Genomic DNA, 72,089 nt, shown 5'->3' on the forward strand with positions numbered 1-72,089 from the left:
TGTAACCATCTTATATATGCATCTATAAATGGTTCACATGATAGGTGAATGGTCCCATATTCACCTTTTATATATTCCAGAATTCGGAGATTTTAGTCCCAACTTTAGCTGGTATAATCAAGTTATTATGAAAACAAGCAACACAAGAGAATTCTTGAAGAATCTTCTAGTTCTTCAGTATATGCTTATCTGAATTCTCAAATAGCTCATTTAAAAATGGCAAATGAAAACTTCAAGTTTATCATGGCATGTGCTATCTCTAAGTAAACTTCTAGTTTACTATGGCATAATCTTTTGCATCAGTAAACTTCTGATTTACTGTGGCTACTTTTATTTTGGTAAATTTTTGATTTACTGTGACTGCTTTTGCATTAGTAAACTTCTGGTATATTGTGATACATGATGTAGTACAAATTTGAAGAATAAGACAGGTATCTTCTCACATACATATTTACCCTATATGATTGTAGAAACATGAAGAATTTCAATCTTTCAATCATTTATAGTCTCAATATGATAGCCATTTGTATTAGTAAACTTCAGGTTTATTACAACATATGTTTTGACCATAATCATATAATATGAATGACATATTTGTATATAAGTTCTTCGAGAGCCTTCCTTTATTATCCACAATCTAATATTTACCAGACACTACTAGTGTCATGTGTCTTCTAGACAACAATTAGCTCTTCAGCAGTTGTTGATACATTTTGTACTATCAAATATTGCTTAGACAATTCTGGTATCATGAGAGAAAATCATAATCAAATGAACAATATAAAACTAATTCTAAATTTATAAATGACGAAAATTAAGAATTTTAATATTTCTACCACTAACTCTGTGACAAATATCTCCTTCAAGGAGAAATATCATTAACATCTGAATATTTTGTATCAATAGGACAACCACATAGTTATTGCATCTTTTAAGGAAAGATACACGAGTTGTTATTTCCTTCGAGGAACTCAATAACTAACCATAATATATTAATGTGGTTGTAGTAGAAAGCATTCTACAAGAATACTTTTGCCTTAGAATGATACTTAATAAAATTATCCAAGATATTTTAAGTACAACAGGTACGTGCGACAATGATCTTTATGCCACAAAAATAATATTTATATCATTTGTTATTCTAGCTCTTCCGGGGGTGAGTTGTGGTATTTCTTCATTCACTACAGGGAATGAAAATGTGCTTCAAAAATAACTTTGAATAGCTAATTATTTTATTTACGCACAGAAAGACACAATTTCATAATATTTTCCTGCTTCGGGAGAAAATTTCAATTGTGTTACTTCTTCAGGAGCAAATTAAAATACGAAAAATTGAGTATATATTCTCTCAATCATATTACCTCTTCTGGAGGTAAATTGTAATAAATTTATATCAAGAGCACATTCATATTTACGACTTTATTAATATTATCACATTTACTTAAGGGAATGGATTAATATTTATCAAAAATTCTCATCCTTCAGGAAATCGAATATAATTATCTGAAAGCGCATTAATCACATCAATTGTGATGCTTCAACCTCTTTTAAAATATTTACTACTTCAGGAGCAAATCGAGGCGTGCATGTAATATAGAGAATATTTCTCTAGCTTATCTTTAATTGTAACCACAGAAAGCCTAAATTATCACTTCTGGTGGTCATAGGCATATACCACTTCTGGTGGTTAACAAAATTTAGTTACAATGAGATATACGAAACATAACCACTTCTAGTGGTTGTATATTTCTTGCAAACTGTGCTGGAGTTTAAGTGGATCTAACAATGTTATCCACTTTGTAATTCTTTATTAAGATAATTAGGATGAAAACAAATACCAAAATAGGTATTATATACATAACATATAACCAAGCAAGCGATGATAATGATATTAAAATATAAGCAAAAGGCTCAAATTAAATTACGTAAATTTGGCCACACCAGATGTAAGTGATATCTATATCACTACTGCCAAGAAGAAAAACTCACCACCTCAAGGGTATAATCTGCCTTATGATGCTCGTTATGAACAAGATCTAACCACGGACATAAGAATGTCGCCTTACATCGGAGACGAACACTGAAATATAAATTAAATTCGAAGTAAGTGCTCAAAATGGCAGAGTCTCGTGCTGATAACGTGTTATAAAATAAAGACTATAAAAGAATTAAACTGAAGACAAGTATAGAGGGAGATTGATATTTTATTCAACTTTCAAAGTTATGTTCATAATGAACTAAAAACTCCTTTATTTATAGAAGAAAGGAAGCAGCTGCGAGGCTTTTCAGGAAGCAGCTACAAGGCTTTTCTTTAGGTGCTTGTAATGTGTTTGCGTGAGATGCTTGCAACCTGCCTGTTTAATAAGAAGATGCTGCAAATCATTTTATTGAGTTGCTTGCAACCTGCCTACATGAGCTTGAGATGCTTGCAACCTGACTGCATGAGCTGCTTGTAGATAAATTTAAACAGAGTACTAAATGAATAATTTTCTTCAGAAAAATTATCTATAGCGGAGTAATAAATGGACATCCACAATATAATTATTTTCTTTTTATCATTTTATTGTAGTTCTAGTAGTAGTACTAGAATGGAAGCAAAAGAGTAAATTCCGAGTTAAAACTCAATAAAATACTAACAATTCGTTTTTCAGTGTTTCACCGTGTTCTTTTTCAGAAAGCAAAATCTTTTCCCCCAATTATTCTGTAGTGTTCCTCTCCGGCGCTCCGCAACAAAGGGTTTCCCCGTTGGAATCAGCCATTGCAAAGACTTAAGATCAAAACCGTGTCTTTCAAACAAGTGATCTTTTTTTGTCGAATAAGCTTCTTGCAGATTTGAAGGTGCGATGCCTTTTCCCCTACAATTTTTTCTATCTTCAAATATTGAAAAGTTAAACAATTGAAAGGAATTTATTAGTTTTATTGAAAAATCTCCAAAACCAGATTTCCTAATACTAATTCAAGAGAAAGTTTATTTTCCCTTTTCTTGTCTAGGTCTAATACTTGCCCCATGAAAATTGAAAATACAGTTGGAGTTTGTTATTTATGATAATTAAGCAAGGAGATAAATCCTTGTATTGTCAGGCAAATGCTGAGTAGTTAAGTTTATGGATTTAGTTTATCCAAGTTAGTGAAAGATCTGGGCTTTGATTCCTGATGCAGGAAGTTGAACTTTAATCATAATGGTGGCTCCATCTTCAGGCTCTACTTCGCTGAAGGACTACCTAAAAAAGTATGAAAGTAACAATGAAGAGGAAAAGAAGAAACAGAAGAAAAAGAAGAAGGTTAAACCTAATGTCAAAGGAGGTGTCGTTGTGGTCGACGAAGATCCTGTTTGGCAAAAGCCTGTAAAAATTGAAGATGAAGAGGATGAGTCAGCTGGTAATGTTACTTCAAAGGTTTGTTTTTTGTTGATGTTCTGCATCCTCGGATGTTGTTGTGTCTGTCGTTTATTAACTGTGTTCTTTTACAGACGAGGAGCTGCCTCAGGTAAATGAAGATATTGAAGTTAAGCGCATGAAAAGATTGGAGCAGCTTAGAGCTAGACGTCCATTTGGTTCCATTTCAGAAGATGGAAGTGGTTGGGTATCTCTATCAAGTACTTCTGATATTATCCCTTCTGATGACCAAATTGCTGATTTGTCCCCGCCGCGGAAAAGACTTGGTCGAAATGATACACCCTCACCAGAACCTCAACTTAAGCAATCAAGTTCTGCAGCTGATTATTTATCACCGCCGCGTAAGCCAAGGGCTCGAAATGATACACCCTCTCCAGAAAGTGGGCGTAAGCGACCAAGAACTCAGGAGGGTGACCTGTCACCACCCCGCAAAGGTGAACCTCTGTTGAAGCCTTCAAGCGCAAGAGACGCTGATATGTCACCACCACGTAAACGGAGGGTTCGAAATGATACATCTGAACTTGAAATGAAGCCTTTGAGCACCAGAGATGCTGATATTTCACCACCGCGTAGACGAAGGGCCCGGAATGATTCACCTGAATCTGATGTGAAGTCTTTCAGCACTAGAAATACTGATATCTCACCCCCAAGGCGACGTAGGACTCGAAATGACACCCCTTCACCAGAAGCTAAAGCCAAGCCTTCTGCTGATTTGGCACCACCAAAACGGAGGCAAAAGTATGGCCAAAGTCCTCCAGATATGTCTGATATTTCTCCTCCTCGGCGAGGTTCCCGTGCATCAGACTCGGATCTTTCTCCCCGAAGGAAGGCACGTCCAGAAACATCTACTATGAAGCAGGAGCTAAAGACCGGTTTGGTTAGTGGCAAAGATATTAAAGAAGAAATTGCTAAGACAAAGAAGGAAGACTGGTTAAGGTAATTCTATTCTACTATTTCATGCAGCCTTATCATCTTTTCATTTTTTGCCTTTCTTCAGGGCAAGTTTGGAAGATTAGAGCAAGTAAAGTAATGTGTGAAGAGAGTGGCATCTTTTGTTTCCCTAGGAGGAAATTTTTTATGCTAAAAGTATCAAAGCTTTCCTGAACATGCACATCACTATCCCGCCTATATTGCTCGGATTTTTCAAAAATGCCGCCAGGTGCGTGTTGGATCCTTTAAAAGTTGTGCATTTTTGGAGGATCTGACACGGGTGCATCAACATTTGGAAGATCCGAGCAACAGAGAATTCCAATAATGCTTGATCCTTACTCTGGCTAATTCTAATTGCTGAATCTAATTTAAATATCTTTGTTATTTTAGGTTTAAAGAGATGGATCCGTTACTTAGTGGCCGAGGGGCTGAACCAGTATATCGGGATAAAATTACAGGTGCGTTAGAGCTAGAGAAATAATTGTTATAGTTATTAAATGTATTCTTTCATTTGGTCTCACTCTGTATCACTGCAGGGGAACGAATGTCAAAGGAAGAGTTCCTGAAGTCCAAGAAGAAGAAGCAAGAGAAGGAGAAGCCAAAGGTACTTTTATCCGACGTGTTTATTTACATGAACAAGTGGTCAACCTTGGAGCTAGTTTTTCCTTCATCACTACTTATCTTCTTGTAGAGCTGCAATATTTCCAGAATTCAGGGCAAATATTTCTTCTGATCTCTGCTTCTTACTCATGCCCATGTTACTGACTACAATCAACTATAAATCTCTTTTAATCCAGATATTTTAGGGATTGCTAGTGTATCAGGAACTTAAAAATTGGAGGTTTTTCACTTGGAGTAGTCAGTATGGGGTATTAATTGTGGTAGTCCTCCATCATATTTGTATATTTTCTCTTGTGGCCTGATTATAGAGTGAATAGAGAGGTCTGCTTCTTTTCTCACACTTTCTAATATTAATCAACTATGCCTAAAAAATTAGTCGAGATCAAATATATGAATCCCCTTTGCTGGTTCAGCTCTATTAAAATCCATTTCATTTTAATGCTAAATTTTGTTACTTTTAAGGCGAAATAGGAATTCTCCGAGACAGATGCTTTTTGAATGTCACACTTATGGCTACATGGACTACAATTCTCTAGCTAGAATAAAAATCATTCCTGACAAACGTCTTATACAAACATGGAGATTCTTGACGAAAAAAATGAACCTAAGTCCATGTGAAATCTGTGCCAACTAGTTGATATAAATCTTATGCTCCTATTATGTTTTATTTGTAATGAAATCTGTGCGTTGGTTTTGAGAGATTTCGTAAGTTTTTTGAGGAAACCCAAGTCCATGTGATATTAGCCTATTAGGTTTTCGTTTCGTATCACCTTAATTAATCTTATCTTGCATCAACATTATTAGTGCATGTTGAAGACATAATTAAACAAATAAAAACATTCCATCTATGACAATTTAAGTTTTTAGATGAGATGATCATCCTATTCAACATGGTATTAGAGTAGGCAGAGGTCTTGAATTCAGGTTTAACAGCCACTTATTTTCAAAAAAACTTTCACATGCTTGCTTGCGCGTTTGAGGGCATGTTGAAACATAATTAAATTAATAGAACTGTCCCCTCTATAACAACCTAAGCTTTTAGATAACATGATCATACTATTCAACAGTGTATATGGAGATCTACTTAGGATAAGGATAACTCATCTTAGGTGGCCTTTGCTTATTTCCCTCTTTTATTTTTCTTTCAAAAAATTTATGTCTGAAGAGAGATCTATTCTTATCTTGTCCAGCCTTGTGTGACTGCACATCTATCGTGCAATTTGTATATCTACTGCCAGTATTCGACTATTCGCTCTTATATAACATTATTGGTCTCACAACCATTCTTTTAAACTTGCCTTGCACTTTTCCTGCTCTATAAGTAGGACCATTCGTACGTTTTGGGACACTTGACTTGCTGAATAGCACTTTATGAATTGATTTCTTTCTATTTTTCTGTATTATTTTCTCCCGTTCTCTCTTCTTTCGCCACTCTTTAGGTGCTACATCACTTAGTTTTTTCATGACCATCAGTCACTGCAGCCCTCCTTTTCCTTTATTCGGGATTACTTAGAACTGGCTATATTTGTGAAGCACAGTTACCTGCTACTTGTTAAGCTTTCGTGAATTTTCTTTTTCAAGTGATTTTTTTTCATCTTTGTATCAGGAAATAAAACTGGAATGGGGGAAGGGATTGGCTCAAAAGCGTGAGTTGGAGGCTAGGCTTCAGGAACTAGAAAGCGAGAAGGAAAAGCCATTTGCACGGAGCAGGTATTATAATTGCTAGATATTCATTGTTGTTGTTTCTTTATGATCCATTAATGTGTCTGAAAGATATGAACTTGAGATGATATATATCTTGCCTTTGCACTTTCTGCAGTAGCAATATAACTATCAACTTATGCTCATGAGTTCTTTAAAGCTTTTGAGGCTTCTTTCTCGGTTTTACCAAACACAAACTGTATAGAGCAAGAAAATCGATTGTTGAACTTGTAATTGTAATTTGAAGATTGGGCATACTACGTGCTTTTAGTAACCTTGCCCGTTGATTATTACGAATTTTGAGGACTTAAATATTTTATTGCTGGCTGAGATGTGTTTACTTGCATGATTTTCATATTTTGTGAGGCTTCTTTAGATAAGTCCTGAGTTCATATAAAGCTAGCTCACCATTAGGAAGCATCTTATTTAAGTTCTATAGGGTTGGCCGAGGCACTAATACATCCTCGATTTGCTCAATCTGCAGCCTTTTGAACACCATAGTTGGTGATATATTCCTGAGAAACCACCTATTATTTAACAGATCTGTCTCCTTTGGTTTTTTTGTGCAAAATACTACGCCTCAATTCCAAAAGTAGTAGGGATTGATTATATGAATTCTTTGTATTTATTCAATTCCTTTTGAGATCATTTCATTTTCTGTACTCAATAATTTCTTTTTTAGACACATTAGGGTTTGCCTAAAATTGTGAATTCACTTATCCTTTCATAGACATACAAATTTTTAACCAAACTGAATGGACTCTTAATAAACACTAGACTTGATGTAAGTGTACCAACAACTAAACCTTTATCCCAGCTAGTTGGTATCCCCCACATGGATATTTTGTCTCTAGTGTTTTGTTCTTTGCTAACGTTGCATGAAATCCAAGAGATTGTAGGTCTATTGAAACTACTTCCTTTCCCGAAGTTTTAGGTTTATCTTGTCTCCTTTAAACACCTGTAATCATCATAGTGTCACGCTATCCGATTGATGCTTTTAGAGGTTTCTTCACTAGACTTAATTATACCATCTCGAGTGACCTCTTGTATTATCTTCCAGTTGTACCATTCACGACTTTATTAAATGGGAGTATTTCAAATAGTTTTTGAGAAATGGTAAGTGTTATTATAAATAAATGAAAGCACCAAGAAGGTGCTGTCAAAAGAATCTACAATCTGCCCAAAAGAAAAGAAAGGAATAGAAAAAAAAATCCCTTATACATTCTTAAAAGGAATCATCAAGATCTGTAACAGCTTCAGCATCACTAACAATGGTCTGTTTGCACCAAAAATAAAACACAAGTAAACAGTCCATTTTGATCTTCTGAATGGAGTTTCCTTTATTTTAAAGCATCTAGCATTTCGCTCCCTCCACACTGTCCACCATATACAAGCCGGGATAATTTGCCACCATTTCTTCTGATTTGTATTCCTTCCTCTAATATTCCAACATTTCAAAAACTGACTTGTCTATTTTATAGTCCATTTCAGCCCCACCATATTCAAAAATAGTTGCCTTAGCTGATCCGTTAAGTGACAGTAAAGATATAAATGATTGATGCTCTCAGGTTTGTCCAGCCATAGCTGTATCATTTTGAGCAAAGTTGAAATTGCCGTCTTAGGAGGTTGTTCTGTGTTAGGCAAGCCTCTCTAGCTACTAACCAAGTGAACTCTGCAACCTTGTACGCTGCATTGCTGTCCACCAGAATTCAACAATAAATACAAGAATTTACAGTAAAATTCGCCTTACTATTGCCTTTACATACAAGTCTATCTTGACTATTGCCAAACATTCAAAAGAGTCCAATACACCCAAATAAGGAAGTCTTCCTATTTCCCGATCATTCAGGTGTCTCCTAAATTGAATCCAACCTTCAAGTTGTTTTGATGGAACCTCAACTCCAATTTACACTCAGAAAGCTAGATGCTTAGTTAGTTTGTTCAGTTGGAACTTTCACTATCCTTTAAACAGTACAACAACATACCCAGTATTATCCCACATCGTGGGGTTTGTGGAGGGTAGTGTGTACGCAGATCTTCCCCTACCTTGTGAAGGTAGAGATGCTGTTTCCAATAGACTCTCGGCTCAGAAAAATATAGGCACCACATTAATCAAAAAGATAGACAATGAGGGACAACACCAAAAAGCCATGTAAAAGTAGCAAAAAAACAACACGATAATAAGATGATCAAAATGAAAGAAAATGACGGGTATTCATAAACCTACTACCAACAGAATGCAAGAGTGCGTACTAATCCTATTGGTATGAACAATGTACCACCTAGCCTACTGCCCTAATCTTCGACCTCCACACCTTCCTATCGACGGTCATGTCCTCGGTCAGCTGAAGCTGCGTCATGTCTTGCTTAATCACCTTTCCCTGCTTCTTCTTCGGCCTACCTCTACCTCTCCGTAGGCCCTCTAATGTCAACCTCTCACACCTCCTCACCGGGGCATCTGTGCTCCTCCTCCTCCTCACATGTCCAAACCACCTAAGCCTCGCTTCCCACATCTTGTCGTCAATGGGGGCCACACCTACCTTGTCGCAAATAACCTCATTCTTGATCCTATCTAACCTGGTGTGCCCGCACATTCATCTTAACATACTCATCTCTGCTACCTTCATATTCTGGATATGTGCAATCTTGACAGGCCAACACTCAGCCCCATATAACATAGTCGGTCTGACCACCACTCTGTAGAACTATCCAGTAAACAATGTTGATAATTTTTTGAATTTTGTTAGCTCCCCGGTTTTAGCATAAATTGTATAGGAGCTAGCATTTACTGTTTGACAGGTTTCTTCTTTTTACCAGCTAGCTCCCTGTCTTGGAGCTAGTCTTTTGTTCTCTCTGTAATTCTGCATCTTCTTGATGCCTTACTAATGCAATTTACTTCATAAAAAAAATAACAAAAAAAAAATTCCAACCTTCAAGTTCTCTGGTGTTGGCCAACTTTTAATCCGGTAGCAGTGAGCCTAAATAGATCTGGCAATAGGTCTTTAGGGGAGAATGATTTATCCAGTTGTCTTCCCAAAAGGCAATCCTTCTTCCATCTCCCTCTTCAAAACCAATGTGGCACATGAATTTCTGCCGAAGAGCTTCTAATGTTTTTTCATAAACCTCACTCCGCGAGAGGAAGTCACTGGTGTTGATGTCCAGCATTCCTGTGAACCAAACTTTTCGCTGATAACCCGCTTCCATAGTGATTGCTCTTGAGCAGCAAATCTCTATAGCCATTTCGTCATTTAACTGCAGTTGTGATGTCTCAAATTTCTAATAACAAGGCCTTCTTCCTTCTCACTTTGTGTTAATATACTTCATTTAACCAAAGGATAAGATCTTATTTCTTTGTTACCCTGCCATAAAAAGTCTCCTCACAGTCAGTATCACTCTTTGATGTTGAAGTTGTTCCAGTGTGGCATCACACATCACAAGCGTGTCATTTGCATACATAAGATGAGAGATTTCCAGTCTGCTGTGTCCACTGTTGTCCATCCTGAAACCCCTAATGCATTCATTCCTGAAACCCCTAATGCATTCATTCTGTTTAGCGATCTTTAACATGTGTGTCTATTGGAAACAACTTCTCTACCCTCCCAGTGTAGGGATAGCGGTAAGGTCTGCGTACACACTACCCTCCCCAGACCCCATGTGGGACGTCACTAGGTCTGTTGTTGTTGTTGATCTTTAACATGTGACTGAAACATTCCATGGCCATGATAAAAAGAAAAGGAGACAGAGGATCACCTTACCTCCCAGTGTAGGGATAGGGGTAAGGTCTGCGTACACACTACCCTCCCCAGACCCCCACTTGTGGGACTTCACTAGGTCTGTCGTTGTTGTTGATCTTTAACATGTGACTGAAACATTCCATGGCCATGATAAAAAGAAAAGCAGACAGAGGATCACCTTGTCTCCACCTCTTTGAGAAGGGAAAATACCTACTGGAGTTCCATTTACCAAGAGAGATTATCTGATAGTGTTGATGCAGTAAAAGAGCCAGCTCCTCCATTTCCTTCTGAACCCCATTTCTTTTAGAACATTGAGGAGAAAATTCCAATTCACATAGTCGTATGCTTTCTCAGTGTCCAATTTGCAAAGAACACCAGGTTTATTTTCCTTCGTTCTTCTGTCTACACTTCTATTAGCAATAATAACTGCATCAATAGTCTGCCTGTTTTTCCAAAAGCCATCCATGGGTTATCTACCAGCTTATGAACCACCAGCTTGAGTCTTTCTGTCAGTACTCTGGCAAGTATCTTGTAACAGCCTCCAATGAGGCTAATAGGGCTGAAATCTCTTAGCTGCACTGCCCCTGGCTTCTTTGGGATTAAAGCAATGTAGGTAGAGTTGAGACTTTTTTCAAATCTCTCCTGTCTGTAAAACAAATTCACAGCATTCACGACATCTTCCTTGGTTATCATCCACATTATTATGACACTCATCTTGTGGATATGTTGGGTTTTAGAGGCCCAAAATTCATTCACAATTAATATTGCTACTCACATACTTTCTTCTTGGTAAGTATCCTCCTGTCACATAACCCGGTAGCACTCTTCCACTTTAGCCATCACTTGATAATTTTGTCTGTTACATCTTTGTCTATCGTGCTATTCTATTGTAAGATTTTAGTCTATTTATTCGAATCATTTGCGTTTTAGGCACTTCAAAATCGTCTAACTTCACCTTAGTTTCATTCTTACTAATGTGGCTAAACTTATATTGAAAATAATTTTCTTACTTATTTTAAACTCTTGCTTTCTAGAGTGTTTCTCCTAGTTCAAGTGGTTGGTTGATAGTCTATTTGTACGTGTTTAATTTTTGCCTCGCAGAGATGATCCAGAACTAGACAGTATGCTGAAGGAAAGAGTTCGATGGGGTGACCCAATGGCACATTTGGTTAAGGTGATTTTTTATTCTGACCACTTTCTTTTTGCAGGCATCTACTCTATCTGTGCTGGGGTGGATGATTGCCAGTTACTGGATTTTGTGTTTTTCATGATGTGAGTGGTTCCCTTTAGCTCCTTCTGTCTCTCTAAATATGGTTACATTCTTGGATGTTGCAGAAAAAGCAATTAGAACCAAATCTGCCGGATTTTGGGGCTAATGACAAAATGAAGGACTCAGGTTTTATAATCCCTCAGGAAATACCTTCTCACAGTTGGATAAAAAGAGGATTGGATGCGGCACCCAATCGTTATGGTATAAGACCAGGGCGACACTGGGATGGGGTTGACCGAAGTACAGGTATAGGATCTCTCTCATTTCTTCTGTAATAAGATGGTCTTCACTGGTCCTTATTAAAGAAGATGGTCTTAACTGTTGTCAGTTCTATTTTATTTTTTGAATTTTTTCACTTGATAGATAAAGAGCTGATTTAAGCTACTTATCTTCTTTCCTCTTTGGCGAATATTGGTGACTTCAATGTTGATTCTCTTCTAACAGGATATGAGAAGCAGTTGTTCAAGAGGACCAATGAGAAACAAGCAACTGAAAGGGAAGCATATCTATGGTCTGTGTCCGACATGTGATTTGTTCCAGTATGTTTATGTACAGACAGACAACATGAGCAGTAGGAATTTCCGACTTCCTTGCTGAGTATTTTGATTCCCACAAATTGCCTCCATGACGAGTTTGTTTCGATTTGCGGAAATTTCTTAGCTTTAACATGGTGCCATCAGTTTTGAATAGTAGGAATCTAGTCGTTGACTAATTTGATCGCATGTTGCAGTAACATTTTGTTTTCCAAACACACGCCATTGAGGAATCTTCCTTCCCATACTGTGGATTCTGAGTTGCATCATTTTCGTTGTCTCAACGATTGTCACGGCTGATGATCATGAAGTAAAAAACGTAAAAGATATGCTTGTAATTTTCTGGATGTTGTATAAGATTGTAATGAAGGCAAAACAAAAGACAATAGAAGGATGTAATGCTGGGTTTGTTGTAGAAGGAATTGGAAAGGAAAATTGTAAGTGTGGAAACTTTTGCAATCTATTTATGAAAATGGAATGAGATCCCCGGTCTCCTATTATCTTTCAAGATACCGTTCTAGTATTATTGATTTATTGATATAAACATTTATTATGAAGAATATTTCGCGAGTTAACGAGATGCAAATCTTTCTGTAGAAGAAAGATTAAAGCCTTCTCGTTTAAGATACAAGGTGTAAACGCCTAAATTGTATGCGTAGCAAAAGTTTAATCATGGAAAACAAAAAATAGTTTTACTTGGCTTGCATTTGGATCAAACAGGATTTTGAGTTGCAGTTCAGGTACAGGATTCAAATTGCAAAGAGAACCCTTCTAAATCATACCAAACAAAACAGGATTAGTTTTTTTCCCATTGGTAGATGCACGCAATTGTTTATTCTGTGTGCAATACTAATAAGTGCATCTCTTAGTACATGCTATTTATTGCTTTTACTTTTGGATTTTTTCCCACACAATCGAAGCAACAATATCGACAGGTACTTGGCAACAGAGAAATGTTGCAAACTATTCAAGGGAATACGGGCAGCAAGACTTTTATTCTTTCTGTTGTGCAAACTAGACCGAGACTATATTACCGCTATTGAGTGTGGTGAAATGAATGAGATCTCTCCACCTTTAACTAGATGTTTGGAGTTCGAGACCTTGTAATGTAGAAACTCCTATTATAAAGAGCACTTTTCCCTTAAATGGATCCTATGTAATGTGAATCTAAGATTAGTTGGGATAATGAGTTTCGGATACCAAATGATTATTATAAAACAAAAAGTAAGCAGAGGCTATAATTGCAAAGCTTTTCAAGAAGAGACATAATATAAAAGTGGACTCAAAATGAGGCTATTTGTGCAATTCAACCAATAGGCAGGCGAAGCTTCTGGTAGCTTTCCGGGAAGAAGGGGTGCTTTTGAGTTTCAGTTGGCGTGAAACAGCTGTAAGAAGCCTATTGGTTATCTATCGTCACTTTTTTTCTTTCTGTTTAAGTAATTTTTTTTTTCTGGACTAATTAAGTTTTCTCCGCACATATAAATACGGATCTCGTAGCGCGCAATTGTTAATTTATTATTGAATTCACAATGTCATCTCCGGCCGAGTAAGTCACACCCCTCTCCCCCCTCTTTCTCTTCTTACGTTTTCCTACATACAAACCGAATTAGTTTTTATTATGTATATTGTGATGCTGAATTACCATTATTTTGTTTATCAAACACTTCAAATTTCAACTGAAGTAAAATTATAGTCCTTGGAAATTGAACACTCTGCTTAAAAGTAGTTAATTGTAGGTGGTATAAAAATTTCTATTAAAAAGTGTAATCCTCACCACAGAGCAGCTTTTGCGATTTGCGAAGGTTTAATCATAATAAGTGCCAAGGTTTAATCATAATCAGTGCGAAGGTTTAATAATAATGAATGACACTTTTTGCGTGAAGAATGTGGTAGCACTATGCTGTAAATAAGGAAAAATTTGTCAATCTTAGCATGCTCTCTATATACATTGTTCTGAAAATATTGCATATTTGCCGTGTTTTTCATAATTTTCGCTCTTCCCAATCTTCGTTTAAGTTTAATTAATCTTCATCCTTGACTTCTTTTCAAGAAATTGGTCTAGTAGAGCTACTGATAGGCTTAAGTATAGTATATATAAAAGGAAGAAATAGTTTGGAATTGATACACTTATATTTGGAAAACACTTGATTGGATCAAAGCACTTATTTGGAAACATTTGATGGCGGAGCCACATAGCTCCAAGGTGTGTCAATTGACATTACTTCGTCAGAAAATTACACTGGTTAGATAGGTAAAAATTATTTTTTATGTATATATACTATGTGTTGAATCCCCTTAACTTCTTCATATATTTACTTCTTTGATACCCCTTAAAAGCCCTTAGCTCAGCTACTGACTGCTGATGCAAACTTTGGAATCATTCTCGGTTCTCATTTTATCTCATTTTGGCCAATTCTATCCTATATCGTGGTCCTTTATTTGATGCTTCTCTTTATACTTTTTTTTCTCTCTGACGTTATGTGTTCTACAACAAGTTATTGTTTTCTCATTCCAGATTTTATAAGTCACTTCCACCTATAAGCAAGGCTTATGGGACTGCTTGTCTCTTGCTTACAACTGCATGTCAATTGGGATTATGCCATCCTGTTCATATAGCACTATTATATGAGCCCCTGATCTCTCATTTTCAGGTAAGCATCCTTCTATCAGTTTAATCTGATTTCATATTACTCTGTAGTTAGCATTTTTCACAACACTAATAAGACCATATAGTGTATCTTACAAACTACTGACATGTCTAGATGTGAAACGTGCTCTCCCACCCGAAAAGCGAAGAAGAAAAACGAAAGAGAAAGAGCAGGGTTTGGGGGGGGGGTGGGGGGTGGGAGGATGCAATCCATCTGCTGTGGTTGGACAATTTTTTTGTTTTACAATAAGACCCAGAGATTATCCCTACCTTTGGTAGCTTATGAGTTTACGCCAATCCCTGGTCAGCTGCAATTTTCCTTCACTTTGGCCTGCGAGAATACCACTGATTAGATGGGCATGGATTTGAACCGTATGTTGATAAAATCAGTACCTTTTACCTAAAGGAGTGTCCTAGTGGTTAATAAAGTGAGATGAAAACCATAGGAGATTTGAGCTCAAATTCCCGCCGACACAAAAAACACTCTAAGCCTTGGTAGGTAGGTTACCCAATGCCTATACTAGTTGGAGATAGCAGGTACTCGGTCGAATGGTGAAGGTGCGTGCTAGTTTCCGTAGACATCCAATAGCTTATGGGAATAATAGGTGTATGTACTATTTGTCCACCCAATAGCTTGAGGGACTGATCAAGAAATACATTCTCCATTATTTCTCTCGCGTATTTCTTCATTTCTCAAGTTCTTTTATGTTATTTTCAAAAAGTTAAGTTATTAACTACTTCTCTGGGTTATGCCTAAGACTATTGAATTTTATGTAATTTCGAATAACCATTACTCTGACATGGCATAACAAAGTAAAGTGAGGGGGATTTTTATTTATTAAAGAGGAAATGAGGCTTGAATTGTTGAGTTGCATGCAGTTGAAAACGACTATTCAATTATGTAATTTCGACTAACCTTTGCTCTGACATGGCACAGCAAAATGTTGCATGCAGTTGAATCTATGCATTGATAACCACTTCTCTTCCCTGTGGCAACCTACTTTATTGAGTAGTTCTGTATCTGCCTTTGTGTCTTCTTTCGTATAAGTTGGATAGATCCAGAACCGTAGGTAGCAGGAGCTTTCATTTCATTTTGAAGCGAGAATACGAAATAGGCTGTGCGTCAAACTGCAATAATTATTTGAAGCTAACGGTGTTAGATATTCATCATTTATCCGTCAAATGAAGAAAAGGATAAAATAGTCTTCTGGAATTCCGAGTATTTCGTCAATGAATTCAAGTTACATCTATAGAAACTATTTGGGGTTAAACTTTTACTTTTCTTTTAATAACAGATGCTGATATAAATTAGTTTCATTGGTTTAACCTATGTTTAGCATTCTGTTTGACCTATGTTTGATGATAATGGAGACAACTGGGAGAAATTATTTTTAAAGACCAAACAAAAAGGGAAAAGGTTGATTTTGCACAATATCAGGAATAACTCAAAATGGTTTTTATGATTACAAACAATGTCTCAGAAAATACCCATTTTTTTGTACTTCATGTTGATCAATGCAGCTATTAAAAGTCTTGAGATATTGCAATGTTATTGTCACTTTAATAGAGGTGACATTGTTTATCATGTCGTATTAGATATGTGTTAATTTGCTCTTAGAGGTACTTCTGAATATTTATTAGATTTTAATTTATCAAAGAAGATTTTATGTATGAGATTGGATGTTGCATTTGTTTCAGGTCTGGCGATTGATTACAAATTTCCTCTTTCTGGGAAACTTTTCTATTAATTTTGGAATTCGCCTCTTAATGATGTAAGTACTTATGAGTAGTATAGTAGTATGCTTCGAAATCTAATATGTTTTCAGTCATTTTCCACAGTAGCTATTAAAAGCATGGTAGGGAGTTCTTGGAGGGAGGGAGCCGAGGGTCTATCGGAAACAACCTCTCTACCCCAGGGTAGGGGTAAGGTCTGCGTACACCTACCCTCCCCAGACCCCACTAGTGGGATTATACTGGGTTGTTGTTGTTGTTGTTGTTGTTGTTGTTGTTAGCTATTAAAAGCATGGAAGTAGCTGTGGTTATTTATTTAATGACTTATTATGACTGTTGCTTCATGATGTTATAGAGCGAGATATGGGGTGCAACTGGAAAATGGACCATTTCAAAGACGTACTGCAGATTTTCTATGGATGATGATATTTGGAGCTTTCACATTATTGGTATGTCCGATGTTGACAATCATTTGAAGATTGAATATCTAGGACTTTAGCTCCTGTAGTATTTGCCTTTAGTTGTCATCCCATACTTCTGTCCTTTGTTCAATTTTCACTGAAGATTTTGTTTGATGTCTTTGATCTGCACCTACACCCAATCTTTCATCTTTAATACATTCTTTTCCCTCTCGTGCTTAGGTCTTATCCGCAATCCCCTTCTTCAGTTCTCCGTTCTTGGGCATATCGCTGGTTTTCATGCTTCTATATGTCTGGAGTAGAGAATTTCCAGATGCCAATATCAACATTTATGGTCTTGTAACCCTGAAGGTATGGTTCTGCATTTTTTAGTTAGGTAGTATTCAAGTCCCGCTTATCAGGTTTTTTTGGGTTCTTATCTTAATTGTCCATTGGTAATTTCCCTATTTCCAACTTTCAGGCATTCTATTTGCCATGGGCCATGCTCTGTTTAGATGTTATTTTTGGTTCATCAATCATGCCAGACCTGCTGGGGATCATTGCTGGACATCTGTATTACTTCTTAACCGTATTGCATCCACTTGCCACTGGGAGGAACTTTTTGAAGACGCCAATGTGGGTGTATCCTTTTGATTGCAGTTGATTCTTTTTATATGATACTGTGCTGCTGCTGTTCTGTTATGCCCCTTACTATTCTATATTTATTTGATTTCTACCAAGAGAATCATAGTAAAGAGAGGGGGAAGAGGGGTGTGTGTGTGTGTGTTGGGGGGGGGGGGGGGAGTGTTTGAAAGAGATGCATGTTCCGTCTCTGCATTTAAGTGCATCTTTCGATGTCTAAATTGTGTTCTTGTCTAAAAGTTTCTTTGACTGCTGATTCATAGACATAAACTTGTAACACGGTGGAGGATAGGTGTACCACCAATTAATCGTGCACAACCTGATAGGAGTTCTGGTGTAGCGTTCAGAGGGAGGTCTTATCGCGTGGGTGGATGAAGATGCTGCTACTAAAAATATTTGCTTTGGTACAAACTAGTAGATTACATGACTGCAGACATGAAGCTGTCTATGATATGCGCAACAGCAGATGAAAGTACAGCTACCTTCACCCAGCCACCCCTGCCAAAAGAAAATGTTTTGATGTAGATTTTCTTCGTCTAGTGCATAGAAGTTCTGCAAATGGATTACTGATAATAGTACAATATGCCAATTTGTTGATAATTAAAGCTGTGTGATTATTCCTTATTTCCAGTGCTACTCATGGGAAATCCAGATTGTTTATGTTGGCTGCCTTACATCTCTTTAAGGGTTAATTTGCATGACCCTGTGGAACATCTATCCCCTCTTCCTAATTGGAAAATGTCACAAACTTCATTAGGGTGAATATCATCTTTTTTTTTTCCAGCATTTCTTGAAATGTACTGACGGGCAATGGTAAGCTATTTGGTAAAACTAATAACCAAGATTTGTGATCACTTTGGTTTCAAACAACATGTTCCTTCTATATAATATGCTGGACTTGTGATCACTTTGGTTTCAAACAACATGCTCCTTCTATATAATATGCTGATATCAATGCTAGCTTAGGCGTTTAATAAGACGCTGTGCAACTTGTTGGAAAGGTCGTCTCCAACTCCAAATAAGGTATGGGCATTTGAGAATTTGGGGAACATACTTCCTAGCAACTGAGTCGATGTCAAAAAACCAAGATGGATAATCAAGTCCTTTCAATGAGATATAGCTTATCACCTCTCATTGAAGAATATGGAAAAAATATTAAATTTTCTTCCAGCAATAGATTTTTTAACTAAATATTGGAGTCTAACAAAAGAATAAAATTTCGAGTTTCTTCCACATATAAACTGAAACGCAATTCTTGAACAACCTTAGGATACAGAAGTTATCTCAATAAGCTAGTAACACTCAATTGGTTTGACAGTAACATCATCAGTAGAAAATACAAGTAGTAGTGGCAAGTTGGTAACCGGTAATGAAACTACACAAACAAACTGCTATATATGCTAAAAAATATAGTAGCACCCTTTTGTTTCTTTTTTTGGTATAATCATCCGATATTCGATGTTCACTTGTTCGATTAATGTGGATTCGTGCCATAGAAAGCTCACTATAGAGGTTTTAGCGTTCCCTACCAAAGAGAACTTCATTCTCAAAGCTCGATCCCAATGAGCTTATTAAGTAGTGAGAATGGGTGGTAGAAAATCAGATTTGGTACCGAGAACTCGAGCCTTGGTGTCAGGGAAGTATTGTGTTCCAGGTAGTTCAGTGACCTCTCCATTTTCAGTGACATCAATAGGATAAGTAAGCAAGTGGCCAGGCAAATCATGAACCAGGCTCTCACTTGAATACAAATCCCAATATTTATCAGCAACTTGGTTCACTTTTCGGATGCATTCGGGGCTCTCTGGATAAAGAAAACTGTTATCTAACATGCCCAAGTGTTCATACCACAATGCCATTCTGAAACCATGAACCTGACCCCTAGCTGGCTCCTTCACTGATAAATGAAATGGTTGGTAAGCTCCCATTGCTATTTCTGAATCTCTTGCTCCATCCATTGACCTTTGGTTTATGTTTGCTGATCCTATGATAATGTATTCATCATCCACTGCAAAAAAAGAACACACAAAAACAAGAATTGAAAACTTAATATATCTCAATGTTTTCTAGCTTCAACTGCAGTATTATCAAAGGCGAAAAACGCAAAAAAGTCCGAAGGTCTTGTTGGGGCTTTAAGCGCAAAGTGCAAAGAACGGCGCAAAGTGCAAAGAATGGCGCAAATGGAGAAAAACTACAAAATATCCAAGACTAATATCTATAAGCATGAACACTAAATATATGGACAAAGAAATTGAAGAAAATTTACAATAAAGTGAAATATCAATTGCTTAGTGTCCCAACTTTCGGATTATTCTCATTAGCAAGGAAAAGTATGCGTTAGAGCCTTGATGACAACACTGAAGCGCCCGCTAAATGAGGCGAAGCGCTCAACATGTTTGAGCCTCGCTTCAGGGCTTAAGGCTTAAGCGCACCTTTGATAACACTGTTCAACTGATTAAAGAATTATACTTACCTATCATCATTTTGGCATGCACGTAAATCATGAAACGCCTGGCTTCTTGAGCTCTACTATAGTCTGAACCAGGTTCTGGTGTCTCAGAAGGCTCATATTCTCCTCCCTTCTTTGTTTCCCTATTGCCAAGGCAAAAGAAACTTAAGTATTCCCTTGGATTTGCCACAATTCCCTTTACTTTTAGAGCTTGAATTATGTCAGTGTACATCATTCGCATAGTCCTCCTCTGCCAATCCAGTATTGCTTGTACAGATCCACTCTCAGGAAGTCCTTCTGGCCACATTGGAAGCACAACATAAACTGTAAACCTTTCCCCTGCTTCGATTTTGCTAACTATCTTCAAAGACAGCTCCTTTGGGATCAAATGTAAAGCATTGATTTCTTCATCCTTGATATCATGAGAGTACCACGAAAAGGAGCTACCTAAGAAGTACTGGTTTTCGATGTAGATGAAATGCTTTGCTCGACGAATAGCATTAATATACGCGTCCTGTATGCTTCGATCAATGATATTGTCCTTGCCACTAATAAGGCCAGACTTGGCTGCCTCCTCAGGAGCATTAGGGAAGCCGAAAGCTGCTCCTCCATCAATTGATCGAAAAACTTGAACATTCCATGTGTCATGATCGTCAGGATACATAACAGGTGAAGGTGGAGTAATAATGTTGTCGATATCCCCTAGCTTTATAAGCAAGTCCTTTCCACCTTGCTTCCTCCACCTCTGTTCAAAATTGTAGAGTACATCCCAAGCAACTGGCCCTTCTAATCGACAATGTATATCGTGCCAAGGCTCTCTTGGTCCCCCTTTTTGTATTGAGGCACCAGTGAAATTTGCTTGGTGAAAATCATCATGGTGTGCAGTGTTCAATGTCCTAAAAAGGGAGTGAAATTGTGTATCATATCTACCATCACAAAGATCAATCCCACCAATATAACTCACAATTCTCCTCTTCTCATTGTCTCCATTAGGCATTTCACTATCCACAATTACAATCTTCTGATGATGAGTAAACATTGTTCCAATCTCTATATTCTGAATAATGCTCCGTCCATCATCAGGATTTCGAGGACACAACACACAATTGACCTCAGTGTCTCGGAAAAAATTAGCAGTTTCTTCGTCATGAGTAGCCATTAGTCCATCTTGTTTCAACACACCAACCGATGTTCTGTCATCCCAAACCAGCATTAGAACTCTCACACCTTCATTAGCTTTTTTCTTAAGCAACTCCCCGAGCATTATGTCTCCACCTGGTTTAGGCCTCCTTGTGTCCCTTACCAAAGTGATCTCAGTATAAACAGACCATCCTGTTATGTAAATCAAATGCCTTGCATTCGTTATGGCATCGAAAATATCTTCCCAACATCGTTGTGGCTCGTAAAATTTCCCACCAGCAAGAGGGATTTTTGGGATGAAGTTATCAGGAACATGAGAATCTTGGTAAAGGGTGACTTTGCATCCTTGTCTTTGACTAAAAAATGTGTAAGGAACACCAGGAAATCTTGTGACTTTTATCCCTCTATTCCAATTATATTCCCTTGTAACATCAAAAAACTGCAACTTCACATGAATTTTAGAGTGTCCATGCACAGGTTTTCGTTCTGTATCGAGGATTTCAAGCCATTTATCGACTTCTTCTCCATCTAGTAGTTCTTGAACTGGCAAGTAAGCTCTACCAATGAGTTCTGCTCCAATTGGATTGTCAACTTTGACAGTGAAAATAACATCTGCAGCCATATGAGCACAGTAAATGTGGAAAGACTCATACCACCGCGGGTTTTTGTGTTCATCTAACAATCTTGTTCTGCCAACTCTGGCTTTTTGAAGATCAATGGTTGCATATAGTCTTGAGGCTGTCTTGTTGAAGCCAATTGCTCCCTCAATGCCATGCACCACCTACAAAAAATAATAGTTATAATATGGAACTGCTAAGAAGTATACACTTTCTTATTATTGTCTCGTAACATGTCAAACTGTATAATTATAATATGGATTACGGAACTGCTAAGAAGTCTACAATTTCTTGTTACTGTCTCGTAACTAGGGGTGTACATGGACCGGATTGGTTTTGGATTTTATCAAAATCAAACCAAACCAATTATATCGGTTTGGATTGGTTCAGTTTTGTCGGATTTTTTGGATTTTTTTATTACGTGAATATTATTTCAATCTTGCACTATTAAAGTTATAGATACTATTTTGAGAAGTGAATATATGTTTACTAAAAAAAAAAGAAATTAACATATGATCTATTAAAGTGATCTCATGGGAGAATCTTTTTAGTAACACATTATAATTTATTTTCTTAGTCGTCTACCAATAATATTTGGTGGATGTACGCTTTCAGGGTTAACCAAATTTAATAATCAAACATAAAAATCAATATGATACCTAAATAATGATATGTTCTATGTAATTTTAAATTATCGAAATACCACTTCAAATTCGAAAAAGATATAAGAAATCTTGACATATGAATATAAAAAAACAAAGAGATGATTGATGCATTTCAATAATACATAGTAAGAAAGTGATACAATCTATTATTTAAAGTAAATAAAAATAAATGCACTTTATAGTTCTATTAAATTATATCCCATGAGAGGATCTCAAATATTTCTAGACATCTTTTAAATAAAATTCTATATAAAAAATTATATATTTATATGTCAGTTTGGTTCGAGTTTTTTAATTGATTTGGTTTGATTTTTCGGTTTGGTGCAGTTTTCCGGTTCAGTTTGTACACCCCTACTCGTAACATGTCAAATTGTATAATTATAATATGGAACTGCTAAGAAGTCTAAAATTTCTTGTTACTGTCGCGTAACATGTCAAACTGTATAATTATAATATGGAACTGCTAAGAAGTATACAATTTCTTGTTATTGTCTCGTAACATGTCCCAACTATAAAATGTTAAAGAAGTGTCAAAAGATATTTATACTTTAATTATTACTGCTGTATATTAAATGCTTAATATAGTTTTAGATTTATAAAAGTTAAGATGGATTTTCTCAAATCTTATGCACGAAAATCTTAAACCTTGTACATAGTACTCCATCCATCAAAACTAGTTTAATTCCCTTTGCTTAGAGAAAGTTAGTTCCACCAATATTAGCAGCTAAATAGAACTCATTTCTTTTTGGTAAATAAAAGATTTTATTATCAAAACTGGACGTATTAAAATAATACTTTCTATAACAAAAATAACAAGGCACTACTATAAAACTGGAACTCATTAATTCCTTTTTCCCTTATAATTCAGATATTGAGAAAAAATAACAAAAGTATTACATACTATAAAACAATATAGTAACGACACCTCGTATGTATCAAGTTGGGTGGAGTCAGTTGTATAATGTAATTTTAGGCTAACCTCGTCCTCTCCTAGTATCATCAATTGTTCTCAAGTAATCTTGTCTTATTTTATCCCTTATATGTGCAACTTGCATCTTCTGTTGAATCATAAGTTTATTGCTATAATAGTTTGCCTTTATACATCTTCTTTGTCTTTAAATCAGAATCAAGGTACTATTTCTCTTGAATAGCTTGGCAAGCAATGCTATTCCAACTGCTCCATGATACTTCCATTTATTAAATTACCCATTAATATTTATGAAAATTTTTATCTATAATAATCTGATAAAAGAACTAATTACATAAATATATTTTGCATTGCAAATGCACACAATTTATTTAAACTCTAAAAAAAGGGGTGGTTGGGAGAAGGGGGCAGAAAGTGATACTAATTGATCAGCGAATATTAGTAAATAATTATTCTCTTGAAATCAAGCTTAAAGTAATTCTAAGCCAAAAATATCTTTGCTTAAGGTGGGAAAAAAGTTGTGGTGGATGTGTTACCACAGCTCATGAGTACATACACTATTTTCTTTTGTGTTCTTTATACTAATTGTCTAGTTTCAACTTATAGACCCACTCTTCAATATTATTTAATCATTCTTTTTAATTAAAATAATTATTTAACTTCACTTAAGTATCACGCTATTGATTAACCTATTTTTAATAACTAATAAGTCACTCAATTTTTGCCGTAAGTATCATCGACAATATTTCTTTTCTTTCTCCTATTGACTTCATGTGATAATTAGACAAAATTGAGCGACGTTTTAGTTATAAAAAATAAGTTAATAAATATTAAGTAACTTTTTGAATAATTTTGTTACAATAAAGTTCATAGTGGAGTAGGAACTTTCTTCAATTTCAACAACCCCACCACACAAAATTTTTGCAATAATTGAATTCACGAGATCCTCAAACTCCCCCATCCCCTTATCCTTGTTCAAGTAACTAACCTATTTGTCGTCTATAACTTAGAAAAAAAAATGGTTCCCTTCATTTTCTTCTAACTACTGTTTCCATTACCCATATCCTGCGTTGGGTCGGAAACAATCCACCACTTTTGATCCAAATTCCTAAATCCTCATTTGTGTACAACTATGAACTAACTTATCGCCTTACAACTAAGAAGAAGTCAGTCCATTATTCATCTGAAACCATATATAGATCTAAGAAAAGCGGAAATGTAGCATTATATTCCTATATTTGTACATGTACTGAACGGATCACAACCAAACAAATGAAGGCAAAAGAATTGTAGTATTGTTCTAATACTATCAATGGCGGAGGCAAAATTACACTGAGTAACTAGATTAAAAAAATGCATATATACTATAGCCTTTAACTTTTTCGTGGGTTTACCTCTTTATATTTTGACCCCTCCACCCCAACTAAAAATTCTGACTCCTATTAAATTGAAGAGTGGAAAGGAAGGATTGTTTTTAACGCACCTTATTGAAAAGTTCTTTGCCAAAATTAGTATGGATTTTATCGACCTCGAATATAGTAGCATGAAGAGTACCATGTAGCAGAATTTGTGCCATCTTCTTTCCCTGAAACAAAGAACATACCGTATTATGAGGTTAGAATAATAAGGTTTATTATTTGTTGCATAAGCAGAAAGATTCATATGAAGAAGAGGATTAGTTACCTGCTTAGCTTTAAACTTGAGCTGATGAATAAGAAAGTCTTTAGATAAGAGTAATAAAGTTCAGAAAATATCAAATAGAAGTCATGTATATATATATATGGAGGAGATGTGAACAGGTATCTTTGAGAATCAAGTAATTAGATGCTATGAGGACCCCCCCCCCCCCTCCCCCCACAACTGCAGGTGTACATTTGATTTACCACATTTAACAAAAATAAGCGAAGCATAAAATTTGGCATAAGATGGAAAAAATTAATCGTTGCATAACTTATAGTGTTTAAGTAACCTTATTAAACTCCGTCCTATTAATTAAAACCTATATATGTTATGCAAATTTAAGTATTATTTTTTGTGATAGAATATAAACTATCGTAATGTTTGGATTCAACTAAAGATAAAAAAAATCCTTTAATTAATTAAACATAAACCATTTAAGAACCATACTTCTAGTATAAACCAAACCACACGTAAGTGATTGAATTAGTTGGAGCCAAGGAAGGTAACATCATCTTTAATAATTATGATGAATTGATTAGGCCCTTATCTTTTTCCTGCCAATGAGAGACCTCCACTTTGTGTTTACGAAAATGAAATCTTTTTAATTATGAGAAACTATGGGGTCTTTGGGCCAGTGATGTTTTTTCAACACGATTACATAATTTCTCTGTGTTGCATTCACTACAAGAAAAATAAATTTGCTTCTGTTTCTCAAAAAATATATATTTTTTTCTTTAAAAACTAAAGGTTTTTTTGGGAACACAACAATTATTTTCAACAGCATTTTTAATTTTTAGAAAAATTTTCGAAATATTTAAAGAATCATTTCCAAAGAACTGCCCACACTCACCTTTTAAGTTTGAATTAATCTTTTCTACTTAATTCTAAATTAGTTTCTTGATCAGCGCACTAATTGAAGATTGTTAGCTTTGGATGCTTATTACACCCGAGAAAATAATCGTCATCCCACGAGGTACACGTGTGCGTTAGAGTTGTTAAAGATACTGTTAAGCCTACAACTCTGACAGGAACAGAATTACTTCCCAATATTTTAATAACCATGTGACTATTTTTATTCTTCATCCCGCTAATAAAGTTCATTAAAGAAAGAAAGCTCTGTAAAAGAAGTTTTACATTTTCCTATCTCGAAAACAGAACATTTGATTAAGCATAAAAAATTTCATCCATCTCATTCTTTTTTGTTTCCCTCAATTTACCATGCTCTTCTTTTCCTTTTACTCCGTTCGTCTCTATTTATTAGTCATGGTTCGAATCACGAAGGTCAAATTTTTTTAACTTTGACTATAAATTAGATATAAAATTTTTATAATAAAAACTACATAAAAAATACTATAAGTCATAATAATTTATATTTTTTTTAAAAAATAAATACTTTCTCTTCTCTTTCGGCGCATGATAGCGTGCTCCTGCTAACGTACGCCGACAAACAATGGGGAGGGATAGGCCGAAGAGAAATACAACTACGATTCAGCTGGTGGATTATACGAGGACTAGCAACAATACCCAAATCATTGAAACGCAGAGTGCTGAGATCGCAGATGCGAAGGAAGCTTCAATGGAACAGTGGCCACCATTATCAGCCACGAAGGAAGGTATGAAAACACCTCCTGCTATGGCTCCTTTACCGATGATTGATAGTGCGAAGATAGCTACTGGTAATCAGTTGAAGGACATTAACCCTAGCTCAAGGAAAACTGACATGCATGTGAGCAAATTCAGTAGTAACTACTGGTAATTTGACGGAAATTGGGACATGGAAGATGCTGATAAAACCAAAGACAAATTGCCAGCTGAGAATACAGAGCAAGACCAAAAGAAGTGGGCAAATTTGTTTGTGGGGAACAGATTGACAGCGAAAGGAATGGATCTAAGTTTCATTGCACCGACTATAAAAAATGGCGAAATAATTGTTGAATTATGCAAGAAAGAAGTGGAAGAGGAGACACAGAAATGGAAGCAAGCCCTGATCCTCTATGTCGTTGGAGGAGCCCCAACCATAGGAGCTATGGAGCGTTTTATTTCTTCAGCATGGAATTTTACGACAAAGCCAAAAGTATATTTCTATTATTTTGTGGTAAGATTTAACTCTATGCGACAGAGATGAAGTTTTGTACTCTGGACCTCATATGCTAAATAATAAGCCGATTATCATGAAAGTATGGTCAACTGACTTTGATTTCAATAAGGAGGTATTGCAGACCATCCCTGTGTGGGTCAAGTTTCCTAACCTACCACTCAATTATTGGGGAGCAAAGTCATTAAGCAGGATAAGCAGTGGACTAGGGATTCCCTTATATGCAGATGTTTGTACCACTTAGTTGGATCGAATTTTCTATGCTAGAGTGCTAATTGAGTTGAATATTACTAAAGAACCTCCCAGAGCCATTAAGGTGACAGATCCGAATGGGAGAGAATTCATGCAAGAGGTATCTTATGACTGGATCCCTGAGTTTTGTCATACTATCTACAAGTTGGACACAGGTGCAACAAAGGAGAGCAGCCAACACCTAAACCTAAGCCTAAGCAACATAAGCAGAAACAAGAATGGCAGCCCAAAGCTAATCTAAATGATAAGATGAAGCAACCACATACAACACCTAACAATAGTATTAAGGTAGCAATATTTGCTGGTGCAAATACAAACAACAACCTTGTTAGCTCACCTACAAGGCTAGCTAGAGGGGAGGAGGAACATACATGGAAAAAAGCTATAGGAAAATAAATAGCTTGGAACAGGGAGAAACCAGAAAATGATGCAGTCAACACGATCAATGGGTTCAACATATTGGAAGAATCTGGATTGTAGCTAACATTCTCTAGGTAAATGGGTGAGGGTACAAGTAGACAGAGTAGTCAAGAAGGAGAGGAAGGATATCCATAATCCCTATTTATTCTTGTATGAAGCTTGTTACATAGAATATTAGGGGATTGAATAAGACCCCTAGACAGAAAGAGGTTAAGAGGTTTATAAGAAGCAACAACATAACTATGATAGCATTATTTGAACAAAAAATAAAGGAGCAGAAGGCTGTGCAAATAATAAAGAAAATCACTACAGGGTGGGATTGTCTGGCCAACTATGAACATAGTAGTAGAGGAAGGATTTGGTTACTATAGGATACTATTGAGATAGAATGCTTGGAATTGGGAAAGTCCTCTCAATTCATTCATGTTGCAGTTCACATCAAAAGTATGAATATGAGATTCACATTTACTGCAGTCTATGGCCTACATACACTGGAAAATAAAAGATGATTATGGGGTGACTTAACTGGTTTGAACAATGTGCAACAGGGCATTGTGGCTAATCATGGGAGACTACAATGCTATCAGATCAATGGAGGATATGCCAATTAGGAACCCTGTGCAAGAGCTGGAGATTAGAGATTTCAATAATTTTATTGATGATACTACTTTGGTAGAAATGATAACTAATGGAAGGTATTTCACCTAGATAAATGGTCACACATATAGCAAGATATATAGAGCTTTGGTGAATGCTGAGTGGATGTTTCAAATGCCATACCTGAAAGTAAGGGTAATGGATCCAGAATGTTCTGATCACTCTCCTCTGAGTATTACATTTGATGATAATTAAGATAAAGTTCCCAAACCATTCAAGTTCCTAAACTATCTAGCAGAATAGATAGACTTTCTATCCATAGTTAGTGGAGCATGGCAAGGGAGTAATGAAGGAAGTTTTATGAAAGATGTGTGGAAGAGACTGAAAAAATAAAACAAGCTATGAAAGATCTTAATAATGCAAAGTACAGTGCAGTAGGAGAAAATATTAATCAATGTAGGAAGAAACTTTGTGAATTACAGAAGCAAATGAGGGAACCTGGACAAGTTGAGGATATGGTTCTAGAAGAAAATGACACAAAGGTACAACTGGAGAAATGGCTTGGGGTGGAAGAAAGTATCATGAAACAAAAGTCTAGAGTACAATGGTTGAAGCTAGGAGATGCTAACATAACTTATTTCTTTGCAAGTACGAAAAACATATACTCTCAGAATAAAATCAAGAGCTTAATAATGAGAAATGGGGAAGTGGTGCAGACAAAACAAGAGATTGAAGAGGAAGTGCTTGGTTTCTATAAGCAGCTATTGGGATCAACAACTGAAAGTTTGCCTGCTATTAATCCAGTAGTTATGAGGGATGGCCCATTGATGAATAGGCAACAACAACTACAGCTGGTGAAAGGAGTTTATAAAGAAGAAATATACCAGGCACTGCTTGGTATCAGTGATAACAAAGCATTTGGTTGTGATGGATTCAATGCACTATTTTTCAAAAAGGCATGGCTTGTGGTTGGGGACAGGATAATAGATACAGTGATGGTATTCTTCTCAAGTGATAACCTATATCAGCCTATCAACTGCACAACTGTTACCCTAGTACCAAAGGTAACTAATCCATCCAGAATCACTGTGTTCAGACCAATATCTTGCTGCACACTCCTATACAAAATCATCTCGAATTTGATAACAAACAGACTGCAGGGCATAATGGATGATCTAGTAGATAGAAACCAATCTGCATTTGTGCCTGGCAGATTGATAAATGACAACATAATATTGAGTCATGAACTTGTTAATGGATATGGTAGAAAAGGCTTATCCCCAAAATGCATGTTGAAAGTAGATATGAAGAAGGCTTACGACTCTATTGAATGAGATTATATGGAACAAGTCCTAAAGAGTCTACAAGTACCAGAAAAATTTGTCTAATGGATTATGAGATGTGTGAGAAGTGTCTCCTATTCCATCATCATCAACGGACAACATTTCACCCCATTTTCTGCTAAAAAGGGACTGAGACAAAGTGATCCTTTGTCTCCTTATCTATTTGTATTGGCCATGAAATACTTAACTAGACTGATGAAGACACTAAAGAGGAATTCAAATTTTAACTATCCCCCTAAGTGTACTAAAATGAATATAGTACAACTTAATTTTGCTGATGATCTTTTGCTATTCTGTAGCGGTGATACTATATATGTGCATCTATTATTAGGGGTGGACATTCGGTACTTCATTTTGGTATTTGAAAGTTTCGGTTCAGTATTTCGATATTCGGTTTATTAATTGTGTATACCAAATACCATACCAAAGTAGTTCGATACAGTTTAGTATTTCTTACTTTAGTTTGGTACAATTTTAGTTTGATACATTAACTGAATAGATGATATATATGCAGTGTACAGTGGACTGGACGTTGGGACATGGTGTGCTAAGCTGGTTGTTGCCTACTAGACAATACTCGTAGATGTTGTGTTTGGTTGAATATTTATGTTTGATATGATATTTGGAAGAAATAGAGTAACAACAAAAGTGCAAAAGCAACATTCCAAGCATCTGCCATCTATGATCTAACAAGCATCAGCAAAAATCAGCCAACTAACGAAATAGAGTAACAACAAAATGAGAAAAAAACTTCATTTTTTTTGGAGGAGTCTAGGATGAAATACAACAGGAAATACTGCAAATACTAGGCTTCTCTAAAGGGACTCTACCAGTGAGATACCTGGGGGTGCCTTTGAGTACTAAAAGACTATCACTGGTGCAATGTCAACCCCTTATTGAGAAAATGCTAAGGAGAATACAATCTTGGACTACTAGATTTCTATCCTATACAGGAAGAATTCAATTTATTAAGAGTGTGTTGTTCTCCATACAAGTGTTTTGGTCTCAGATATTTCTACTGCCTAAGAAACCGATTCAATTAATTGAAAACATGTGTAGAAGGTTCATGTGGACAGGAGGTATGGAGGTTACCAAGAAAGCGCTCCTGGCCTGGGACAGATTGTGTTGGCCAAGAGCAGCAGATGGGTTAAATCTATTAGATATAGGCATATGGAATAGAGCAGCTATCTGCAAGCTGTTATGGAAACTATGCAAGATTAAAGACAAAATGTGGGTTCAATGGGTCCATATATACTATAAGAAGTACAATTCAATGTGGGATGCTGAGCCAAAGCAAGCATCGTGGATGATCCAGAAGATATTAAAAGCAAAGAAATACTTTGAGGAAGCTGGCTACTCAAAAGAAGAGGTATTGAGAATGAAAACATTTCCAATCAAGGCCATAGACTTGAAACTTAGAGGAGAGTTTAGTAAGGTTCCATGGAGAAGGATGATATGCATCAATGCTGGGCTACCTAAGTGGATATTCACTATATTCCTGGCTGCACGTAGAAAACTATTAACAAGAGATAGATTAAGGAGATGAGGCTATTGGAAGATACAACCTGCTCACTATGTAACACAGAGGAAGAAACTATCGATCACCTATTGTCACACCTCCTTTTTCCCGAGGGGATAGGGGATTTTTCCAATTTAAATGACATTATTCGAAATGAGATTATTTATTTAATTTTAAAGTCGCCACTTGGAATAATTTATGGTGTCCCAAGTCAGCGGTTTATTTTAAATCCCAAATCAAGGAAATTGACTCTGTTTAAAGTCTGCGAAACTAGAAGACCGGGTAAGGAATTCTGTTAACTCGGGAGAAGGTATTAGGCAATCCCGATTTTTGTGATTTTAGTACGGTCGCTTTTAATTATACCTGGCTTAATTAAATTATTTTAATTATGTATTTTAGAACCTATGTGCATTTTACCTTTTACTGCTTTTAGATTGCTTGATTATTCATAATTATGGAACTATCTTGAAACGAGTCACGCGTACGTGTACTCGTTTTATTTGGCGTGTCAAGAATCATGTCACGCGTATGTGTACATAATTAATAACACTTTATTAATTATTAAGATTATTTTTGGCCAAAGTCGCGCAAACGCGTACCTTGATTTAATTTTAGAATCATAATTATTTTATGCGAATGTGTACATAATCACGATAGTAGATTAGAAACGCGCCTAAAGCAAACTACGATATTCAAGTTATTTTTTCTATACTAATTTTAGCTAATTGTAAAGGACCAAAGTTATGAAAACTAGAATTAGTTCAATAGTTATCTGTGGCCACCCTTGGTTTTTCATATTTATTTAACTATAACTCACTTAAGTTAATTAAGTAGAAAAATTAAAGTAATACTAGTAATTACATACAGTAAACTAAAGAAACAAATACTTACGAACTATACTAAATCCAATCTTATTACATTGTCAGTTTTTCTTAGCACAAAACAAAATAAAAATAAACCAGTTTAATGACTTTATCTTGTAGCATGTCAGTCCGAATTAACTCGACCCAAGCGTTCATTTGCAAATACACAACTTCAGTGGCCCTAAATGAATATTACAGTAATAATTCTTTGCAAAATCACCTCTCTAAATTACTAAGCTCACTTAAACGAACTACTGGAGACAACACAAATGCTTGCCAAAACAGTTCATAGCTCAAGGCATTAGAATCACATTTTTTCGTTACTACGTGAAGTCATTTTTGTTCCTGTTTTTGCCCAGATTTCACATTGACAGCATGTAAAAATATGTTTAAATCACAATCATTAAATCTCAAGTAACACATCATGTGTTCAACGATGGATGACAGAACTATAAATTGAATTCAACACCAATCCATGTAATAAAACAGATATAACAGGTGAAATCAAAATCACCAAGTTTAATGGCACAATCAGAATCCAAATCAGCGTAAAATTTGAGTATATGGATTGAGAATAAATACCTAGATGTGCGAGAATAGACAGAAGACGCCAAATAAAGGCTTTAATGATGTGAAAACTTTCTGATTTCATTACCAAAATGCTCCAAATGAATTTTGTGTGCAAAACACAACAAGATTTGGATCAAGCTAATGAACCGCGTCGGCGACCTCGAATCCGATCAAACCCAACTAACTTAACCTTGGACAAACATTATGGTATTTCAGTGATTTTGGAGTGAGCTTTATGGATGCTTTGAGCTGCTTTTCGACAGTGTTTCATTGGATTTTTGATGCTGGCTTTGGGACAGACTCAAGGTTGTTTGGTGGCCGTTCGACAACATCGAGTTTTTGACGGTGGTTGCTGGGCAATGGCAGAGGCGGAATAAGGTTGGGCGTCGGCTGGTTAAGAGATTCGGTAGGGTGGAATTAGGCTCGATCGAGAGAGATGAAATGGTGGCTGTTGTCTCTCAGTTGAGAGAAGAGAGACGATGGAGAGTTCTCCATTTTTGGGGAGGTGCCGGCGGTCTTCGGGTGGAGGTGGGTGAGTCTCTCTTGGAGAAGGGGAATTGGATCTTTGGGAAAGGGCGGCTGCTCTTCTTTTTGGGGTTTAGGTCTCTCCCTTTGTGTGTTGTGTGTGTGGAAGATATATAGGTATAGGTATAGGGATTAATTGGTGGCCAAGAAAAAAAGAGTGTGTATGGGCATGTGAGTTTTGAGGGAGAGCATGCGAGTTTGTTATAAAAGATAAGAAAGAATCTTGCCACATGGAAATGACTCATTGGCTCTTGCTTTAATTAATATTTTTTTTCCTTTTAAGAGTGTAAATTAAAAATACTAGCTAAATATTTTAAAATCAAGAACATATTATTTTTTTGTTATTTTTAATTTTCTTAAGTAAAACCTACTAAAAATGAAATAAAGGTTAAAATATGTAGATTAAACTTAAAATTATTTACTTACAAAAAAGTGTTGAATAATCCCAAGTATGTTAAAAAATTAGGTACTCACAACTGCCCCCTCTTTGCTTGAGAACATGAAGAGTTTTCAGGCAAAGACAAAGTGAGTCGTGTGACTAGTTTTTGATGAAATCTTTATTCAAAAGGGAAAATAAGCATAGGAAAGGATGCAACCGAGTCCTGGTTTTGGACAACCTACATATCCCGGGTCATAAGGGAATCAGGTTGCGTGTAGTTCAAGGAGAGTTATGGAATGATGAGTTGAGGAGTCGAGTGAGGTTCCGTCGAGGCTTCGGTCGGTCCTGTTATTACATCAATAATCAAAATCAAAAGAAACTAAACAAGCATATCATCTATGAGTTACAAAATTCCCATCTATAACTCTTCTGAAGCTTGATCTTGGGTCTTGAATGGTTCTTCACGCAGACTTTGATCAGAACCTTGATGCTTGCTAGCTGCAGGTGTTAGTTCATTCTTCTAAAGCTTCTTCTGATCAAAACGGGGAATGCAGTGCTCGTGTCTTCAGCCATGTCTTGAGCATTTCACATTTTCATCTGTTTCTGCCTTTTGGATTCACTTATTTTTTTTCTTTATTCTGGATTGAGACTCCTTCTTTTGATCATCTCGAATCATGTTCCTCGAGGTAAAACCTGCTCAGACACCAAAACAAAACAAACGGCTGAAATTTTCTGCCTAAGTTTTTACTAGGAATACTTCGTGAGTTATTTGTAACAACATTCTAAACTACTTCTTTATTAAAAGAAATAAAAGGTTGGGAGTGGTGTACCCTAAAAGATCAAGATGGTTTTTTTTAGTGGTCTTCCTTTATTTTCAAAAAGATGTCTCAACTAAGGATTGGTGTACCTTATGTTGGAAAAATGTGGCCAGGGAATGATATACCCTATATTGGAAAAGATATCAGGGAATGGTGTACCCTGCATTTAAGATCAAATCAACTAGGGAGTGGATACCCTATGTTGGAAAGGAGACTAGGGAGTGGAGACCCTATGTCTAAAATAAAATCAACTAGGGAGTGGAGACCCTATGTTGGAAAAGAAGACTATGGAGTGGAGACCCTATGTCTAAAATAAAAATCAACTAGGAGTGAAGACCCTATGTTGGAAAAGGAGACAAAGGAGTGGAGACCCTATGTCTAAAATAAAATCAACTAGGGAGTGGAGACTCTATGTTGGAAAACGAGACTAGGGAATTTTGTACCCTATGCTAAAATGAACCAAGAAGGATTTTTTTGTTGAGAAAATCATTCTTTTAAAAAATTGCCCCAATGCTTATTTTCTGAGGGCATGAACAAATGACCTTTTAAAAAAAAAAAGAAAATCCAGACTTCTTCTCCTTTTTTTTTAATAATTATCCTAGGAAAAAATTCATTAGACTAGATTTTTTATCTTAGGAGAAAGATTCATCAAACTAAGACGTCTATCCTAGGAGACAGTTTATCAGACTAGGTTTTCTAATTTATTATCTTAGGAGAAAGATTCATCACACTAAGATTTCTATCCTAGGAGAAAATTCATCATACTAGATTTTCTTATCTTAGGAGAAAGATTCATCAGACTAAGATTTATTTATATTAGGATAAAGATTCAACAGACTAAGATGTTTATCCTAGGAGAAAATTCATCAGACTAGGGCTTCTTATCTTAGGAGAAAGATTCATCAGACTAAGATTTCTATCCTAGGAGAAAGATTCATCAGACTAGGTTTTCTTATCTTAGGAGAAAGATTCATCAGACTAAGACTTTGTATCCTAGGAGAAAATTCATTAGACTAGGTTGTTTTATCTTAGGAGAAAGATTCATCAGACTAGGACGTTTATCCTAGGAGAAAATTCATCAGACTAGGTTTTCTTATCTTAGGAGAAAGATTCATCAGACTAAGATTTCTATCCTAGGAGAAAATTCATCAGACTAGGTTTTCTTATCTTAGGAGAAAGATTCATCAGACTAAGATTTCTATCCTAGGAGAAAATTCATCAAACTAGATTTTCTATCTTAGGAGAAAGATTCATCAGACTAAGACATCTATCCTAGAAGAGAATTCATCAGACTAAGATTTTCTTTGGAAGGAAAAATACATCAGACTAGGATGCATTACCCTATGAGGAAAATGTGAAGAGAAATGACATGATTTTATGCATATTAGAAAGACAAATAAAGGCAAAGATTTGAGAAACTTCCCTTTGTCAGCTCTTCTCTTTTTTTTTTCTTTTTTTTGAACCACTATCCTTGCACTGCTTTGTTCCTGTTTCAAACAAAGAAAATTTTGTCAGTTTTAAAAGTGGTGGTCGGTTTGTGGCCTTGATGTCCTTGGTAGCTTGGCTTTGTGTCCATTCTCTTTTAGAAGGTTGACTGCATTGGTAATTAGCCGGACTGCTGGAAGACACTGATGTTGCTTTCAAGAGACTTTTACTTTATGTATCAATCCTGATTGTTTCGGTCCCAACGCCATTGGTGTTTTCTGGCTCAATCAGCCTTATCCCAACTGGAGATCTTTGCATAGGTGACCTTTTTTGATATCTTGAATGACTTCCTGCTTTTGAGCAATTTGTCTGTCAGAGAGAATCACAAGTTATCTTTCTTGCGCTAAGTAGGCTGACAAGAGTCTTTTGGGGGTAGCCTTTGCATGAATCCTCAAGGCATGTTGACAGTAACAACTGAGTGTGGTGGCAAAATTTACTTTTGTGCAACTGAAAAGCTGGTAGCAGATTTTGAAATCTTTTCTTGCTTGTTTTGACAAGGACTGACTTAGAGTAAAGGACACAATGATGCCAAGAAACAATATTAACAAGAAATGCCCCAGTCGGGAAACAAAGAAGGAAGAGTTTTTTTTTTCTTTTTTTGTGGTAACTAGCCTTAATGATCATGACATACATTTTGGACTTAACGGCCTGTTCTATCAAACTAATCCAATCTTCCCTTTCACCATTCTTATGACCTTGGAAGTCGGGCTTGTTTGTGCCAATTCTTTGCATTAGCTCACAGCTCACCTTCGACTAGTGGTGCCCCAAGAAATTTTCACCAATAAGTCTCTCTCATTTATTTATCTATACTTACTGTCGTCTTACAGTGCCCGTAAGGGTTTTCACTAGTAAGACTCTCTAATTTTCTTTTTTTCTTCTTTTTTTTCTTTTCTTTTCTTGATTCCTTGAGTGAGAACCATAACCATATCTCTCATATGACAACTGTTGCTCATTACGAATTTCCCTTGGCATTCTCAAAATTGATCAGGAGGTCTTATTTGGAAGGCTTTTGGATATGGTTAGAAAGAAAGGACGGCATGAAAATTCAAAAGACTCAATGATGGGGTCATACACTTTACAACTCTTGGAATTGACTCTTTCAAAAATGAAATAAAATCTTAGCCCCAGTTTCATATACTGAGAATTTTTGGATTTATTTTTTATTTTTTCTTTTTCTGAATTCTTATTTGGTTGGCTTGAACCGTGTAAGGCTGCCTATGTATCCTTTTTTAAGGAATCAGGTCGAATGTAGTTCAAATATTTGACCTAACTATTTTCATCTTTCTTTCTTTTTCTTTGTCTCTTTTTTTTCTTCCATTCTTCTTTCTTTTTTTTTCTTCCATTCTTCTTTCTTTTTTTCTTTTTTTCTTCTTTTCTTTTTCAAAACAAGTTGCCCTAACTTCTATTTTCCGGGGGCATAAACCTTTGACTGTTCTTTTCTTCTTCTCTTTTTCTTTTTGAACTTTCTAAGAGTTGCCCAGTTTGTACTCTTGGGGCATGGACTTTTCTCATCATTTTTTTTCATCTTAATTTTTTTAACTTTTAACTGTAAACTTGATTCCAAAAGAGGGTGGTCAAAGAAAATAACACAGGCTCAAAAGGGTAACGAAAGATATAAAGTGTTTGGATAGCAGAAAAAGGGCCTCCCAGCCTCGAGAACGCCAAACATAGTATCCATTCACGATCATAGTATTGATGAATATGTCTGCCTTTTGGTCTTGTCTGGTGCAATTTTTAAAAGTTGGATCATGACGTGTCGTGGTCGAAAAAAAAAATTCCCATCCATTGATGCCAAACTTTCCACCAAACTTCAATTAGTTCTTTCCCAAACTCAATCTTCACAATGATTTGAAAGTAAAGATCATTAACCTCCATGGGTATGACTAATCTAGTTCCACATAAATTTTACTCGAGCTTAATTCCAAAGTGTTTCGATTCTTTATTCATCCTCAAAAAAATGTCTTTTTCTCAGTAATCCAATTCAAGACTAACTCAGTTTTCTAGGATCTGGCCAAAAACTCTGCATGCATGTCATGTCACTAGAATTAGCCGGAAAAGAACTAAGCATAGAATGACACAAAAGGATAAACTGTATTTCATTGAATAACTGATGGAAGGATTTGACGACAAGACAGACAAACTGAAATCTGGGTTACAACCGTGGATAACCCAGATAACAGAAAAGAAGACTCCTCCCTGGCTAAAGAGGAGTGACTTTTCAGGTACCAAGCGACATCTTAGTCACGGACTTACACATAAACATTATTGCGGAATTCAACCATTTTTAATGCTATGGATTCAGTACTCAAATTTTGACTTTTGATCAAACCGCTCCCTATATTGGCTATCGGATTTTAGGACTTACATCATGGGAACTTTCACAGTAACTAATTCGCCAAAGGACTTGGACGAATTCTCATGTCTCCCTATCATCACAGATCATCCAGGCAGAGCATGTTCTGTTGCTCAAAATTGGTAGAAGTCAGCCATCATTTGCCTCGATTTTTATTACCAACTTGTCTACTTGCCTTTTCATGACCTTAGTTGGATCAACAATAGTGGTTCCCTTTCATTCAGTTGAAAAAGTGCTTTTATTTCTCTAGGATCCTGGATTCGCCATTGCAAACCAACAAACCGACCACCTTTAACCAGATTTTTATCTTTTCGCTGCTTATCCTTAATTAAATTGTTGAATATCCTTAGTAATTCCTCAATCTTAAAAGAAGTTTTATATATCCTATATCTTAGTCGACTTGTTTTATTTGGAATTATTTGACTCATGTTAGTTTCTATGTTGTTGAAGTGTATATTGTGGGATCGTTGCTACACATTAGTTTTCCCTTTGTTGAGCTGTTCTCTTTACGCCTAGCATTCTTTACTGTGGTTATTCCTTGTGAATTGGTTCTACCGTTTCTTTGTGAATTAAAGTTCTTGATTTGATTTACTTGTCGTACTTTGTATTATTGTCATTACTGTTGTGGTACTTGTTGTGGTGATGCACGAAGTTTCTGCCATGCGGATGTTATTATTGTGCTGCACGAGGTTTCTGCCGTGCGATTGTTATTATGGGGTTGCACGAGATTTCTGCCGTACTATTGTTACCATTGATATTTGCACATGCGGCGTGATAAGGCGGGATATATATATATATATATATATGGGGGTTGCGCATGTGGCGAGACAAGGTGGGAACATTATTATGCACGTGTGGCGAGACAAGGCGGGCATTTATGTTACTATTGCACGTGTGGCGAGACAAGGTGGGCTGTGTCAGGGATTGATTTGTGATGATTTATGGCCTGGGGGCATTCTTGTTGTTGATATTTGTGTAGTGGTATACGTACCTGTGTGAGCTTTATCTTGTGAAAGCTGTGAGAAAATATTCTACGTGTTGTCCGTTCTTCTTCTTCCTTATGTTTATTTGCTGGTATGGACTATGTTAGGACACTTGCACAAACATACACATAGTTAAGCACTCTTATCGGATAAGAGGTATTCTTGATATTGTTGAACATAGATGCTCACCCTTGTTTACTTGCCTTCTATGTGAGAATGGCTCTATTGGCACGTAAGTCGTTAATGTGGTTATGAGGTGTTATAAGGGCACAGGATGCCAAGTGTTAGGGTTCAGGTATTGAGACCAGTGAGTTGTGAATTGTCCGAGATTTGGTACCTCGTGAAGTTGTTGGCTAAAACCTAATTTAAAAGCGGTTGTAGTTGCTGCGTTATTACTTATCCTTGCTGTATTTGTGATTCCGGATTTAGGTTGGGTTCCATTAATTTTTCTGTGTCATTTTCATGATATTTCGCTGACACTGGTTGTTTCCTTCCTTATTGCCATTACTGTACTGTGAGCCATATTGTATAATCTTTATGTAGACATCATACTTCTGCTGCTCATATACTTGTACCTCTTTAGTTTATTAGACCAGTAAGTGTCTTGACTGTTCCTCGTCACTACCCCACCGAGGTTAGTTTTGATACTTACTGGGCACCGCTGTGGTGTGCTCATGCTACTCTTCCACACATTTTCTTTTGTGCAGATCTAGGTAGTTGTTCGTTAGCTAGTTGTGTGGACTGTTGCTGTGGAGACTCAAGGTAAACCTGCCGCTGCGTTCGCAGGCTTCGGAGTCACCTTCAACTTTTCGTTTTGCACTGTTTATTCTTATTTCTGGACAGTTCTATTTAGAAGTTTTCTAGCAAACACTCTGTAGAGCTTATGACTTGTACTACCAGTTTTGGGAATTGTAAGAGATTCTATTTAAATAATGTTGTTATTTTAATTATTGTTAGGCTTACCTAGTCCCTAAGACTAGGTGCCATCACGATACCCAAACGGAGGGGAAATTGGGTCGTGACAAGTTGTCATCAGATCTCTAGGTTCATAGGTGCTACAAGTCATAAGCGAGTTTAGTAGAGTCTTGTGGATCGGTACAGAGACGTCTGTACTTATCTTCGAGAGGCTACATAACTATTAGGATAATTTCACTTCTTTCATTCCTATCGTGCGAGCTTATTGATCACAGAGTTTGAACTTTTATCATTCTATTCTCTCACAGATGGTGAGGACACGAGCTGCAGTTATCGACGACGCTGCTCCCGGAGCCGGTAGCGCTAGAGGCAGAGGCAGAGGCAGAGGCCAACGAGGAGTAAGTGCCACAACCAGAGCACCTACCTGGGAAGCAGTTGAGGAGCCGCCAGTAGTTCCAGTTGGGGAGCAGGTACCGGAGGCGCATGCTGTTACCCCCGGACTTTAGGAGACCTTAGCACAGTTCCTGAGCATGTTTGGTACATTGGTTTATTCGGGGTTGATTCCGGTTGCACCAGTCATTTCACAGACCGGGGGAGGAGCCCAGACTCCCGCCGCCCATACCCCAGAGCAGTGAGTTCATGTCGGTCAGGTTCCAGGTGTCATGGCGACACAACCTGTGGTCCCAGTTCAGCCCGTGGTCAGGGAATCAATATTTGAGGCAGAGTAGCTTAGACTTGCAAGGTACAAGAAATATGACCCTCCTACATTTAGTGGTTTGGCTTCAGAGAGTGCACAGGGTTTTTTGGAGGAGTGTCACCGCATTCTCCATATATGGGTATTGTTGAGACGAGCGGGGTTGCTTTTACTATATTCCAGCTCAGAGGAGCGGCTTACTAGTGGTGGCGGGCATATGAGTTGGGTAGCCCAGCCGAGTTAGCTTCACTTACATGGGTTCAGTTTTCAGAGATGTTCCTGAGAGAGTTTTTACCTTAGTCCCTTCGAGATGCATGACGCGCGGAGTTTGAGCAGCTGTGCCAAGGCACTATGTCAGTGTTAGAGTATGCCGTGAGATTCAGTGATTTGGCCAGGCATGCACCTACTTTGGTCGCCACAGTTAGAGAGCGTGTCCGTAGATTCAGTGAGGGACTCAAACATGATATTCGGTTCAGAATGGCTCGGGAGTTAGAGTTAGATGTTTTATTTCAGCAGGTGGTAGTTATCGCTCGCCGGGTAGAGGGCATGTGGGACCAGGAGAGAGAAGACAGGCGAGGCCATGAGAGATAGTACATGCTAGATCAAGAGAGAGAGGACAGGGAGGTGAGGAGGCTTTGTAGACCGGAGAGATCTACTGGTCCTTATTTTGGAGGCAGGGTACGACATGGTAGAGGTTTTGTGGGTCAGCCAATTCAGTTTGCACTTCAAGCTTCGCACAGTGTTTCAGGTGCTCATGGGTCTCAGAGTACCCGTACCGCACAGTTCCCACAACCACTTCAGCAGAGAGCTTGCTTCGAGTGTGGAGATACCAGTTACAGGGTGAGAGATTGTCCTAGACTCCGGATAGGTGGGCCACAGCGGAGTATTCAGGCAAGTAGAGGGCACCCAAGAGGGGAAGGCCCGGCCCGTTGATGTGTTTCATATAGTAGGCTTGAGGCCACTGTGCCGGATGATGTCATACATGTATGCTTTTGATTTGTTACAGAGGGGCACCATTCGTATTTTGATTCGGTCCTGCTTATCGGGGCAAGTTCCCCTACTTGTTGTCCCACATATGGGTGAGTTTATGACTTAGTATTATGTTTAGATATTTACCCCGTTAGGAGATTCTATGAGTGATAGTCGTGTCTATCGTTTTTTTTCTGTTCATTATTGAAAGTTACGAGACTATACATGAATTCACGTTGTCCATTATGGTAGGTTTGATGTGATTCCTGAGTAAATTGGTTATAATTGGTGATTTGATACTCTACCGGGGTGATAATTTAGCAAGTGTTAAGATTTTATTGGCAGAATTGAGTTAGTGGAGGATTTCTATTAGTATGATGTGTATTCGACTTGTGATTCAGAGTTGAGGGTGAGACCCTCGCGATTCCATGTGATTTGATATGTTTGAGCCGGGCTGCGTGCCGCAGTGGAAGTTATATCAGGATGAGATTCTTGTGATTTGTTCATATACTTTGATTTTTTCTTTTGAATTGATTCGTAGTATGATACTATTAGAGAGTTGAGCCTGTCGGGCTTGTTTGATATTTCCCTTATGTGTTTCTCTTTACATATTCAGTCATTTTCATTATGTACTTCTCGAGTTTTAGCTTGCGGGGTGTGTGCCCGATGGTGTTAGTTGTGACTTGTTGATTCGGGAGTATAGTTATGAGGTCTTCATGTTTCTTGCATCATTGTCAGCATTTTGGAGGTTTGAAACGGGTTGCTAACGGATATGGGTCTAATTGCCGGTGGTGGTTTTGATTTCGGGCAGCTATTGTAATCAAAAATGTTATTATGGGCCTATATGTGGTGTGTCTTGTTGTGTGGTCATACTTTGTGGGTGTAGGCATGAGTTGTTACCGCTGATTGAGACTGATATTGGTTATGGATTGAGAATCAGGTCTTTTGAATATAAATAGAAGGTGAGAATTTTTGACTCTAAAGCTTATCGGTGTTGGCAGAAAGGATAAATTACAGTTGAGATGGTGTTGTCAGGCTTATGTGGATTGGGGTGAGATGGGGTCACCCACGGGTGTGTGTTGGGTATGTACTTTAAGTGATTTCAAGACTTCGAGGCGATACTTAGCACATTCGAGGACGAACATTTGTTTAAGAGGGGAAGGATGTAACAACTCGGCCGGTCGTTTTGAGAATTTAAGTCTCGTTCAACGGCATAAGGCCCTGAGCAGCTTCATATTATGTGTATTGACTTGCGTGCGTGGTTGAATTCGGTTACCGGATGTTTCGGAGTGATTTGGGACACTTACTCCCTAAAACGGAAGCTTAAGTCTTAGGATTTTGACCGTAGTCGAAACTATGTGAAGACGACTCCAAAATGGAGTTCCGTCGGTTCCATTAGCTCCGTTGTGAGATTTTGGACTTAGGAGCGTGTCCGGACTGTAAATCCGAGGTCTGTAGCTGATTTAGGCTTGAAATGGCGAAAGTCGATTTTTTGGAGATTTTGACTGGAAGTGGACTTTTTGATATCGGGGTCGGAATATGATTTTGAGAGTTGGAACAACTCCATTATGTTATTTGGGACTTGCCTACAAAATTTGACGTCATTCCGGGTTGATTTGATAGGTTTCAGCACAGGTTTTAGAAGTTGAAAGATTTGAAAAATTTATAAGTTCGATTCATGGTGCGATTTGTAGTTTTGATGTCGTTTGATGTGATTTGAGACCTCGAGCGGGTCCGTGTTAGGGTATAGAACTTGTTGGTATGTTTGGACGGGGTGCCGAGGCCCCGGGTGTTTTTTGGACGAGTTGCGGATGATGTCCATGGTTTTGGGGAGGTCTGAGTTCTGGTGTAATCGCACCTGCGGACCTTGGGCACAGGTGCGATGGTCGCAAGTGTGAAGAATGAGGCGCAGGTGCGGGAAGAGCTGGACTTGGCAGGCTCCGCATGTGCGGAGAATTTGTGCGCATCAGCGGACTCGCACGTGCAGAGATGGAAGCGTAGATGCGAGAATTGAGAGTTGGCCTGGGGTCGCAGATGCGAGGAAGTTCCACATTTGCGATGCCCGCATATGCGTAGAAGGCTCGCAGGTGCGGAGACTGTGGGAGTTAGTGACTTCCACAGGTGTGGCTGGTTGGACCGCGGGTGCGAGAAATGGTCGCAGGTGCGAGGATTGCTGGGCAGAAAGGGGTTGGAATCGAGGGTTGTTTCATTTTCACTCCATTTTTGATTTTGAGCTTGGGAGAAGGCGATTCTTTGAGGGATTTTCAGAGGAAGCTTTGGGGTAATGATTCCTTACTCGTTTTTGGTTGTATTCCATTAATCTATATTGTTTTCTCCATTTAGTTTCGGATTTTTGGAGTTGAAATTGGGAAAAATTGGAAGAACTTCTTCAATAAAGATTTCGTGTTTTGAAAGGGGATTTGTGGTCGGATTTGAGTAATTTTTATATGGCTGGACTCATGAGTCAATGAGTGTTCATATTTTGTGATTTGTACCCGATTTCGAGACGTGGGCTCGGGTCGACGTTTTAGGGAAAATTTTGGAATTTTTGTTAAAATATTAATTTCATTAATTAGATGAGTCTATTATCGTTGTATTCATGATATGCAATTGTGGTTGGTTAGATTTGGACCATTTAGAGTCGGATAATTGAGGAAAGGGCATTCTTACGGACTGTTTGAGCTTGGTTCGAGGTAAGTATCTTGCCTAACCTTGTATGGGGGATTTTCCCCTTAGGATTTGAATCTTCTATGTTGACTGTAGTCCATGCATGCGAGGTGACGAGTGTGTGCTCGGACTTATTTGTGAAAAGTTGTCCTGTTAGGATTCTTGGGTCCTTATATTCACTGAGTATGAAGTTGTTTTTGATATGATTAAGTTTCTATTTACTAGTTTCACCTTTACATGCTTTAATTAGAATTAATTGTTTTCAGGATTTACTTTTATTGCCTATTTGACTCTTAATTTGACTTAACTGAAGATTTTACCTCCCCTATTGTCATGCTATCTTTTCATAACTCCTTATCTTTATTTGAAATTATTATTATTATTATCTCTTCTTGTAATTTGTTCAGTCTTAATTGAGGTTATGATTATCTTTCCGCTGCTTATCCTTAATTAAATTGTTGAATATCCTTAGTAATTCCTCAATCTTAAAAGAGGTTTTAGATATCCTATATCTTAGTCGACTTGTTTTATTTGGAATTATTTGACTCATGTTAGTTTCCATGTTGTTGAAGTGTATATTGTGGGATCGTTGCTACACATTAGTTTTCCCTTTGTTGAGCTGTTCTCTTTACGCCTAGCATTCTTTACTGTGGTTATCCCTTGTGAATTGGTTCTACCGTTTCTTTGTGAATTAAAGTTCTTGATTTGATTTACTTGTCGTACTTTGTATTATTGTCATTATTGTTGTGGTACTTGTTGTGGTGATGCACGAAGTTTCTGCCATGCGGATGTTATTATTGTGCTGCACGAGGTTTCTGCCGTGCGATTGTTATTATGGGGTTGCACGAGATTTCTGCCGTACTATTGTTACCATTGATATTTGCACATGCGGCGTGATAAGGCGGGATATATATATATATATATATATGGGGGTTGCATATATATATATATAGCGCATGTGGTGAGACAAGGTGGGAACATTATTATGCACGTGTGGCGAGACAAGGCGGGCATTTATGTTACTATTGCACATGTGGCGAGACAAGGTGGGCTGTGTCAGGGATTGATTTGTGATGATTTATGGCCTGGGGGCATTCTTGTTGTTGATATTTGTGTAGTGGTATACGTACCTGTGTGAGCTTTATCTTGTGAAAGCTGTGAGAAAATATTCTACGTGTTGTCCGTTCTTCTTCTTCCTTATGTTTATTTGCTGGTATGGACTATGTTAGGACACTTGCACAAGCATACACATAGTTAAGTACTCTTATCGGATAAGAGGTGTTCTTGATATTGTTGAACATAGATGCTCACCCTTGTTTACTTGCCTTCTATGTGAGAATGGCTCTATTGGCACGTAAGTCGTTAGTGTGGTTATGAGGTGTTATGAGGGCACAGGATGCCAAGTGTTAGGGTTCAGGTATTGAGACCAGTGAGTTGTGAATTGTCCGAGGTTCGGTACCTTGTGAAGTTGTTGGCTAAAACCTAATTTAAAAGCGGTTGTAGTTGCTGCGTTATTACTTGTCCTTGCTGTATTTGTGATTCCGGATTTAGGTTGGGTTCCATTCATTTTTCTGTGTCATTTTCATGATATTTCTCTGACACTGGTTGTTTCCTTCCTTATTGCCATTACTGTACTGTGAGCCATATTGCATAGTCTTTATGTAGACATCATACTTCTGCTGCTCATATACTTGTACCTGTTTAGTTTATTAGACCAGTGAGTGTCTTGACTGTTCCTCGTCACTACCCCATCGAGGTTAGTCTTGATACTTACTGGGTACTGCTGTGGTGTGCTCATGCTACTCTTCCACACATTTTCTTTTGTGCAGATCCAGGTAGTTGTTCGTTAGCTAGTTGTGTGGACTGTTGCTGTGGAGACTCAAGGTAAACCTGCCGCTGCGTTCGCAGGCTTCGGAGTCACCTTCAACTTTTCGTTTTGCACTGTTTATTCTTATTTCTGGACAGTTCTATTTAGAAGTTTTCTAGCAAACACTCTGTAGAGCTTATGACTTGTACTACCAGTTTTGGGAATTGTAAGAGATTCTATTTAAATAATGTTGTTGTTTTAATTATTGTTAGGCTTACCTAGTCCCTAAGACTAGGTGCCATCACGATACCCAAACGGAGGGGAAATTGGGTCGTGACAAGTTGTCATCAGATCTCTAGGTTCATAGGTGCTACAAGTCATAAGCGAGTTTAGTAGAGTCTTGTGGATCGGTACAGAGACGTCTGTACTTATCTTCGAGAGGCTACATAACTATTAGGATAATTTCACTTCTTTCATTCCTATCGTGCGAGCTTATTGATCACAGAGTTTGAACTTTTATCATTCTATTCTCTCACAGATGGTGAGGACACGAGCTGCAGTTATCGACGACGCTGCTCCCGGAGCCGGTAGCGCTAGAGGCAGAGGCAGAGGCAGAGGCCAACGAGGAGTAAGTGCCACAACCAGAGCACCTACCTGGGAAGCAGTTGAGGAGCCGCCAGTAGTTCCAGTTGGGGAGCAGGTACCGGAGGCGCATGCTGTTACCCCCGGACTTTAGGAGACCTTAGCACAGTTCCTGAGCATGTTTGGTACATTGGTTTATTCGGGGTTGATTCCGGTTGCACCAGTCATTTCACAGACCGGGGGAGGAGCCCAGACTCCCGCCGCCCATGCCCCAGAGCAGTGAGTTCATGTCGGTCAGGTTCCAGGTGTCATGGCGACACAACCTGTGGTCCCAGTTCAGCCCGTGGTCAGGGAATCAATATTTGAGGAAGAGTAGCTTAGACTTGCAAGGTACAAGAAATATGACCCTCCTACATTTAGTGGTTTGGCTTCAGAGAGTGCACAGGGTTTTTTGGAGGAGTGTCACCGCATTCTCCATATATGGGTATTGTTGAGACGAGCGGGGTTGCTTTTACTATATTCCAGCTCAGAGGAGCGGCTTACTAGTGGTGGCGGGCATATGAGTTGGGTAGCCCAGCCGAGTTAGCTTCACTTACATGGGTTCAGTTTTCAGAGATGTTCCTGAGAGAGTTTTTACCTTAGTCCCTTCGAGATGTATGACGCGCGGAGTTTGAGCAGCTGTGCCAAGGCACTATGTCAGTGTTAGAGTATGCCGTGAGATTCAGTGATTTGGCCAGGCATGCACCTGCTTTGGTCGCCACAATTAGAGAGCGTGTCCGTAGATTCAGTGAGGGACTCAAACATGATATTCGGTTCAGAATGGCTCGGGAGTTAGAGTTAGATGTTTTATTTCAGCAGGTGGTAGTTATCGCTCGCCGGGTAGAGGGCATGTGGGACCAGGAGAGAGAAGACAGGCGAGGCCATGAGAGATAGTACATGCTAGATCAAGAGAGAGGGGACAGGGAGGTGAGGAGGCTTTGTAGACCAGAGAGATCTACTGGTCCTTATTTTGGAGGCAGGGTACGACATGGTAGAGGTTTTGTGGGTCAGCCAATTCAGTTTGCACTTCAAGCTTCGCACAGTGTTTCAGGTGCTCATGGGTCTCAGAGTACCCGTACCGCACAGTTCCCACAACCACTTCAGCAGAGAGCTTGCTTCGAGTGTGGAGATACCAGTCACAGGGTGAGAGATTGTCCTAGACTCCGGATAGGTGTGCCACAGCGGAGTATTCAGGCAAGTAGAGGGCACCCAAGAGGGGAAGGCCCGGCCCGTTGATGTGTTTCATATAGTAGGCTTGAGGCCACTGTGCCGGATGATGTCATACATGTATGCTTTTGATTTGTTACAGAGGGGCACCATTCGTATTTTGATTCGGTCCTGCTTATCGGGGCAAGTTCCCCTACTTGTTGTCCCACATATGGGTGAGTTTATGACTTAGTATTATGTTTAGATATTTACCCCGTTAGGAGATTCTATGAGTGATAGTCGTGTCTATCATTTGTTTCTATTCATTATTGAAAGTTACGAGACTATACATGAATTCACGTTGTCCATTATGGTAGGTTTGATGTGATTCCTGAGTAAATTGGTTATAATTGGTGATTTGATACTCTACCGGGGTGATAATTTAGCAAGTGTTAAGATTTTATTGGCAGAATTGAGTTAGTGGAGGATTTCTATTAGTATGATGTGTATTCGACTTGTGATTCAGAGTTGAGGGTGAGACCCTCGCGATTCCATGTGATTTGATATGTTTGAGCCGGGCTGCGTGCCGCAGTGGAAGTTATATCAGGATGAGATTCTTGTGATTTGTTCATATACTTTGATTTTTTCTTTTGAATTGATTCGTAGTATGATACTATTAGAGAGTTGAGCCTGTCGGGCTTGTTTGATATTTCCCTTATGTGTTTCTCTTTACATATTCAGTCATTTTCATTATGTACTTCTCGAGTTTTAGCTTGCGGGGTGTGTGCCCGATGGTGTTAGTTGTGACTTGTTGATTCGGGAGTATAGTTATGAGGTCTTCATGTTTCTTGCATCATTGTCAGCATTTTGGAGGTTTGAAACGGGTTGCTAACGGATATGGGTCTAATTGCCGGTGGTGGTTTTGATTTCGGGCAGCTATTGTAATCAAAAATGTTATTATGGGCCTATATGTGGTGTGTCTTGTTGTGTGGTCATACTTTGTGGGTGTAGGCATGAGTTGTTACCGCTGATTGAGACTGATATTGGTTATGGATTGAGAATCAGGTCTTTTGAATATAAATAGAAGGTGAGAATTTTTGACTCTAAAGCTTATCGCTGTTGGCAGAAAGGATAAATTACAGTTGAGATGGTGTTGTCAGGCTTATGTGGATTGGGGTGAGATGGGGTCACCCACGGGTGTGTGTTGGGTATGTACTTTAAGTGATTTCAAGACTTCGAGGCGATACTTAGCACATTCGAGGACGAACATTTGTTTAAGAGGGGAAGGATGTAACAACTCGGCCGGTCGTTTTGAGAATTTAAGTCTCGTTCAACGGCATAAGGCCCTGAGCAGCTTCATATTATGTGTATTGACTTGCGTGCGTGGTTGAATTCGGTTACCGGATATTTCGGAGTGATTTGGGACACTTACTCCCTAAAACGGAAGCTTAAGTCTTAGGATTTTGACCGTAGTCGAAACTATGTGAAGACGACTCCAAAATGGAGTTCCGTCGGTTCCATTAGCTCCGTTGTGAGATTTTGGACTTAGGAGCGTGTCCGGACTGTAAATCCGAGGTCTGTAGCTGATTTAGGCTTGAAATGGCGAAAGTTGATTTTTTGGAGATTTTGACTGGAAGTGGACTTTTTGATATCGGGGTCGGAATATGATTTTGAGAGTTGAAACAACTCCATTATGTTATTTGGGACTTGCCTACAAAATTTGACGTCATTCCGGGTTGATTTGATAGGTTTCAGCACAGGTTTTAGAAGTTGAAAGATTTGAAAAATTTATAAGTTCGATTCATGGTGCGATTTGTAGTTTTGATGTCGTTTGATGTGATTTGAGACCTCGAGCGGGTCCGTGTTAGGGTATAGAACTCGTTGGTATGTTTGGACGGGGTGCCGAGGCCCCGGGTGTTTTTTGGACGAGTTGCGGATGATGTCCATGGTTTTGGGGAGGTCTGAGTTCTGGTGTAATCGCACCTGCGGACCTTGGGCACAGGTGCGATGGTCGCAGGTGTGAAGAATGAGGCGCAGGTGCGGGAAGAGCTGGACTTGGCAGGCTCCGCATGTGCGGAGAATTTGTGCGCATCAGCGGACTCGCACGTGCAGAGATGGAAGCGTAGATGCGAGAATTGAGAGTTGGCCTGGGGTCGCAGATGCGAGGAAGTTCCACATTTTCGATTCCCGCATATGCGTAGAAGGCTCGCAGGTGCGGAGACTGTGGGAGTTAGTGACTTCCACAGGTGTGGCTGGTTGGACCGCGGGTGCGAGAAATGGTCGCAGGTGCGAGGATTGCTGGGCAGAAAGGGGTTGGAATCGAGGGTTGTTTCATTTTCACTCCATTTTTGATTTTGAGCTTGGGAGAAGGCGATTCTTTGAGGGATTTTCAGAGGAAGCTTTGGGGTAATGATTCCTTACTCGTTTTTGGTTGTATTCCATTAATCTATATTGTTTTCTCCATTTAGTTTCGGATTTTTGGAGTTGAAATTGGGAAAAATTGGAAGAACTTCTTCAATAAAGATTTCGTGTTTTGAAAGGGGATTTGTGGTCGGATTTGAGTAATTTTTATATGGCTGGACTCATGAGTCAATGAGTGTTCATATTTTGTGATTTGTACCCGATTTCGAGACGTGGGCTCGGGTCGACGTTTTAGGGAAAATTTTGGAATTTTTGTTAAAATATTAATTTCATTAATTAGATGAGTCTATTATCGTTGTATTCATGATATGCAATTGTGGTTGGTTAGATTTGGACCATTTAGAGTCGGATAATTGAGGAAAGGGCATTCTTACGGACTGTTTGAGCTTGGTTCGAGGTAAGTATCTTGCCTAACCTTGTGTGGGGGATTTTCCCCTTAGGATTTGAATCTTCTATGTTGACTGTAGTCCATGCATGCGAGGTGACGAGTGTGTGCTCGGACTTATTTGTGAAAAGTTGTCCTGTTAGGATTCTTGGGTCCTTATATTCACTGAGTATGAAGTTGTTTTTGATATGATTAAGTTTCTATTTACTAGTTTCACCTTTACATGCTTTAATTAGAATTAATTATTTTCAGGATTTACTTTTATTGCCTATTTGACTCTTAATTTGACTTAACTGAAGATTTTACCTCCCCTATTGTCATGCTATCTTTTCATAACTCCTTATCTTTATTTGAAATTATTATTATTATTATCTCTTCTTGTAATTTGTTCAGTCTTAATTGAGGTTATGATTATCTTTCCGCTGCTTATCCTTAATTAAATTGTTGAATATCCTTAGTAATTCCTCAATCTTAAAAGAGGTTTTAGATATCCTATATCTTAGTCGACTTGTTTTATTTGGAATTATTTGACTCATGTTAGTTTCCATGTTGTTGAAGTGTATATTGTGGGATCGTTGCTACACATTAGTTTTCCCTTTGTTGAGCTGTTCTCTTTACGCCTAGCATTCTTTACTGTGGTTATTCCTTGTGAATTGGTTCTACCGTTTCTTTGTGAATTAAAGTTCTTGATTTGATTTACTTGTCGTACTTTGTATTATTGTCATTACTGTTGTGGTACTTGTTGTGGTGATGCACGAAGTTTCTGCCATGCGGATGTTATTATTGTGCTGCACGAGGTTTCTGCCGTGCGATTGTTATTATGGGGTTGCACGAGATTTCTGCCGTACTATTGTTACCATTGATATTTGCACATGCGGCGTGATAAGGCGGGATATATATATATATATATATATGGGGGTTGTATATATATATATAGCGCATGTGGTGAGACAAGGTGGGAACATTATTATGCACGTGTGGCGAGACAAGGCGGGCATTTATGTTACTATTGCACATGTGGCGAGACAAGGTGGGCTGTGTCAGGGATTGATTTGTGATGATTTATGGCCTGGGGGCATTCTTGTTGTTGATATTTGTGTAGTGGTATACGTACCTGTGTGAGCTTTATCTTGTGAAAGCTGTGAGAAAATATTCTACGTGTTGTCCGTTCTTCTTCTTCCTTATGTTTATTTGCTGGTATGGACTATGTTAGGACACTTGCACAAGCATACACATAGTTAAGCACTCTTATCGGATAAGAGGTGTTCTTGATATTGTTGAACATAGATGCTCACCCTTGTTTACTTGCCTTCTATGTGAGAATGGCTCTATTGGCACGTAAGTCATTAGTGTGGTTATGAGGTGTTATGAGGGCACAGGATGCCAAGTGTTAGGGTTCAGGTATTGAGACCAGTGAGTTGTGAATTGTCCGAGGTTCGGTACCTTGTGAAGTTGTTGGCTAAAACCTAATTTAAAAGCGGTTGTAGTTGCTGCGTTATTACTTGTCCTTGCTGTATTTGTGATTCCGGATTTAGGTTGGGTTCCATTCATTTTTCTGTGTCATTTTCATGATATTTCTCTGACACTGGTTGTTTCCTTCCTTATTGCCATTACTGTACTGTGAGCCATATTGCATAGTCTTTATGTAGACATCATACTTCTGCTGCTCATATACTTGTACCTGTTTAGTTTATTAGACCAGTGAGTGTCTTGACTGTTCCTCGTCACTACCCCATCGAGGTTAGTCTTGATACTTACTGGGTACTGCTGTGGTGTGCTCATGCTACTCTTCCACACATTTTCTTTTGTGCAGATCCAGGTAGTTGTTCGTTAGCTAGTTGTGTGGACTGTTGCTGTGGAGACTCAAGGTAAACCTGCCGCTGCGTTCGCAGGCTTCGGAGTCACCTTCAACTTTTCGTTTTGCACTGTTTATTCTTATTTCTGGACAGTTCTATTTAGAAGTTTTCTAGCAAACACTCTGTAGAGCTTATGACTTGTACTACCAGTTTTGGGAATTGTAAGAGATTCTATTTAAATAATGTTGTTGTTTTAATTATTGTTAGGCTTACCTAGTCCCTAAGACTAGGTGCCATCACGATACCCAAACGGAGGGGAAATTGGGTCGTGACAAGTTGTCATCAGATCTCTAGGTTCATAGGTGCTACAAGTCATAAGCGAGTTTAGTAGAGTCTTGTGGATCGGTACAGAGACGTCTGTACTTATCTTCGAGAGGCTACATAACTATTAGGATAATTTCACTTCTTTCATTCCTATCGTGCGAGCTTATTGATCACAGAGTTTGAACTTTTATCATTCTATTCTCTCACAGATGGTGAGGACACGAGCTGCAGTTATCGACGACGCTGCTCCCGGAGCCGGTAGCGCTAGAGGCAGAGGCAGAGGCAGAGGCCAACGAGGAGTAAGTGCCACAACCAGAGCACCTACCTGGGAAGCAGTTGAGGAGCCGCCAGTAGTTCCAGTTGGGGAGCAGGTACCGGAGGCGCATGCTGTTACCCCCGGACTTTAGGAGACCTTAGCACAGTTCCTGAGCATGTTTGGTACATTGGTTTATTCGGGGTTGATTCCGGTTGCACCAGTCATTTCACAGACCGGGGGAGGAGCCCAGACTCCCGCCGCCCATGCCCCAGAGCAGTGAGTTCATGTCGGTCAGGTTCCAGGTGTCATGGCGACACAACCTGTGGTCCCAGTTCAGCCCGTGGTCAGGGAATCAATATTTGAGGAAGAGTAGCTTAGACTTGCAAGGTACAAGAAATATGACCCTCCTACATTTAGTGGTTTGGCTTCAGAGAGTGCACAGGGTTTTTTGGAGGAGTGTCACCGCATTCTCCATATATGGGTATTGTTGAGACGAGCGGGGTTGCTTTTACTATATTCCAGCTCAGAGGAGCGGCTTACTAGTGGTGGCGGGCATATGAGTTGGGTAGCCCAGCCGAGTTAGCTTCACTTACATGGGTTCAGTTTTCAGAGATGTTCCTGAGAGAGTTTTTACCTTAGTCCCTTCGAGATGCATGACGCGCGGAGTTTGAGCAGCTGTGCCAAGGCACTATGTCAGTGTTAGAGTATGCCGTGAGATTCAGTGATTTGGCCAGGCATGCACCTGCTTTGGTCGCCACAATTAGAGAGCGTGTCCGTAGATTCAGTGAGGGACTCAAACATGATATTCGGTTCAGAATGGCTCGGGAGTTAGAGTTAGATGTTTTATTTCAGCAGGTGGTAGTTATCGCTCGCCGGGTAGAGGGCATGTGGGACCAGGAGAGAGAAGACAGGCGAGGGACGAGGAACAGTCAAGACACTCACTGGTCTAATAAACTAAACAGGTACAAGTATATGAGCAGCAGAAGTATGATGTCTACATAAAGACTATGCAATATGGCTCACAGTACAGTAATGGCAATAAGGAAGGAAACAACCAGTGTCAGAGAAATATCATGAAAATGACACAGAAAAATGAATGGAACCCAACCTAAATCCGGAATCACAAATACAGCAAGGACAAGTAATAACGCAGCAACTACAACCGCTTTTAAATTAGGTTTTAGCCAACAACTTCACAAGGTACCGAACCTCGGACAATTCACAACTCACTGGTCTCAATACCTGAACCCTAACACTTGGCATCCTGTGCCCTCATAACACCTCATAACCACACTAACGACTTACGTGCCAATAGAGCCATTCTCACATAGAAGGCAAGTAAACAAGGGTGAGCATCTATGTTCAACAATATCAAGAACACCTCTTATCCGATAAGAGTGCTTAACTATGTGTATGCTTGTGCAAGTGTCCTAACATAGTCCATACCAGCAAATAAACATAAGGAAGAAGAAGAACGGACAACACGTAGAATATTTTCTCACAGCTTTTACAAGATAAAGCTCACACAGGTACGTATACCACTACACAAATATCAACAACAAGAATGCCCCCAGGCCATAAATCATCACAAATCAATCCCTGACACAGCCCACCTTGTCTCGCCACATGTGCAATAGTAACATAAATGCCCGCCTTGTCTCGCCACACGTGCATAATAATGTTCCCACCTTGTCTCACCACATGCGCAACCCATATATATATATATATATATATATATATATATATATATATCCCGCCTTATCACGCCGCATGTGCAAATATCAATGGTAACAATAGTACGGCAGAAATCTCGTGCAACCCCATAATAACAATCGCACGGCAGAAACCTCGTGCAGCACAATAATAACATCCGCATGGCAGAAACTTCGTGCATCACCACAACAAGTACCACAACAGTAATGACAATAATACAAAGTACGACAAGTAAATCAAATCAAGAACTTTAATTCACAAAGAAACGGTAGAACCAATTCACAAGGAATAACCACAGTAAAGAATGCTAGGCGTAAAGAGAACAGCTCAACAAAGGGAAAACTAATGTGTGGCAACGATCCCACAATATACACTTCAACAACATGGAAACTAACATGAGTAAAATAATTCCAAATAAAACAAGTCGACTAAGATATAGGATATCTAAAACCTCTTTTAAGATTGAGGAATTACTAAGGATATTCAACAATTTAATTAAGGATAAGCAGCGGAAAGATAATCATAACCTCAATTAAAACTGAACAAATTACAAGAAGAGATAATAATAATAATAATAATTTCAAATAAAGATAAGGAGTTATGAAAAGATAGCATGACAATAGGGGAGGTAAAATCTTCAGTTAAGTCAAATTAAGAGTCAAATAGGCAATAAAAGTAAATCCTGAAAACAATTAATTCTAATTAAAGCATGTAAAGGTGAAACTAGTAAATAGAAACTTAATCATATCAAAAACAACTTCATACTCAGTGAATATAAGGACCCAAGAATCCTAACAGGACAACTTTTCACAAATAAGTCCGAGCACACACTCGTCACCTCGCATGCATGGACTACAGTCAACATAGAAGATTCAAATCCATAATAACATTTTTGATTACAATAGCTGCCCGAAATCAAAACCACCACCGGCAATTAGACCCATATCCGTTAGCAACCCGTTTCAAACCTCCAAAATGCTGACAATGATGCAAGAAACATGAAGACCTCATAACTATACTCCCGAATCAACAAGTCACAACTAACACCATCGGGCACACACCCCGCAAGCTAAAACTTGAGAAGTACATAATGAAAATGACTGAATATGTAAAGAGAAACACATAAGGGAAATATCAAACAAGCCCGACAGGCTCAACTTAATAGTATCATACTACGAATCAATTCAAAAGAAAAAATCAAAGTATATGAACAAATCACAAGAATCTCATCCTGATATAACTTCCACTGCGGCACGCAGCCCGGCTCAAACATATCAAATCACATGGAATCGCGAGGGTCTCACCCTCAACTCTGAATCACAAGTCGAATACACATCATACTAATAGAAATCCTCCACTAACTCAATTCTGCCAATAAAATCTTAACACTTGCTAAATTATCACCCCGGTAGAGTATCAAATCACCAATTATAACCAATTTACTCAGGAATCACATCAAACCTACCATAATGGACAACGTGAATTCATGTATAGTCTCGTAACTTTCAATAATGAATAGAAACAAATGATAGACACGACTATCACTCATAGAATCTCCTAACGGGGTAAATATCTAAACATAATACTAAGTCATAAACTCATCCATATGTGGGACAACAAGTAGGGGAACTTGCCCCGATAAGCAGGACCGAATCAAAATACGAATGGTGCCCCTCTGTAACAAATCAAAAGCATACATGTATGACATCATCCGGCACAGTGGCCTCAAGCCTACTATATGAAACACATCAACGGGCCGGGCCTTCCCCTCTTGGGTGCCCTCTACTTGCCTGAATACTCCGATGTGGCACACCTATCCGGAGTCTAGGACAATCTCTCACCCTGTGACTGGTATCTCCACACTCGAAGCAAGCTCTCTGCTGAAGTGGTTGTGGGAACTGTGCGGTACGGGTACTCTGAGACCCATGAGCACCTGAAACACTGTGCGAAGCTTGAAGTGCAAACTGAATTGGCTGACCCACAAAACCTCTACCATGTCGTACCCTGCCTCCAAAATAAGGACCAGTAGATCTCTCCGGTCTACAAAGCCTCCTCACCTCCCTGTCCTCTCTCTCTTGATCTAACTTACTGGGTACTGCTGTGGTGTGCTCATGCTACTCTTCCACACATTTTCTTTTGTGCAGATCCAGGTAGTTGTTCGTTAGCTAGTTGTGTGGACTGTTGCTGTGGAGACTCAAGGTAAACCTGCCGCTGCGTTCGCAGGCTTCGGAGTCACCTTCAACTTTTCGTTTTGCACTGTTTATTCTTATTTCTGGACAGTTCTATTTAGAAGTTTTCTAGCAAACACTCTGTAGAGCTTATGACTTGTACTACCAGTTTTGGGAATTGTAAGAGATTCTATTTAAATAATGTTGTTGTTTTAATTATTGTTAGGCTTACCTAGTCCCTAAGACTAGGTGCCATCACGATACCCAAACGGAGGGAAAATTGGGTCGTGACAAAAGTTTTTTTAGTTAGAAATGTAGTTTATTTTGTCATAAAACTCCAACTTGAAACTACTCCCCAAATGGAATTGGCAATTTTATTTTATTTTTAATTTCGTTTTTTATTGTAAAATAATTTTGAAACTCCAACTTGAAACTACTCCCTAATTCAAATGAGTATTTGATTTTTTTATTTTTATGTTTTTTATTATAGATAAATATAAGATATCTATATTTATACCATTCAAATAGAATTACCAATTTATTCAAAATTTAAAATTCAAAAGGTTTTTTTAGTTAGAAAGGAAGTTTATTTTGTCTTAAAACTCCAACTTGAAACTAATTCCCAATTTGAATTTGCAATATTTATTTTTTATTTTAAAATAATATTAAAACTCCAACTTTGTTGGAGCTTTGTCCTAAAAATCAACACTTGTCGTCTTATGGTTATACCACTTGGCATCATATAATTATTTACTTCTTATATTTGACATCATATAATTATTTACTTTTTTTTTTTATATATATATATAAATAAAATAGATATTTATATAGATTACTATATTAGGAAGAAACTACTCCCCAATTTGAATTAAAAGTTTTTTATTTCTTTATTTTTATTTTTTTATTTTAAAATAATTTTAAAACTCCAACTTGAAACTACTCCCCAATTTGAATTGAAATATATATATATATATATAAGGAAGAAACTACTCCTCAATTAAAATTGAAAGTTTTTTATTTTTTTTCGTTTTTTATTTTAAAATAATTTTAAAAATCCAAATTGAAACTACTCTCCAATGTGAATGGGTAGGTTCTTTTATTATATATTTTCGTTTTTTTTTTATTATACAGCTAATTTTATTTTTTCTTATTTTTGTTTTTTATTTTAAAATAATTTTAAAACTTCAACTTGAAACTACTCCCCAATTTGAATGTGAATTATATATATATATATATATATATATATATATATATATATATATATATATATATATATATATATATATATAAATTCAAATAGAGTAACCAACCAATTAATTCAAAATTTAAAATTCAAAAGGTTTTTTAGTTAGAAAGGTAGTTTGTTTTGTCCTAATGCCACTTGTCTTCATACTGTGCTTTTGCCTCTCCTTTTATTATATATAGAGGATTATTATTATTATTATTATTATTATTATTATTATTATTATTATTATTATTATTATTATTATTATTATTATTATTATGATCTCTCTTTTTGTTTAATTTTATAACTTTTCTATCTCCTTTTTTTAGAGTGTGTTTGGCGAAGTTTATAAGCGGGTCAAACTAGTTCAAGAAAATCAATTAGATGGGTGTGAGGATCTTCACTTGCATCACCAACAAACTGACATGATTGTTGAATGGTTTGAATCAAGCCTGTGCGAATTTCAAAATTATTTGTTGCGATTGATGGTCTCCTCACACTTGATTCTCCTTCAAAATGATCTGGCCTTGCATAATCTCTAAGTATTATATCACGTCGTGGTGCCACCTCATCAAACTATTCATCTACTTGATGTGGTGGAAGTTGGTAATTGAGTTCTTCGTTCACCATGTCCTCTGATGTGAAAATTTAAGATCGTAAAGTTTGTTCTTTTCGCAACAACCGCAAGGATTTTTCAATTTCAGGATCGTATTCGACTAGTTCTCTTGAAGATTAACGGGTCATACACTTTCTAAAATTTCTGCAAAAGAAGTTAAAAAAATTACACAATTAAAAAAATCCCAAATTAGTAGTAAAACAATTAATCTGTAGTAGACTTTTGTAACGACCTGACTTGTCGTTTTGAGCTTTAGCATTCCATTTGGTGGTTTGAGACTTTGAGTAGCTTTATATTATATATTATGACTTGCGTGTATGGTTGGTTTCATTTTTCAGGAAGTTCGAGATTGATTTGGAAGAATGATTCTCGTTTTAGAAGCTTTAAGTTGGAAGAGTTTACCAAGGTTTGACTTTTGAGTAACGGACTCAGAATCGAATTTTAATTATTCTAATAAGTTTGTATGATAATTTTGGACATGTCCACAAAGTTTGGTTAAATTCTGATGAGTTTTGGATATGTTTGGGTTGTATAGTGATTGTTTTCAGTTTCAACGTCGATTTGAGCATAAAGGTTACCATATTGAGCAGCTGGCCTTTGATTTGTGTTTCGACCAAACCAATATATCCGTATCGTAATTATAAAATCATAGCAACTGAAATAATCAAGTTTCGACATCGTATGAGGAATTTATGGTCATTTTACTAAGAATTGGGTTGCCAGATTTTTCAGATTATTTACGAAATTGCCATTGAATTCGTATTTAAAAATATGTACTATTTTCAAATATTGAAACCAACATATCTCCTTTATTATAAAGTCAAATGGAGTGATTCAAAAGCCTAACTTTACTGGAATTTCACGAGGAATCTATTGGAGGTATCAAAAGTGACTTTCAGGATCGTTGGCATAAGAAACGAGGCAGAACAACTGACAATTTTTGGCTATTAATGTTGTTGGAGTTTTTCTCATCTTGAAAGTTTGGGGTTGGGAGAATTCAAGGATGTTTTTAAAGTTTCTTCTATGGGGTAAGTGTTTTCTACTCGATTTTGATTATATTCCGTGATTCCATCTTCGTTTTTAGCATTTGATTCATGATTTCAAAAGAGAAATTGGGTTTTTTTTGTCTAAACATTCCTAAAGTGATTTTTTGAGTTTTGAACACTGGATTCGGAGTTAGAATTGAGTAAATTTAGTATGGTTGGGCTCGTAATTGAATGGGTTATCGGATTTTGTGAGTTTTGTCGGGTTCCGAGGTGCGGGCCTGAGTTTGACATTTTGGTTGACTTTGGGTAATGTGTAAAGATTCGACCTTTATCGATTGAATTTGCTTCCTATGGTATTATTTGATAATTGATTATTTTGAGTTTCTTTTGGCTAGTTTCGAGCCATTCGAAGGATGATTTGAGCGGGATGACACTTTTGGTGTATCGATTGAGCTTGTTTGAGGTAAGTATTTTGCCTAACTTTGTGTGGGGGAAACTACCCCTTAGGATTTGGGTTGATTGTGCTATTTGTGTTATGTGAAGGCCGTGTACGCAAGGTGACGAGTGGGTGCACATGCTATATGTGGTGTTACGGGTTTAGATTATCTAGACTCTTTCCATGCCTTTAATTGAATTGTCATGACATCTTATATCTCTCATTGTTAATCTACTCTTGCATGCTCTATTTGACGTTGTTTGCACTTGTTCTACCTCTTACTTGTTATTTTGCTCTTATATGCTTTAGTTGAAGCTATTGCCTTCCTTATTGTCTTGTTACCTCTTAATTGTTGAATCACTTGAAGTTGTTATTTCGTGGAATATCATCTTGTTGAGTTATTGGTGTTGAAGTTGTAATAGTCGTTATCATATTGAGGCAAAGTTGTTAATTGTTGAGATACCTTTTCATGTTGAGCATTCTCATTCATATTGTTATTGTTGAAATATTTGTACACATTATGGTTGAGCCATGGGCTATTTGTTATGGAAATATTGGTGTTGTTGACTTTGTGGCAAGTTATGGCATATGGGCACTTGTGGTGCGAGTTGTGATTATGTTGTTATATTGATACGCATGCGGTGGTATAAGGCTAGGGGTTGATACGCATGCGGTGAGATAAGGTGGGCTTAATACGCGTGTTGCTAGTTGGGGAACTACTTGAAGTCACGCAGTGAGATAAGATGGGCTAAAATGCATGTAGCTATTTCGAAAAAAATAATTTTCAAAACTAAATGTAAGGTTTACGCGGTGATATACGAAAAGATTGTGATTAAAATTGTGAAATGTGAATACGAGGCGGTACCTCGGTTGTGATTTTCATTGTACATTCCATGTTGGAATAACTTGTTGATTTGAACGATCATTGTTCTTCCTTCAACCATTCATTCACATTGTGATTGTGTTTGGTTATTCGTTGTTATCTTGGTGTTAGAACGATTATGGTTTCTTGTGTGAGTCATGCATTTTACGTGATTTGTTGTGTTGCTTTAACATGCCAATTCATGCCTCCGTTATAACTTGATGAATTGATTGTCATTGTGAATTTAATTGTGTGGAGTCACCATATCATATTTTGTTGGGTTATTGGTAACATAATGGATTAAATAAAAGAATTATTAACATGCTTTATTCTACGTGTCTCTTAAGATAGAACTCGTTATCTCACTCGGTGCCTTATTATTCTAAATGGTTATCGCACTTTCACTATAATTGGGTTCTCAAATTATACTCATCATCCTGTTAGATGTTTACCTTACTTAAAATTATTATCATATTTTTCCTTAACAAATTATATATTTAATTCGTTAATTTAACTTATGTTTTGCATTGCTTAAAAATGATACTTTTACTCAATTTTATTGATTTCTAAACTAAACCCATCTTATACTATGTTTCATACAAATTGTATATTATTTTACTTTACTTGATTTCTAGAATAAACTCATTATTTCATTTGACACCTTACTTTATTCAAGATTGTTATTATGTTTTATGGTGTATAAATATATCTTTCGTTCATCTAAATTAATATCTATCATGATTGCAATGTACATGGTAGCACGTGGGCTTTGCCGTACGAAGGTGATTGTTATTGTGGGCACGAGGTGCCATATGTATAAGATTTGGAAATTGTGGTCCATGACTTGTGGTTTATGAGGTGTGGTGCCTCAGGGTAATTCTTGTTGTAAGTCCATGCGTTGGGAGCGATTTGATTATTTGAGTTGTCATCTTTTTTTCCTTATTTGAGTTCATTTACTTCTCATCGGTGTTCTAATTATGTTGTTTCTTTATTACTCGTTTGCTGCCATTTATGTTTCTTTTACTTCATTGTTGGTTGTAAATCAATAATTTTTCCGCCGTTGGTGTTATATTTATGTTCTTTCCATTGTTAGCTTATGTATATCTTGAACATGTTTCTATGTCTAGCAGGTGTCTTGACCTGGCCTCGTCACTACTATACCGAGGTTAGGCTTGATACTTACTGGGTACCGTTATGGTGTACTCATGCTATGCTTCTGCACATTTTTGTACAGATCCAGGTATTCTGACTATGTTGTTGAGAGTTGCGTCTGCGCGACGGGAGACTTCAAGGTATACCTGCTTGACGTTTGTAGATCTCGGAGTCACCATCTCACTTCATTATGCTACTGTTAAACTGTAATTCAAAGCGGTATTGTGTTTAGAAATTCTAGTGTGTTTCAGTAGTGCTTATGACTCTGTACTACCGGTATTGGAAAATGTAAAACTATTCGCTGCTTGCGGCTATGTATGTCATTTAATGGTTTATGATAAATGATTAAATAGTTCAATTCTGTTTTAAATTAACATGTGTTAGGTTTACCCAGTCTTAGAGACTAGGTGCCATCACAACATCCTAAGGTGGAAAATTAGGGTCGTGACAACTTTAGCCAATCTCCGGCAACATCGCCAAAAATTTGACGAGTGTCTAACGTATATAAAATTCTAACTCGTACTTTGTCAAATAATAGTACAAAAAGATGTCGAACCCACAAAGATTGGTTTATCTATTCTACAGACATATTTTTTAAATTACTATTTGAGAAAATCAGAAAGAGTTAAGTTGTGAATTAACTAACTAAAAATGCATGAATAGAGCAATAGAAAATATTTTATTTTTCATAAATATAATAAAAAGGTGTTGGGCTCCTGACTTTACTTAATATTTCTATTATATAGTAGAATTATTATTTTTCAATTTCTATTTCACAAAAATGTATAAATGCCTCTCACGATTACAAATATATATTACTACTCAAGTTGAATAAGAAATTGCACTCCTCTCGGTTATACTAATTAATCTTCACAATAGTAATACTAAAGAACCAGAAATATATGATTGAACTAAAACATTGTCACGACCCAATTTTCCCTCCGTGTGACGTCGTGACGGCACCTAGTCTCTACAACTGGGTAAGCCTAACATTTAGCGAAATAATGAAATAAAAATATAAATTTACCAACTATTCAAAAATACACAACAAATCCCAAAACCCGGAATATCGTGAATCACAAACTACAGAAGGAAAAATCTAGTGTCTCTATACATCAGAGTCTAACAAGGAAAAATACAGAATATAAAGGACATGAGAAAGAGTAGAAGGGGACTCCGAGGTCTGCGGACATGGCATATATACCTTGAAATCTCCAAAGCTGTCCCGGCTCACTGATAGTGCGGCTGATAAGGAGCACCTGGATCTGCACACGGAAAACATGTGCAGAGAGTAGCATGAGTACACCACAATCGGTACCCAGTAAGTGCCAAGCCTAACCTCGGTCGAGTAGTGACGAGGTTAGGTCAGGGCCCTACTGGTAAATATATAATAAAACAAGATAGAGTGTAATCACGCAATAAAATAAAGGCTAAAATCTATCAACAATGAAATCATAGAAGGTAACAACTTGGTACACAGAAAACACATCAGGGGATCTCCCGAGATACTGTCTCGTAGTCCCAAACATAAATGTGCAGTACATGGGGGATCTCCTGGAATACCGTTCCGTAGTCCCAAAGTAAATATGCAGTACAGGGGGATCTCCCGGAATACCGTTCTGTAGTCCCAAAGTAAATATGCAGTACATGGGGATCTCCCGGAATACCGTTCCGTAGTCCCAAAGTAAATATACAGTACATGGGGATCTCCCGGAATACCGTTCCGTAGTCCCAAAGTAAATATGCAGTGCAAATAATAGAAATACAACTATATCACAAAATCTGACGATTTAGACTAAGTACCAGTCAAGGAAGAAGCAGGAAATTCACTAAGCATGTTGCACAGAGTTGTCACGACCCAAAATCTAACCATGGTCGTGATGGCGCCTATCGTGTTACAAGGCAAGATTATTTCCAAATATATTACTACTAAATCGATTATAAGAATTTAATAAAATATTTCAATATTTAAATTTTTCATAAACTAATTCAACTCTATATGTAATATAGAAAAATATGGAAACGAGCCCCAAATATCAGGGTGTCACTAAGTCATGAGCGTCTAAATCTATGAACTAAGAAATGAAACTGTCTAACTATCAATACAATCCAAAAGAAGAAATGATAAAAGGAGTAACAGGGTCCTGCGGACGCTAGCAGCTACCTTGCAATCTCCACAGATAGCCGGCCTGAACTCAACGATCGCCGCGCTCTAACTCACCTGAATCTGCACATAAAGTGCAGGGTGTAGCATGAGTACAACTACCCCAGCAAGTAACAGAAATAACTAAGGAACTGAGCAATAGTGACGAGCTAAGTCCAATTATTTATTTTCACAATTTAAAAATAAACAGGTAATTCCATAACTCAGTAAATGCCACAAGGAAGTTTAATAGATAAATGCAGCAACAACACAAATAAATACAACCTCACAGCAGTGTCACTCCATCACTCATCACTCGCACTCATCACTCAACACTCAAAACACTCAACACTCTGCACTCACCGGGGGTGTGTACAGACTCCGGAGGGGCTCCTAAAGCCCAAGCGCTAAGCACATACAACTCACGTGCCATCATATCAATACCTGGATCCGCACGGTCAACTCACGTGCTACGCGGACAACTCACACACTATGGTATCAATACCTAGACCCGCACGGTCAACTCACGTGCTACGCGGACAACTCACGCGCTATGGTATTAATGTCCTCACAACCAGGCCCTCAGCCTCACTCAATCATGTAGCTCACTAGCCTCATCATCACCAACAAATAAGGGAACACAACCCACATCAAGTATCACCGCATATTAGCAAATAATAGAGACTGAGGTAAACATGTACAATAATTTCTATGACTAAGTACAAATAATGTGAGCATGAATAAAGCCTAAGCATGATCTCTAACATGAAAGCAAAAAAGTTCAACAACAAATAAACACATAACCACAGATAATAGCTATTAGGCCTCACAACCTCACGGGACGGACCAAGTCTCAATCCCTCATGGTGTACACCCACACGCTCGTCACCTAGCGTGGGTATCACTTCCAAATAATCACGTGATGTCAAATCTATGGGTTTATACCCTCAAAGCCAGAGTTAAAACTGTTACTTACCTTAACAACGTAAAAATCCTACTCCGAGATGCCCTCGTCTCTCGACTCGATCTCCAAATGCTCCGAATCTAATCAGAATCAGTACAATACCATCAATATACGCTAATGGAATGAATTCCACAAGAAAAACTACAAAATATGCCAAAATTCCGAAATGGCCAAAACCCGACCCCGGGACCACGTCTCGAAATTAGTCAAAAATGGCAAAATAATAAACCTTGTCCTCTCCTGAGTCTAACCATATAAAATTCATCAAAATCTGACATCGTTTGGTCCTTCAAATCCTTAAATTACTTCTCCTAAAATCCCAAGCCCTAACCCCTCATTTTTCACTAATTACAACGATTAACCAACGGAAAATCACCATATATACAAGTATTAGGCTCAAGTAACTTACCTCAATGAAACCCCCTAGATTCCCTCTTCAAATCTCTCCCAAAAGCTCCAAAATCGGATAGAAATGGTGAAGAATGCACCAAAAATCGCGAAGTGTGATATATAGGATCTTCCCTAGGGATTTCGCACCTGCGGACCCTTTCTCGCACCTGCGGACTCGCATTTGCGGTCCCAAGTGCGCATCTACGAAAGTCACTTAGACGCCAACCTTCGCACCTTCGACTGCCCCTTCGCACCTACGGGCTCGTAGGTGCGATCCTCTCTTCCGCACCTGCGCTCAATGCTAGGCCTCCATTTTACGCATCTGCAACATGCCATCCGCACCTGCGATCATCGCACCTGCGGCTCACCATCCACAGGTGCGGCCACACCAGTAGCCTTACACCAGCAGCTTCCAGTTGCATTTCTCAACTTCGACAAATTCGTTAACCACCCAAAATCACCCCGAGGCCCTCGGGACCTCAACCAAAAAAATACTAACAAGTCATATATCAACATACCAACTTAGTCGAACCTTCAAATCACTCAAAACAACATCAAAACACCAAATTACCCTCAGATTCAAGCCTAAGAACTTCTCAATTTTCAAATTCGGCAACTGATGCCGAAACCAACCAAACTACGCCCGAATGACCTCAAATTTGCACACACATCACAAATGACACTACGAACCTCCAACTTTCGGAATTCCATTCCGACCCCGATATCAAAATTTTCCACTGCCAACCGAATTTGCCAAATTTCCAATATCGCCAATTCAAGCCTAATTCTACCACGGACCTCCAAATCACATTCCGGACGCACTCCTAAGTCCAAAATCACCTAACGGAGCTAAAGGAACCATCAGAATTCAAATCCGAGATCGTTTACACATAGGTCAACATCCGGTTGACTTTTCTAACTTAACTTTCTAACTAAGAGACTAAGTGTTCATTTCACTCCAAAACTACTCCGGACCCAAACCTACCAACTCGATACAATTCAACACCGCTGAACAACACATAAAGAAGAAGCAATGGGGAAACAATGGTATAACTCTCAAAACGATCGGCCTGGTCGTTACATCCTCCCCCTCTTAAACATACCTTCATCCTCGAACGAGTCTAACAGAAGAACATACCTGAATTCACAGCATCTGAAGCAATAATGTCTAGCCTGGCTGGGAGGGCATAGAAACGGGCCTGACCACCCCCTGATCTGCCTTCCCCTCTCGGGCGACCCATAGCTGATTGGGCTCCGCCCCTAGCTGGCTGGGCGGGTGGTGGAGGAACTGGTGCTGGTGCCGTTGGCTGAGTACTACGCTGTGGAGTCCCACCCAACAGCCTAGGGCAATATCTCGCAATGTGACCAAAATCCCCGCACTCGAAACAACCCCTCCTCTGACGAAACTCCTGCTCCTGATGCCCAAAAGAATTACCCGATGATACCTGAGCGGGCGGGGCATAATGAGAACTCTGTGATGGAAATGCACTGAATGATGACTGACTCTGCTGAAACTTGTCCTGCTAAAACTGACCTCCCTGAGGAGCACCACCGAAACCACCCTGACCACGAGGCCTCTTAGCCTCCCTCTCAGTCCTCTCCTGACCTCGAACCATCTCAATCTGTCGAGCAATGTTAACAACCTCATCAAAGGTAATCCAGATATTCTCTCCCTGGTCATAAGCAATCGAAGCTGAAAACCAAGGACATATATAAACTCCTGATCCTCTCTCGGTCTGTGGGAACCAACCAGACCGCATGACGAGCTAACTCAGAGAACCGCATCTTATACTGTGTAATAGACATCTTGCCCTGGCGAAGCTGCTCAAACTGCCTGCGCAGCTCCTCTCTATGGGACTTAGGTACAAACTTCTCCAGAAAGAGAACAGAGAACTGCTGCCAAGTAAGGGGTGCTGCGCCAACAGGCCAACGCCTCTCATAAGTCTCCCACCATCTGAGTGCAGCCCCATAAAATTGAAAGGTAGTGAATGAGACCCCACAAGTCTCCAGAATACCAGCAGTACGGAGTATCCTCTGACACCTATCCAAGAAGTCCTGAGCGTCCTCTCTCTCTGTGCCACTGAAAGGTGGCGGCTGGAGTCTCCCAAACCTCTCCAACCTACGCTGATCATCCTCAGGCATAACAGGAACCACATAATCCTATGCAGCTATAATCGGCTGGGCTGGTAGTGCCTCCGGTGTCTGAAGTCCCTGAACAACCTGCTCGGGTGTGCGAGCGATGGGAGTCTGAGTGCCTCCCCAAACCTGAGAAGTGGCTGCGGCCGTCGAAATAGAGACCGCCTGAGCAAGGCTGGTACACGCTGTCAGAATCTGAGCTAAGGCCTCCTGAAGGCCAGGAATCACAATAGGCACAGGTGGTGCCTGAGCTGGCGCATCAACAACTGGAACCTGGTCCTGATTTGGGACAACCGGTGGATCTGCAGGTACTGCCCCAGCTGCTGTACGGGCTGCACCTCTGCCCCTACCACGGCCTCTACCGCAGCCTCGGCCTCTCGCGGCCCGAGCTGGTGGCTGACCCTCTTGACCGGTAGCACGAGTCCTCACCATCTATGATAGAATGAAATACAGATGTTTAGTTACTAAAATACACAAAACGCACGATAAGAATCCATGAATGTGAAATTTTCCTAAAGGTTTTGCAGCCCCCCGAAGATAAGTACAAACGTCTCCGTACCGATCCGCAAGACTCTACTAAACCCGCTCATGACTCGTGAGACCTATGTAACCTAGGTTCTGATACCAACTTGTCACGACCCAAAATCTAACCATGGTCGTGATGGCGCCTATCGTGTTACAAGGTAAGCCTATTTCCCAAAATATTACTACTAAATCGATTATAAGAATTTAATAAAACATTTCAACATTTAAATTTTTCATAAACTAAATCAACTCTATATGTAATATAGAAAAATACAGAAATGAGCCCCAAATATCGGGATGTCACTAAGTCATGAGCATCTAAATCTATGAACTAAGAAATGAAACTGTCTAACTGTCAATATAATCCAAAAGAAGAAATGATAAAAGGAGTAACAAGGTCCTGCAGACGCTAGCAGCTACCTTGCAATCTCCGCAGATAGCCGGCCTGAACTCAACGATCGCTGCGCTCTAACTCACCTAAATTTGCACATAAAGTGCAGGGTGTAGCATGAGTACAACCACCTCAGCAAGTAACAGAAGTAACTAAGGAATTGAGCAATAGTGACGAGCTAAGTAAAACAGTCCAATTAATTATTTTCACAATTTAAAAATAAACAGAAATAAACAGGTAATTCCATAACTTAGTAAATGCCACAAGGAATTTTAACAGATAAATGCAGCAACATCACAAATAAATACAACCTCACAGCAGTGTCACTCCATCACTCATCACTCGCACTCAACACTCAACACTCAAAACACTCAACACTCTGCGCTCACTGGGGGTGTGTACAGACTCCGAAGGGGCTTCCAAAGCCCAAGCGCTAAGCACGGACAACTCATGTGCCATTATATCAATACTTGGATCTGCACGGTCAATTCACATGCTACGCGGACAACTCACGTGCTATGGTATTAATATCCTCACAACCAGGCCCTCGGCCTCACTCAATCATGTACCTCACGAGCCTCATCATCACCAACAAATAAGGGAACACAGGCCACATCAAGTATCACCGCATATTAGCAAATAATAGAGACTGAGGTAAACATGTACAATAATTTCTATGACTGATTACAAATAATGTGAGCATAAATAAAGCCTAAGCATGATCTCTAACATGAAGGCAAACAAGTTCAACAACAAATAAACACATAAACACAGATAATAGCCATTAGGCCTCACAGCCTCACGGGACGGACCAAGTCTCAATCCCTCGCGGTGCACACCCACACGCTCATCACCTAGAGTGGGTATCACTTCCAAACAATCACGTGATGTCAAATCTCTGGTTTTATACCCTCAAAGCCAGAGTTAAAACTGTTACTTACCTTAACAATATAAAAATCCTACTCCGGGATACCCTCATCTCTGGACTCGGTCTCCAAATGCTCCGAATCTAATCAAAATCAGTACAATACCATCAATATACGCTAATGGAATGAATCCCACAAGAAAAACTACAAAATATGCCAAAAATCCGAAACCGGCCAAAACCCAACCCCCGGGCCCACGTCTCGAAATTAGTCAAAAATGGCAGAATAATAAACCTTGTCCTCTCTCTCGTCTAACCATATAAAATTCATCAAAATCCGACATAGTTTGGTCCTTCAAATCCTTAAATTACTTCTCCTAAAATCCCAAGCCCTAACCCCTCATATTCACTAATTACAACGATTAAACAACGGAATATTACCATATATACAAGTATTAGGGCTCAAGTAACTTACCTCAATGAAACCCCCTAGATTCCCTCTTCAAATCTCTCCTAAAAGCTCCAAAACCGGATAGAAATGGTGAAGAATGCACCAAAATTCGCGAAGTGTGATATATAGGATCTTCCCCAGGGATTCCGCACCTACGGACCCTTTCTCGCACATGCGGACTCGCATCTGTAGTCCCAAGTGTGCATCTGCGAAAGTCACTTAGACACCAACCTTCGCACCTGCGACTGCCCCTTCGCACCTACGGACTCGTAGGTGCGATCCTCTCTTCCGCACCTGCGCTCAATGCCAGGCCTCCATTTTCCGCATCTGTGATATGACATCCACACCTGCGATCATCGCACCTGCGGCTCACTATCCGCAGGTGCGGACACACCAGTAACCTTACACCAGCAGCTTCCAGCTGCATTTCTCAACTTCGACAAATCTGTTAACCACCCGGGATCACCCCGAGGCCCTCGGGACCTCAACCAAAAAAATACTAACAAGTCATATATCAACATACCGACTTAGTCGAACCTTCGAATCACTCAAAACAACATCAAAATACCAAATTACCCTCGGATTCAAGCCTAAGAACTTCTAAATTTCCAAATTCGGCAACTAATGCCGAAACTAACCAAACCACGTTCGAATGACCTCAAATTTTGCACACACATCACAAATGACACTACGAACCTACTCCAACTTCCGGAATTCCATTCCGACCCCGATATCAAAATTTTCCACTGTTAACCGAATTTGCCAAATTTCCAATATAGCCAATTCAAGCCTAATTCTACTACGGACCTCCAAATCACATTCCGGACGCATTCCTAAGTCCAAAATCACCTAAAGGAGCTAACAGAACCAACCGAATTCAAATCCGAGATCATTTACACATAGGTCAACATCCGGTTGACTTTTCTAACTTAACTTTCTAACTAAGAGACTAAGTGTTCATTTCACTCCAAAACTACTCCGGACCCAAACCTACCAACTCGATACAACAAAACACCGCTGAACAACATATAAAGAAGCAGGAATGGGGAAACAGGGCTATAACTCTCGAAATGACCGGCCGGGTCGTTACAAGAGTTCACATAAGCAGTTAAGACACGTAGACATGCTGTATTAGACTAAACATGATAGCTACACATATTAGAAATAACTCAATTAAGAATGAAAATAGATTAATACTTATTAAAATGGTGTAACTCAAAATAAGAGGAAAACAGGTTGCTGCTCAATAAGAAAATCAGGTTTTTCCACAACTAGCCCGTGTACGTACTAGTTACCTCACGTACACGACACTCACATATCACAATAGTTCCAAATCATAAGGGGATTTCCCCCCCACAAAGTTAGGCAAGCCACTTACCTCGAACCAAGCTCAATAAATTGGTTACAATGCCTTTCCCACGAATATCCGGCTTCGAATGGCCAAAATCTAGCCAAAAGTAATTACATATCATAAATACAACCATAATAGACTCATCTAATTAATGAAATCAACATTTTAACAAAAAATCCGAAATTAACTCAAAAATCGCCTGTGGGGCCCATATCTCAAAATCGGGTAAAAGTCGCAAAATACGAACACCCATTCACTCACGAGTTCACTTGTACCAAAATTACTCAAATCCGATACAAAAATCTCGATCAAAACCCCAAAATTCGGCCTAAGAACTTTTCTCAAATTTTCACCCCAAATCCGAATTAAAACGATGAATTCAAGCATAGATTAGTAGAATATAATCATAAAGGAGTTAAGAATCATTACCCAAA

The 72,089-nt window shown here is 38.4% G+C and overlaps 3 protein-coding genes across 5 annotated transcripts; 2 read left to right on the forward strand and 1 right to left on the reverse strand.

Annotated features, from left to right (window-relative positions):
• Positions 1-2,647: 2,647 nt before the first annotated feature.
• LOC104106505 (uncharacterized) lies at positions 2,648-12,692 on the forward strand. Of its 2 annotated transcripts, XM_009615067.4 has the most exons (9): positions 2,648-2,838; positions 3,160-3,378; positions 3,470-4,331; positions 4,716-4,783; positions 4,862-4,929; positions 6,553-6,656; positions 11,483-11,555; positions 11,717-11,897; positions 12,096-12,692. In XM_009615067.4, the coding sequence occupies exons 2-9, from the start codon at positions 3,180-3,182 to the stop codon at positions 12,179-12,181; spliced, it is 1,641 nt and encodes a 546-aa protein (XP_009613362.1). In that variant the 5' UTR covers positions 2,648-2,838; positions 3,160-3,179; the 3' UTR covers positions 12,182-12,692. The 2 variants fall into 2 exon arrangements, with proteins under 2 accessions (XP_009613362.1, XP_009613363.1); XM_009615068.4 differs by lacking the exon at positions 2,648-2,838 and having other exon boundaries at positions 3,254-3,395.
• Positions 12,693-13,583: 891 nt separating this feature from the next.
• On the forward strand, positions 13,584-18,226 carry LOC104106504 (derlin-1). Of its 2 annotated transcripts, XM_018774261.3 has the most exons (8): positions 13,584-13,730; positions 14,700-14,835; positions 16,530-16,603; positions 16,918-17,011; positions 17,204-17,332; positions 17,442-17,602; positions 17,866-17,986; positions 18,022-18,226. In XM_018774261.3, exons 1-7 carry the CDS (start codon positions 13,714-13,716, stop codon positions 17,975-17,977), a joined length of 723 nt encoding a protein of 240 aa, XP_018629777.1. In that variant the 5' UTR covers positions 13,584-13,713; the 3' UTR covers positions 17,978-17,986; positions 18,022-18,226. The 2 variants fall into 2 exon arrangements, with proteins under 2 accessions (XP_018629777.1, XP_070038773.1); XM_070182672.1 differs by having other exon boundaries at positions 17,866-18,226.
• A 585-nt stretch (positions 18,227-18,811) lies between these two features.
• On the reverse strand, positions 18,812-25,221 carry LOC104106503 (phospholipase D alpha 1-like). The gene is made up of 4 exons (XM_009615065.4): positions 25,082-25,221; positions 24,882-24,983; positions 20,073-21,969; positions 18,812-19,607 (listed from the first exon to the last, which is right to left on the reverse strand). The coding sequence occupies exons 2-4, from the start codon at positions 24,972-24,974 to the stop codon at positions 19,174-19,176; spliced, it is 2,424 nt and encodes an 807-aa protein (XP_009613360.1). The 5' UTR covers positions 24,975-24,983; positions 25,082-25,221; the 3' UTR covers positions 18,812-19,173.
• Positions 25,222-72,089: the final 46,868 nt, after the last annotated feature.

The sequence above is a fragment of the Nicotiana tomentosiformis genome, chromosome 8 (genome assembly GCF_000390325.3).
Source record: "Nicotiana tomentosiformis chromosome 8, ASM39032v3, whole genome shotgun sequence".
Classification (NCBI taxonomy): domain Eukaryota; kingdom Viridiplantae; phylum Streptophyta; class Magnoliopsida; order Solanales; family Solanaceae; genus Nicotiana; species Nicotiana tomentosiformis.

Bases quoted from the DNA above. Each gene is read 5' to 3' on its own strand.
- LOC104106503 (XM_009615065.4), bottom strand. From the start codon at position 24,974: ATGGCACAAATTCTGCTACATGGTACTCTTCATGCTACTATATTCGAG. The intron at 21,970-24,881 runs GTGCGTTAAAAA...TATTTTTTGTAG, and splicing joins GCAAAGAACTTTTCAATAAG to GTGGTGCATGGCATTGAGGG. The intron at 19,608-20,072 runs GTAAGTATAATT...CTTTTTTTGCAG, and splicing joins GCATGCCAAAATGATGATAG to TGGATGATGAATACATTATC.
- LOC104106505 (XM_009615067.4), top strand. From the start codon at position 3,180: ATGGTGGCTCCATCTTCAGGCTCTACTTCGCTGAAGGACTACCTAAAA. The intron at 6,657-11,482 runs GTATTATAATTG...TTTGCCTCGCAG, and splicing joins AAGCCATTTGCACGGAGCAG to AGATGATCCAGAACTAGACA. The intron at 11,556-11,716 runs GTGATTTTTTAT...TGGATGTTGCAG, and splicing joins CAATGGCACATTTGGTTAAG to AAAAAGCAATTAGAACCAAA.
- LOC104106504 (XM_070182672.1), top strand. The intron at 14,836-16,529 runs GTAAGCATCCTT...CATTTGTTTCAG, and splicing joins CCCTGATCTCTCATTTTCAG to GTCTGGCGATTGATTACAAA. The intron at 16,604-16,917 runs GTAAGTACTTAT...ATGATGTTATAG, and splicing joins GGAATTCGCCTCTTAATGAT to AGCGAGATATGGGGTGCAAC.